This window comes from Grammomys surdaster, unplaced genomic scaffold, assembly GCF_004785775.1.
Source record: "Grammomys surdaster isolate TR1022 unplaced genomic scaffold, NIH_TR_1.0 126048, whole genome shotgun sequence".
Classification (NCBI taxonomy): Eukaryota; Metazoa; Chordata; class Mammalia; order Rodentia; family Muridae; genus Grammomys; species Grammomys surdaster.
The window spans coordinates 3,847,033-3,915,993 of NW_021620860.1; the positions used below are offsets into that span (position 1 = coordinate 3,847,033).

Below are 68,961 nucleotides of genomic sequence, written 5' to 3' on the forward strand. Positions count from 1 at the left end.
TTCAACTGAAAAAATGCTGATTAAACATTCCCTGTGTACAGAAGGCATGAAGTCCCTAGTGCTGACAGGTTAGAGGGTAAAGAGGCCATCAGATAATGGGAGTGTAACTCAGTTGGTAGAATGCTTGCTCAGCATGAGTAAGACCCTAGGTTCGAACTCTGGCCTGGTAGAAACAAAACAAAGCAAAACTCATCTGAACAAAGGAAATCTGGAAGGGGCTTCTAGCATCCACTTTTACATTCTTCTCTAGAGAGGAAGCTCAGAAACCTGGTGACCATTGCCACCAAGACTTTTCTCCGTCCCCACAAGTTTAAGACCCTGCTGCAGAGTATTCGAAAATATTACCCAGACTTAACAGTGATTGTGGCTGATGACAGCAAGGAGCCTCTGGAAATTAACGATGACTACATGGAGTATTACTTCATGCCCTTTGGGAAGGTACGACTCCCTCGGACCAGGGACATCCAGCTCCCAGAACAAGAAGGCCCCAGAGTCAGCTGTTTTCGTGGTCTTCTCTAGGGAGCAGAGTCCTGTGATAAGAGGGGTTGGGGCTTCTCTTGTTCAGATGCAGAGGGAAATTGGATCAATCTCATTATCCCACATTAATGAAGTGCTAGTTTATTCTATCCTCCTCCTATTTGATATGGAAATTGACAGGGGTTCTTACAGGTGACATATGGGACCTGACAGCTGATGACTGAGATGTGTGGGGCCACAGCAGCCTTTTGTTCCCTGTGATTGTGCCCAAGCTACAGGCCCTCTCTCCCTTCCCGACCCATCTGCTTCCTTTCCTCTCTCCTTCCTCCCTATCTTCCACCAAGCACCGAAAAGGGAAGAATTTCACTGATAGCAAATGTTTCCCAAACCAACATCTCCCAGGAGGTAGAAGGCAAGTGTAAGATGAGAGACGATTCCAGTCTATTCACAGAGGCCACTGGACCAAGGACGACTTTCCAGTCTTCGTCTCAGTCTCTGATCCAGAAAGTCACTGTCCCTGCCATGTTTCTTTGAGGCAGACTGTAGTTGTCAGCCTTGTCCGAACTACAGAATTCCACAGATTCCAAGTTCACCCATGGTGGGAGGCAGCCTGGCCACTGGGAATTCAAGAACCTCCCCCTACCCAGGTGACAACTGCTAATCCAACCCCATGCTGCCTGCAGGGCTGGTTTGCTGGTAGGAACCTGGCTGTCTCACAGGTGACTACTAAATACGTCCTCTGGGTGGACGATGACTTTCTCTTCATCGACAAGACCAAGATTGAGGTACTGGTGGATGTCCTGGAGAAAACTGAACTGGATGTGGTAAGGGACAATGGCCAAGCCCAGTCAGCAGCAATCTGTAGTGATGAGGAAGGAGAAAGAGAAAGGAATGTTAGTGTCGGAGGGAGGAACTGACGGGATGAGGGGCTCGCTCGCCGCTGCTTTTGACTCCTGAACTGTTTTCTTTGAGCAAATTTTATATGCCACACTAAAAAATGTTTACAGTTGTTCTACAAAAAAAATACAATAAAAAAAGCACATTTGTACAACATTTCTAATTATTTTCTTGGACTATATGAGTTTTAAGAGAACTGTGTTCTTGTTCAGTCACAACATTTAAAAAATTATTTTTTAGATTTATTTCCTTTTATTTTATGTGTATAGTTGTTCTGCCTGCATGTATTATCTGTGCCAAGAGAGGCCAGAGGAGGGTGTTGGACCCCCTGGAACTGGAGTTACAGATGGCTATAAGCTGCCTCATGAGTATCAGATGGGAATAGAACCCAGGTCCTCTGCAAGAGCAAATGCTTTTAACCACTGAGCCATCTCTGCACACCCTACCACCCCATTTTATTTTAAATATGAAAATATAGTTGGACATGGTGGTACACACCTTTAATCCTAGCACTGGGGAGGCAGAAGCAGGAGGATCTCTGTGAGTTCAAGGCCAGCCTGGTTTACAGAGTAAGCTCTTATCTCAAAGACAACAACAAAACCAAACCCTGAAAGTTATTCTCTGTTTGGTGGCGCAAACCTGCGAAAGCAGGATGATGGGAGTTCGAGGACAGCCTCAGCTACAAAGCAAGTGTGTATGTATGTGTAAACACATTTGTATGTGCATGCCTACATGTGGAGGAGACAGGGATTCAATGACCCAGCAGCAGTGTAGGAAGAGCTGTGGCCACGTGGCGGAGCCACTGGGTCCTTTGGAGGCTAGATCCAGAGTACACTTCTTATTCTTTTAAGAGCTGCAGTCCAGGGAGGCTTCCTAGATCTTGCTCAAATCCTGGTTTCTGTTTGCTGACTAGGTGGGCGGCAGCGTGCAGGGAAATACTTTCCAGTTCAGGCTGTTGCTGGAACAGAGCGAGGATGGGGACTGTCTTCACCGGAGGCAGGGATCATTCCAGGCCCTGGATGGCTTCCCCGGATGTGTGTTGACCAGCGGCGTTGCGAACTTCTTCTTGGCTCACACAGAACAACTCCGAAGAGTCGGTTTTGATCCCATCTTGCAACGAGTGGCCCACGGAGGTGAGAGGCTTGGAGGAGTGCACCAAGGAATGGGGAAATGGGCTCCTCCTTGGAGACCCCTTCTTGCTACCCCAGGGATCTCCTTCTTTCACCCCAGACAAAGGCGCTCATAGTCCCTCAGCTCTAGGTGTCTCCATACGCTGCCTCTGCCCACTTCAGATATGTTCTCCTTCCTTCCCTGCAGCTCAGTCCTTTACCTTTGTCGGTTTCAGTCTATTTTCAGAGTTTTTTCCACCAAAAACTGTACTTATGGACTGCCCTCTCCCTCTCCCCTTTCACCCCTTCCTCTCCAGAACCCACAGTACCGTTTAGTGGAACCCAGCGGTGCCGACGCCCACATTCCAATCTGATAAACTGAACTGAGGTTATCTGTTTCTTTCCTTGGACTCCCTGGAGCCAAGTGTGTGGCTGCACTTTCCTGTGGCTAGGAACCAGGTTCTCAGCTGTGGGTGGGGAACCCCGGCTGTCTGTCTTTAGCTACCTTTTGTCTCCTGTTTCTCCTCTCTTTGCAGAGTTCTTTATTGATGGGCTGGGGAGCCTGTTGGTGGGCTCGTGCCCAGGGGTAATTGTAGACCACCAGAAAAGAACACCATCAACGGATCCGAAGCTGGCTGCCTTGGAGACGTCTTACAGCAGATACCGGGCCAACACCAATTCTCAGGTCCAATTCAAGCTCGCACTCCACTACTTCAAGAACCATCTCTACTGCTCCACTTAAAAGTACAAAGCACAGGAAACGCAATAAACAGATTAGCTGTGGGCAACAAAAAAATAGTAGGACTGGACATTAGGGGTACCAAAAGCAGACTCCTAAAAAGGGGAACAGGGAGCAAAGTCGCTGAAAGCTGGAGCTAGTGTAGGGACCCTGACGTTTGCTCAAGATACCCCAAGACCAAATTCTCAGCACAGAGATTTATCTGCCCCAGAGGGGGAAAAGGGCAGGGAATAAGAGACAGACAGAGGCAGGATGGTGGTGGTGCACGCCTTTAATCCCAGCACTCCAGAGGCAGAGGCAGGTGGATCTCTGTGCGTTTGAGGCCAGTCTGGTCTACAGAGTGAGTCCAGGACAGCCAGGGCAACACAGAGAAACCCTGTCTTGAAAAAACAAACAAACAAACAAACAAACAAACAAACAAAAAGTTGATTTAAAATAATGTCATTCAGAGCCAGATGTTATGGTTGGTGTACTGTTGTAATCTGAGTGCTCAAGAACTGAAGCAGGAGGGTAGAGCTCAAGGCCAGCACGGGCTATGGGAAAGTCTATCTTTAAAGGAATGACTAGAGGGCTGGAGATAGCTCAGTGCTTAACAGTGATCAGTACGGGTGCTGAGGACCTAGATTGGTTCTCAGGACCCACATGATCAGTCACAACCTCAGTAACTGTAGTTTCAGGGGATTGGAAGCAACTTCTTACCTCCAAAGGCTCCTGCATACAGTGCATACATAAACTCAGGCACATACATATATACACACAGAAAATAAGTTTAAAATAAATGAAAGAATGAGTGAATGGCTAAATATTAACCAGATAATTCTGATTTTATTTTGTCAAGACTCCCTGGCCTAGAATTCACTGTGTAGAACAGACTTACCTCAAACTCATGGCAATCCTCCTGTCTCCACTTCCCAGTGCTGAGATACGAGGCATGAAATGATTTCTGGCTTGATTTTTTTAAAGAATTATTTATTTTATATATATATGAGTACACTGTCGCTGTCTTCAGACACATTACAACAGGGCAGCACATCCCCTGCAGTGGTTGTGAGCCACCATGTGGTGCTGGGACTAGAACTCAGGACCTCTGGAAAAGCAGTCAGTGCTCTTATTAACTAACCTCTATGCCATCTGTCCAGCCCTCTGGCTTGATTTTTAAACTTTGAAACTTTGACTTTTAAATATGATACTTATTCATTATAACTTTTATAGTTTGATTTTAATGGGATATTAAAATAGATGTTAAAATTATAGGATATTCTAGAATAAAAGTGACTTCTAAAATCACAAAAAGTAATACTAATTTTAAACTTTACATTTACTCCAATTTACCCTTTACGCAAATGTCAACACTCTGACCACACTTACATTTTATTTTTTACTTCCAGAGGTAATTACTTCTCTGGGCTTGATCATAGAAAGCCCAACATCAGCTTGGAGGCTGTAAGGCGATAGGGATTCACACAGCTGCTGGGTGTGGTGAGGGCCTTTAATCCCAGCCTTGAACTCAGAGATTCTCCAACCAGGGCTATACAGTGAGCTCTGTTTGTTCAGAACAAAACCAAAACCCAAATCAGGGGCTGAGGAAATGGATCAGAAAGTGAGGTGCTTGCTACCCAAACATTAGGACTTGAGTTCAGATTCCCAGAATACAACGTAAGATGTGGCTACCAGTCTGTAACCCTGGGCATTCCCACAGCAAATGTAACAACCTCCATTTTGACAGGGTTGTCACTAGCATGCTCAAGCACAGTCTTTTCTCTACTTCAAGATCTAGAACCATCTCTCCAGGAGAGAGAAACAGTCAAGATGGAGCTGAGAGAGAGGGAGAGGGAGTTTCCTATCATCCAGTAACTCCTCTTCCCCAGGAATACAGGATGTTCTAAAAGGATGTAAAACATTCTATTCAACTCAAAGGGTTCAGGAACTCCCTAAAACCCACCAGACACACCAGGACCCCTCCTTTCCAAGTATATTAGTTGTAAGGACCGCTGAGAGGCACTCTCAGACAAGTTGAGCTGCCCGAAACAGACATTCTCTAACCTGTTGAGCTGCCTGCAAGTTGTACAGAAGGCTCCAAGTTTACAGCTTTTGTGACATGGTGAGCGCTCATGGTGCAGCTGTCTTTTGAATCATTTCTGTTCCTGTGGTAATCCCTCATCCATACTTCTGTATGTAACTCCAATAAAACTCATCAGTCCACTCCAGTGGACTTGGGTGGTGTCCTTATTTTGGTCTGTCATTGGTTCCTGATTGGAGTAAGTAGATGTTTGTAGATGTTTGTCCCCATCTTCCCAAGGTTAGTGTCACTCAGCAATGTGATATTAAGAGTCTCTGAGCACAAAACTGGAACATTTCTTCCTTTGAGTCTTCCTGTGTCCCAAAGCAAGTGGTTCAGTGACCACGTCTGTTAAGACACTAGCCACATTTAAAGACTAGGAGGCCCCAGGGCCTGCTCTTGAGAATTGTCAGCCACACCAAATGAAGTGAGAAGGCAGGTTTAAAAAAAACAAAAAACGAAAACCAAAACAAAACCCAACTCCCTTTCTTGTTAACTCATATTGCAACAAGCAAGGACAGTGAAGCAATTCTTTAATGGCACCCAAGGAACACAAGTAGGGGTTCAGTGAGGGTGCCAGTTAGTGAGATTAAGCTAGTGCCCAGGACAAACCTGAGCAGGGAGAAGCGGGGACACAAGGGCAGTCACTGTCACCCTTGTAAACGCAGAAGGAACTGCCATTTACACGCTGTAGGAATGTAATCCTCTTAGAACCCACACCAGGCCAGTTGTGGTGACAATGTCTTTGACCTCTGGTCTACAGAGCCAGTTGTGGGGCAGGATAGTGAACCTTGGGGAGTGGACAAGGAGAAGGAGAGAGAAGGGGGGGGAGGGCAGAGAGAGAGAGAGAGAGAGAGAGAGAGAGAGAGAGAGAGAGAGTGATTGATTATGCTTGTGTGTCCTGTGCAGTCATGGGACCCTTTGGGAGGGCGGGGGCAGGTCTATGTAGCCCTAGCTGTCCTGGAACTCAGAGATGAGCCTGCCAGCGCCCACAGAGTACTGGAATTAAAGGCATGTGCCACCATGCCCAGCTCACAGGCCCTTTTTAAGAATGAAATAAGCAGGGAAAAAAAATGAGATCTACAAAAGCCTAGTGTTTAGGCTCAGCCTTTAGGGAAGGTAAAGCCTAAGAGAAGTGTTGGGATTCTGACCCTGGACATAGGCTGAGGTTCCTATTTAACTTATCAAAGCAGACCTGGCCTCCAGGTTCTCCCAGCATCCCTCAGTCCCTACCTGAACTCTCTAGTCCAGAGGCTGGGCTTCTCTTCAGAGGCTCTTCAGTATACAATTCAGACATTTTGTTTTGGTCTCAGTGTCCTGTCCCCCAGTCCCCTCTGCAGGTCTCTTCCCCTTTCCCTTTGTCTCCTCATCTGCATGGTGACCTCCCTGGTCTCAGTCCTTGCGACTGGTGAACCAGTCCAAGAGTCCCCAATAAACTTGCCTTTATACTTTAACTTGGCATGAGTTGGCTTATTTCGTCTTGATAACTTATCAAGAAGCTCAATGTCAGGTTTATTTCTCAAAACTGAAAATCTTTAGTGTTTCTCCTGATAATATTCAAGAGTTACAAACTATTTTTCTTTCTTTCTTTCTTTTCTTTTTTTTTTTTTTGGAGACAGGGTTTCCCTGTGTAGCCCAGCAATGGCTGACCTGAAACTTATTCTGTAGTCCAGGCTGGACTCAAACTCTCCTGCCTCTGCCTCCCAAATGCTGGGATTAAAGGTGTGCACTGCCCCCACCCCACCCCGTGCACGCGCGTGCGCGGGCACACACACACACACACACACACAAAGAAAAGTTCTTATACATTCACTCAGAGACAAACTTACCAGTCAAGCTTTTTGGACGTGGACTAGCCATGTTCTTGACTGCATGCACAGAGGAGGAACTTATCAGAACAGTGGATAGCTCATAACTCTAACAAGGGGTGGACAAAGCAAACTCAGGAAAGTGGCCAAGACCAGGGACTGAGGCAACCAGGAGCCCAACAAGGCCAGTTTGCTTGGCATATCACCTGAGGAGCCAGTGGATATGCTATGGCTGCCCTACTGCACTAAGGCCAACGGTGTCAGAGACACCACCAGAACTAAATCCAGTTCTAAAATCTCTGGCTTCTGGATGTCAGTCTCTGGACAAAGCCCAATTGGTCAAGCTAAAGATAGACAGGCAGATGTCCCACCATCAACACATACACACACACACACACACACACACAAACACACACTTAGCCTGGAGAATAAGTATATCTACCTTGGACACAGCCTAGTATCACCCAGATTTGCAAAAAACATTGGATTTCTGGAGAAAGTGAGACATGCTATTTTTGGATGTCAACTTGACTATATCTGAGATTAACTAAAGTCCAAAAATGGAGGGCATACCTGTGAGGGACTTTTGCACAATTTGAAGTAGGAAGATCCACTTCAAATCCAGATCTTGAGGTGGGAAATCACATCTTTAATATATATTCTCTCTCTCTCTCTCTCTCTCTCTCTCTCTCTCATCCCTCTCCCTCTCTCCCTCTCTCTCTCTCTCTCTCTCTACACATACACACACACACACACACACACACACACATATATATATGCAGTCACTTACAAACAAAAATATTTATATTATATAGTCTACTACTTATATAGATATTCATCCTATAAGTTGCTACCATAGAACCCTGACTAATACAATATCACAAATAGATTGCACTAGTTCATAGCTCTTCTGTTTGTCTGTGGACAGCATCTTATACATAAGAAGTAGAAAGCAGAGCTGTTTGGTTTGGTTTGTCTTTTGTCTCAATACAAGTTTGGGGGCAGGGGAGTGTCTCTGTGGTCACTAAGGTCAGCAGAGTAATTGATCTGTAGGAGGCAAGAAGGTTGTTCGATTCAACACAATCAAGTAGCCAGTGTTGGTTCAAACTTTTCGAGTCTGACGCCAAGTAGTTTATTTGGTGAAAACTTTCCTGGTAATAACTAACCTTTGTGCACAGCAAAGTTTAAGACGTGATCTCACTGGAACTCTTTGTAAAATACATGTAACATCTTCCAGAAACGTCGTTTCTATAGACTGAGAAAAACATGTTCAACGATAATGGTCTGGGGAGGAACTGGTGAGGTCCCAGGCTATCAGCTTCAGGTCCCAGGCGTATTAATCACATCCACTCCTTCTAGGCAGAAAACATGTTATACACCTTCTCACTGAACAGACATCCCTGTGTATTTAACATTCCTGGTTTCCTCAGTGCTTATCTGTGAGCAAAAGAACTTCTGTGCCTCACACACAGGTTATTTCTTAAACTCTTGTACAATAGTCATCGTTACGGGGCCAATTCTCGCTGTATTATAATAAACAATACATAGTCAAGAGCCTCCTCGAAGCAGCCTCGAGGCACAGATGGATGTCCAGTAGGATAATGCTCCGAAGGTGAATTGCTGAGCCAAATTGTTGACGGACCTGCAGAAACACATTTAGGGAAAATGAAACACTAGAGAGCGCAGAAGTGGGGGTTTTGTTGTTGTTTTGCGGTGTGTGAGTGTGTGTGTGTTGACAGTGGGTGTCTGTTGTTAAAATTCTGACTGGGTTTTACTAAGGACCGGAGCGCTAGAAGTTTCGGTAGTCCGGCCTTAAGAAGCGCGGGCGGAAGTGCAGAACTGGAAGCGCCCATCTCCCTACAGGTCATTTGCATAGCGCGGAGCAGGGGCTGCGGCATCCATGTGGGGCGCACTCTCCAGCATCCCCGTTTGCACCCCAGCTTCGCCCGGGGTTTGAACGGCTGTGCCACCACGTGCCAGTCCGTGTCCTTCCCCGCTGGGCCAAAGCGTCCTCGCCACAGCCCTTCCAGTATAAACGCAGGAAACGAGTAGAAAGCCCAGGCTGCGTGCGCCGAACCTCCTGCCCGGAGTCCCGGACCACAGCCGGCTTTCTCCGGACTTGGTCTGACCCGACAACCCGCCGCTCCCGGGACTTGGAGTCAAGAGCCGGGACCCCTGGAGGAGCACCGGAAGAGGTGACACCACGGACCCCAGGAATGTTTGGAATTCGTAAGGAAGTGGGAATCTCAGTGGTTCCGTGTCGGCTCGCCACTGCGGCCACCGGCCACGGGCCCAAGCCAAGTGTAGCGAAGCTTAGAAAAGGTTACCCAACGTCATGTGGCTTGAGAAGGCTGCCGGGCGCCTAAAACCGCCAGCAGGTCCCATGGTGTAATGGTTAGCACTCTGGACTTTGAATCCAGCGATCCGAGTTCAAATCTCGGTGGGACCTCACTGAACCTTTTTTTGGCCCTAGAATCCCAGTTTTGGGGCCTGCAGGGAGTATCAACCAACCCGAGGCTCCGCGAGGACTGCACTGACCTGTAGGATGGACGTTCAGCTTCCTTCCCTGTGTCACAACAGGTTTACATTTCAGGAACAGCCTGGGCTGGGAGGCACTGCGCACGCGCGCCGAGTCGGGCGGAAAAATTAACGTGTTGATGGAAGACTGAACATAACTTTACCCTGGAGGGAAAACGAAAGAACCCGAAGGATCCCGAGGCTTTCCTGTCTGAGTACCGCTGCACTCGCCGCGCCTGGGAGCCTCCGCCCCCTACTCTCTGATTGGCGGTTGTACAGAACGCGCGGCGGGATTGCTTTGTGAACTGCGAATGAAGTGGCCGGACAGGGCCAGGGGGCGGGCAACTGGTGCCAGGGGGCCTCTTATTGGATACAAGCGAGCGGTTCCCGGAGGCTTGTGCGTTTAGGGGTCAAAAACCTGTGTTTTGGTCTTGCTTCTGCGTTGCTCACCCAGCGAGGTTGTGTTTCAGTTAGACAACAGTCCCTTAGGCAGCTGACAGTTGGTCAGGACTGTTTCTCACCGTCCGTGGGGTGTTTCTGCGAGCGAAGGGCAGGAATCGCTAAGGATTCCTCCAACAGCATCGCGCCGCGGGTGGAAAAATATGTACAGGGAATATATCTTCTTTGGATTCAGATCTGGGGTTTGAGACTGTCCCCGTGGGATAAATGACGAGGGAGCCTGCTGACGCATTCTGGTCTCCCTACAGAGTGACTGGCACGGTGGCTATAGGTTATCACCCTTGGGAAGATGCCATGGAAACAAAAAGGCCCCTCTTTCGTCTCTCTTATTAATGCTCTAAGCATGCCTCTTGCAGACACGACCCACGCACTCTTTAAAACGTCTGAATGGATCAATTTGAATGAGCCATCCCAGCCTCAAAAATATCAAGACGTGAGAGGAGGCACACTTGCGCTACCAGAAAATGAAGCTGCTTGTTAATGTTACATTAAAGAAATTAAGATAATGTCCAGATGGATAAACATACTGATGGAAGAGAATACAGAAGCAAGATGCAGCCCCACCTTTATGGACAGTTTCTAATAACAAAGGTGTCACAAAATTTAAATAATAATAAAAGGTAGCACAACAGAGTTAGGAGAAAGGACCTACTGGACATCTGCCCATGCATTTGGGGGGGGGGGGGAATGAAATCGGATTCCCGCCTACACCAAGCACAGCAGCAAATCCCACGAGAATTGTTGACCTGAAAGTGACAGGAACAGTGAGCTTTGGCTGACGACATAGGGGAATACCTACACCTCAGTTTAAACAAGGCCTGAATAAAACGCACAAACACTGAATGTACTACCCCATGTTCTTATCGAAAAAGTGAAAATATCTGGGCGTGTTGCTCAATGGTAAACCGCAAGGCACTCAGGGCCTGGCATACTAAGAGAAAAGGTACACCACGGACTTGGAATATGCACGTGTAGTGCATAAATAGCAAATAAATCTAAAATTCTAAAAGCCTGTAAGAAAACAGCCTGCAGAAAAAAGTAGCAAAACCATGTGCTGGGGGCATAGCTCAGCGGGTAAAGTGCTTGCATGCAACCACATGGACCTGAGCTCCGCCCACAGGAACTCATGTCAGAGAGCTGGGCATGGTGGAGAGTGTGTGTAATCCCTGGGAAGCAGAGGCAGAAGGGTCTCTGGGGGTCACTGACCAGCCAATAAGAGAACCTGTCTTTATAAATAAATAAATACATAAATACATAAATAAATAAATACAAAATACTTGAGATTGACCCCTGGCTTTCACATTCACATCCATATTGTTAAACAGCAACATCGAGAGGAAAACAGCTTCAGACTTGAGCGGCCCCTCACTTTGGAAATCCAAAGCAACCATCACATGTCAGAAGATGTAGTATCTCATTAAAGAGCTAAGGTGGACACCTCACACCCACCAGATAACAATGCTAAGTGTATCTGAGAACATGGGATAAGATGGGCTGGGAGCATAGGTCAGCAGTAGAACACACACACAAAGCCCTGGGCTGACATCTGTACAGACATGGGTTCATTCACATAGGCACAGACACATAGATAGGACAAAACCCACAGGTACCTCTCAGCATCATGGGATATCCCTATAATGCCAGTTCCTGGTGTTGGGGTCTGAAAAAACAAAACAACCCAAGCAGTCACAAGGGTCCAGTAAAGCAAGATTCTTATTGGAATTAGGCAGCAAAAACTGGCCACTTGGGGACAACAGCACAAACTCAGGAATTAACTGTGTCTTTGAACGTTCATTTTGTAAGTATTTAAGCAGATACCAAAATCTTACTGCAGTTAAGCTGCTACTGATTGGTCAGGGCTGTAGAACAGACTCTAGAACTGAACTGCGACTCTGAAGAGAAATTGTACAGCATTTTCAAAGGCTGGAACCTCAAAGTGAGGGAGAGCAGGGCTGGCTGTGGCATTTCCCAGTCATATTTTGACACGAGTTGGGCAAGGAAGCAAACATCAGTGGCTGCCTTTATCTAGGTCACCCAGTTTCAGGGTCTTGAGTCAGCTTTTGCAGTCGGGCCCCCTCCTTGACTTCTGACCTGGAATTCAGAATGATAAGGGAACAAAGGGGCAGGCAAGCTGCATGTACTCAATTTAAGTCCTAATGGCAACACATTTACGACATGTATGCCTTAGCTTAGATAGCCCGAAACTTCCTTCTTTACATCCTTCAGTGGTTAACAGACAAACATGAAACATCTGAAGAAGCGGGAGAGGAGTCGGTCCCCAGGTCTGCGAATGAAACCTGTTTTGACCCTGCTAGCAAAATGGAAGTTGTGCATGAGATGGCTGGACTCAGGCAACTATCTCTCGACACCAGCACATGGCAAGAAGAGGCAGGAGGATTGCTGAGAGTCCGAGTTCAGCCTGGAGTACATGGTAAGTTCAAGAGTAAACAGCAAGTTTTGTTAAATAGAGCCGGGTGGTGGTGGCACACGCCTTTAATCCCAGCACTCAAAACACAGAGGCAGGTGGATCTTCATGAGTTCGAGGCCAGCCTGGGCTACAAAGCAAGTTCCAGGACTGCCAAGGATACACAGAGAAAACCTGACTCGAAAAACAAACAAACAAACAAAAGCAAGTTTTGCTGAATAGCAAAAACCTTATTTCCAAAAAACCAAAACCCTGGTATGAGTCCATGTTATTCTGGATATTTGTTATATTCTACACAGAGAGTTAGATGCTTAAAAGTTACTTATCTAGAGGGTGGAGAGATGATTCACTAGTTTAGAGCACTGGATGCTCTTCCAGAAGACCAGAGTTCAATTCTGAGCCCCCACATGGCAGCTGCCAACTATCGGTAACTCCGTTTTCAGGCAATCTGTTGTCTTCTTCTAGTCTTTGTGGGCATCTGGCATACATGTGGTGCACAGATATAAGGCAAAATACTAATACATATAAAACAAATAATAAATAAATCTTTAAAAATTACTTAAGATGATTATGTGTTGAATGCCTGAAACCCCACAGGTCTCAAGCCCTGCTCAGGCTACATACTAAGACTCTCTAGGCTCAGAAAATAAGAGCCCTGGCTCTTCCAGAGGACCTGGGTTTGAGTCCCAGAACCTACATGATACAACTGTATGTCACTCCAGTTCCAGGGGACCCAATGCTGTCTTCTCAGGCACTGCATGCACATGGTACACACACACACACACACACTCACACACACACACACACACACTCACACACACACACACACTCACACACACACCACAGGCAAAACACTTATACCCTTAAAAATAAACAAGTAGCTCATTTGGTGGAGTGTTTGTTTAGCATGCAGAAAACCCCTTGTTCATTCCCATCACCGGATGTGGAGCATCTTTAGGAGGTGAAGGCAGGACAAACAGGTGTTCAAGATCATCCTCAGGGGCTCTAATAGGGAGTTGGAAGCTAGCCTGGGATCCAGCAGAGACTGTCTCAAAAAATAAAATGCTTATTTTAGCTGACCGTGATGGCGCCTGCCTTTAATTGCAGCACTTGTGAGTCAGAGGCAGGCAGATCTCCACGAATCTGAGGACAGCCTAGTCTACATAGTGAGCTCCAGAACATCCCAGATGTGCTGAAAGACCCTGTCTCAAATAAGTAACTATTTTTAAAAAGACTTTGTCTAAAACAAAACCAATCCAGCAATATGGTTTTGCTTTTGCTAGACATATGGATGTATTTACAAGACCAGGTAAAGTCTAGGTGTCCTACAAAGACCTGGATGAAAATCCATCCTCCCTCAATTGGCAAGATATAGGTAAGCAATTTGAATGTATTAAGCCTCTTTGGTAAAAGAATAACCATGGTGCCTTTTGCCTGCCAGTGTCTGGAGAATTAGTAAAACAATCAGAAAAGCCCTAGCTAAGTGTACTGTCACACGCCTATAATCCCAGCACTTGAAAGGTTGGGTCAGCAGGATCAGAAATTCAAAGTCATCTTCAGCTACACAGCAAGCTTGAGGGCAGCATGAGATTCTGCCAGAGAAAGAAAGAGGCCAGGGAGATGGCTCAGTGGATGAAGTCACTTACCACACAAGCCTGGTGGCCTGCAACCTGCATAGAAAAAAAAAAAAAGGAGAGAGGTGACACCCAGAGGTTGTCCTCTGACCTCCACGAACATCCCTGGCATACATTCACCTCCCCCCAGCTCATCAGGAACATGGAGACACACGTGCACTGTGAGAGTAGACAGAAGCACTCAGATCTATGTCTGTGCTATGTCCAATAGTGGTGACTTCTCCAAAGACAACCAGCATAGTGACGTTCTAGAAGCTCAAATACTAGAAAGAAGAAACACTAATGCACAGAGGAAAAACTTAGAAAGCACAAACGGCTACTTAATGTATTTGCTTATGCGTTCTTAGTCTGGGTTGCGACAGAGGCTATGAGAACTCATGGATGGAAGTTCAAGGGGCAATTAGGAAGAATGCTCTGATGATTTTGCCGTTCATCAGTGGGACAGTCCCGAGAGCTAGAGCTTCTGGTGCCTAGAAATCTGGAGAACTCGAAGTCTTCTGTCTGCCGTGGTGTCAGAGGTTTCTGCGCTTGCAGGGAGACTGGGCACCACGCTCTCATCAGGCCTTCTCAGCGTCTGTTGGCAGGGAATCCTCACTTCCAACTCAGAGCTTTGCTGGCCATCAGCTTTCACATCGATTTTCCAGGGGTTTCCACCTTTTTGTTTTTGTTGGTTTGTTTTATTCATTGGTATTAAGACAATGAAATAACATATTTTGCTTCATAAACCAGCACGCACGCGCACACACACACACACACACACACACACACACACACAGAGAGAGAGAGAGAGAGAGAGAGAGAGAGAGAGAGAGAGGCTGGAAACATGGCTCAATGGTTAAGAGCATAAAAGCACTCACACTCATTCCTCTTGCAGGGGATCTGGGTTCGATTCTCAGCACCCACATGGTGGTTCACAACCATCTGTTACTTCAGTTCCTGGAGAATCCAATGTCCTCTTCTGACCACCTTGATCCCAGCACTTGAAGGCAGGTGAAGGCAGGTGAAGACAGGTGGATCTCTGAGTTAAAGGCCAGTCTGAACTACAGAGTGAGCTCTGGGACAGCCAGGAGTACACAGAGAAACACTGTCTCCAAAAGCTCAAATAACCCAATAGTATTCACTGTTCTCTCTCTGTTCTTTTGGAAGCTCCAGGTTCTCCAATCCTGTCTCCCCCTCTTTCTATCCCCTGTAGTTTTGGGAGAAACATCTCTTTTCTCACAATACTCTGAAAAGTCTTGGTTTTCTTCCCAAGAAGGGACAATGACTCTATTTTCTGGAATGTGCTAGAGATTAATACCTTCAGTAGCATGATGTCCCAGTCTGATTCACCAGCAGAGGGCAGCACCCTGGCACCAGCAAAGCTGCATTTGAATCTTACCTTCCCGAGGCTGTCACTTCCTTGTCTTGATTTCCACTGGCAGGTAAGATAATGTTTGTGCATTACTTCTCACACAGTTTGGCACATAGTAGCCTGTGAATTGCAGAACACAGACTCCATTCACACCCGTTGACCAGCAACTTTAAGGTCAATGAGATAAAGCAAGCCTTGACCTCTGCCCTCAGGGAGTCTGAGAGCCTTAAAAGAAAAAGAAATTGGAGCTGGAGAGGCAGCTCAGTGGCTAAGAGAGCTTGCTGTCCTGGCAGAGGACCCAGGTTCGATTCCCAGCACCCACATGGCAGGTCATAACCATCTGTAACTTCAGTTCCAGAGAATCCAATGCCCTCTTCTGGCTTCCATAGGGACCAGATATGTACACAGTGCATATAAGCAAAACACTTATACATGTAAAATTAAAAATAAAATGTTCTGTATTATTATTCTGTGGGGGGATGATGTGTGCACCTGCTTGTTGACGTGCATGGGAGAGGTACTTGCAAGAAGGAGGTCAGAGGGCAACTTTCAGGAGTCAGTTCTCTCCTACTGTGAGTTCTTGGGCTTGAACTTGGGTAGTCAGGCCTATGCAGCAACGTCTTGATGAAAATATTAAAATTGAACCCCTAATCCTGACCCCTGGAAGGCTGAGGCGTGGACATAGAGGCCAGTTTAGACTATAGAACAAGTTGCAGACCAACCTGTGATAAGTATTGAAAACCTGTCTTAAAGCCAAAACAAGATGGGCATAGTAGTCCACGCCTTTAATCCCAGTACTTGGAAGGCAGAGGCAGGTGGATCTCTGAGTTCCAGGCTAGCCTGGTCTACAGAGTGAGTTCCAGGCTAGCCTAGTGTACAGAGCAAGGTCCATGATAGTCAGGGCTACACAGAGAAACCTTGTCTAGAAACAAAACCAAACAACAACAAAAAGCCAAAACAATCAAGAAGGGCAGAGAGGACAAACTCCTAGAGAGAATGAACTGGAGACAAAGAAAGCCCTGGGCAGGAGGGGAGCTCCCCAGGGAGCTGTGGGGCCTTTAACTAAGGATCTTTAACCAAGGCTGCAGCAAAGGGAGGCGGTGAAGCCTTTACAGATGGGTGCTTGAGAGCTTTCCAGTCATGGAGAATTCGTGTAGCTAGGACTTAGCACGCCCCACAGCAGGTACAAGCCTATAATCTCAACACTTGAGGAATTGAGATAGGAGGACCAACATGATCAAATCTAAGGCCATTCTCTGCTGCCTAATATGTTAGAAGCTCACCGTCTCATTAGAACCCCTCTCAAAAAGAAAACAAGCATTTGAAACTTGAAGATGACTTAGCCCGATATTACTGGAACAGGGCTTGGAGAAGCGGAAGGGCACGCCTCCTCCCCAGCTGCAGATCCTCTGAATGGCAGTCCCCTGGTCTCTGCTTCTCTGACCCAACGGCTCTCAGTCCTCTTCATTGCCCTTTCTCCTCTGGCTGTCCTGAGTTCTGGGGTTCCTTCAAGTTCTTCTTTGTGGCTTTCTTCTTTCAAACGTGCACAGCCCTCTCAAGCAGTCTTGGAAGATCAGCTACCATTTGTCAATGATTTGGAGTAGGGTACAGAAGTTAAAAGGGAAGAGTGTAGGGGAATCTCTGGGCAAGTGTGTGGGGGAGACTTGGGGGTGGGGTGGGGGTGGATGGTGGGGTGGTTTGAGTGGGTTGGGCTACTTGGAGGGTGGAATGGGTTGAGGTGCATGGAGGGTTGGGGATGGGGTGGGGAGGTGAGGTTGGAGGATGTCTGTATCTGTCACATCACTGTTCACTCATCATCCAAGGACCATGATAAAGTTGAAGGAAGCATCCTGAATACTTTTCTCTGTCTGTCTTTTTCTCTATTTCTTTTTTTTTTTTTTTTTTTGGTTTTTCGAGACAGGGTTTCTCTGTATAGCCCGGGCTGTCCTGGAACTCACTCTGTAGACCAGGCTGGCCTCGAACTCAGAAATCCGCCTGCCTCTGCCTCCCGAGTGCTGGGATTAAAGGCGTGCGCCACCACCGCCCGGCTTTTTCTCTATTTCTTACCTCCACTCCGTTCCTTCTTCTAACCACATCTGGGAGGATGGCTGTGTTATACTGCTTCCCCTTTCTCTGAAAACTGCTGCTCTCAGGGTGTCCCTGAAAGTCATTTCCGCTTCCTGGGAAGTTTGTAAAGGTTCTGGTCAGGTGGTCAAAGTCATGGAGCATAACTAAGGAACTGAAGACAAAGAGATCTAGGACGATGTTGAGATGAGACCCTTTGGGGGTGAATCCAGACGCTGAAAACAGTAGGCGGATCTCTAGAGGCAGGTCAAAGAGAGAACTACAGATTGTCCTCACTGAAATAGCGATTTAGGAGTTAGTGTTGTGTCTCCCAATATCTGTGGACTACGGAGTGTCTTCTAGACAACCATGATGTCTTTGATCATGTTGTCTTTAACCAAAAAACTCTTCCCAGAAAAAAAAAAAGAAAAGGAAAGAAAGAAAGGAAGGAAGGAAGGAAGGAAGAAAGAAAGAAAGAAAGAAAGAAAGAAAGGAAGGCAATAGACTTAAGACGAATCTTGGAGCAGAAAAATTACATTAGTGAAAAATCTGGAGAAATCCAAAGTCTTGAGTTTAATAAATAACTTTGTACTAATGCTAATTTCTTGGGTTTGTTTGTTTATTTTTATGTGTGTGTCCATTCACCCATGTGTACACGTCAATATCTCAGGGCCTCTCTGTGATATTGCTCTGTGTCAGAGCAAAACTCTCAAGGGCTGATTCCCTTCTTCCACCTTGTGGAGATCCAACTCAGGTTGTCAAGCATGACACCAGACATCTTTACTCAGTGAAGTATTTCTCCAGCCCGCTCTTGCTTGTTCTTTTGAGCCAGTGTCTCACTGTGTAGCCCTGGCTGACCTGAAACTCACAGTGTAGAACTTGCTGGCCTCATGCCTCACCCTCTTTTTTTCCACGTGCTGGGGTTACAGGCTTGCACCACCATGTCCATTTCTTAATGTCTTTATTTTAATAAATGTCATGGTCATACAAGAGGTTACCATTGGGCAGCTTGGGAAAGGGCAGAGGGGAATTTTGTTACTTTGCAATTCTGCACTTTGTCTGTAAATCTAAAAATAGTTCAAAATAAAACCACTAAGCGGGGTGGAGACTGGGCAGGGTGGAGGGGTAGGAGAAACTGTGGTCAGGATGTCTTAAAAACAACAAAAAAAATAAAACAAAACAAACAAATAAATAAAACCACCAAAGGAAAAATGTAAAAAGCCAAGAAGCTAGTGGTGGTAGGATTTGATGGCCTCGTGGTGTGTGATCAGAATCTTCAAGCAGTGGCTTCTGCAGCATGGTGGGCAGACTTGGGAAAGGCCCAGTGTAGTGTCCCAGGCTTGCTGGGTGACACCACTGTGCCCAAGCTGGATGCCATTGGAAGAAATGGCTGGTGTGCTCTGAGGAAACAATAGTGCCTACCTCTCAGGGTTCAAACCCTTAGAGATCTATGAAATCAAGACAGAAAGGGTGGCCTGGATGCCACCAGGAACCCACTATCAGAATGATCATATCCCTTCTCTTTTTGTGTGTGTGCCTGTGTGTATGTTTGAGTGTGCAAGTGCACCTATGAGTGTGTGTATGGGAGGTGTGTATGCCTGTGCCTATACATGCATGTGTAAGCCAGAGGCAATACATCTTTCTTCAGATGCTGGTCACATGTTTTATTTGTTTTTGTTTGTTTGTTTGTTTGTTTGTTTTGAAACAGGGTTTCTCTGTCTCTGGCTTAGAATTCAGGGATCAGCAAGTCAACTAGGCTGCCCAGTGAGCCCCAACATTCCATGTGTCTCTGCCTCCCCAGAACTGGAATTACAAATGTTCATTACTCTGCCCAGGTTCCTTCCTTCCTTCCTTCCTTCCTTCCTTTCTTTCTTTCTTTTATTTTTTTTTTCTTTTTATCTTTCTTTGAGACAAGTTCTTAGTATAATGCCCTGGTTGTCCTGGAACTCAATATGTAGGCCAGGCTGGCCTTCAAAATTACAGAGATCTACCTGCCTCTGCCTCCTGAGTGCTGGAATCAAAGGCATTCACCACCATGATGCCACAGGCAACCTGCCTTTTTGAAAACTTGGCTTTGAACTTGCAAGGACAGCACTTTACTGATAAGGCATCTCACCATCCCCCATTCCTGTCCTTTTAACCTGCTCACATGAGGCTTGGGCACAAGAGGAAGGACACAGCACCACAATTCCATTAAGTGGAAGATGTGTTCTGTGCTCGGATAGCTGGCATTGTTTATGGTACTAGGGAAACAGAAGTTGTGTGTGCACTTGTATACTGTGTAGACTTTAGTCAATTCCACATTCAAGAAGCTGGGGCAGGAGGATCTGATGTTTAAGCATAGCCTGAGCTGGTTTTATGTGTCAACTTGACACAAGCTGGAGTTATCACAGAGAAAGGAGCCTCCCTTGAGGAACTGCCTCGATGAGATCCAGCTGTAAGGCATTTTCTCAATTAGTGATCAAGGGTGGGAGGACTCATTGTGGGTGGTGCCATCCCTGGGCTGGTAGTCCTGGGTTCTATAAGAAAGCAAGCTGAGAAAGCCAGGGGAAGCAATCCAGTAAGTAACATCCCTCCATGGCCTCTGCATCAGCTCCTGCCTCCAGGTTCCCGCCTTGTGTGAATTCCTGTTTTGACTTCCTTTGGTGATGAACAGCAATATGGAAATGTAAACTGAATAAATCCTTTTCTCCCCATCTTGCTTCTTGGTCATGATGTTTGTGCAGGAATAGAAACCTTGACTAAGACAGCTACCTAGCGAGAATGTCTCAGCAAAACAAAGCAAACAGACATACCCCAAATAGAAAAGAATGCTTGGCCAATGACTGAGCTTGAAGCTCAGAAGATCTTGTGACTCTTATTGTGCCTTGGAGTGGCTAGGAAAGCGCAGCCTTCAGAGAACGTGTGGCGTACAACAGTCTGAGTGAAGGTGAGCAAAAGAAAAGGCTCCTCTAACTGGGACGCTGGCCAAGAAGAAGGGGAAGAGTTACTTGCTTGAGATACTATACTTGGGATAGAAATCCTAGCTACCAAGGATGTCAGGTCTCCTGGATCTTGAATTGCAAATAGCTGTGAGCCACCATTCGGGTGCTGGAACTGAACTTGGGTCCTCTGCAGGAGCAATAAATGGTCTTAGACAGAAAAAAAAAAATCTCTCCAGCCTTTCCCCATTCTTTAAAATAATCATTGCTAGGCATGGTGGTACATACCTTTAATCCTAACACTGAAGAAGAAGACTAGATCTCTACGTTCAAAACCACCACGCTCTATATAGTGGCTGTGCTGGAACTCACTTGATAGATCAGCCTGGCCTTGAACTCACAGAGATCTCTGATTCCCCAGTGCTGGGATTAAAGGTGTGTGCTATGCTGCTCAGCAGTACTGACACTTAATTGCTGTTGTTTGGTCTTCACTTTTAGCTTGGAGGTATTTAGAGTCATCTCGGAGGCACAACTTTAGGTGTTTCTGGCAGTTTCCATAAAGGATTAACTGAGGGGAGATGATGCAAGATTAACACCTTCTAAATGGTGGCTGAGATAGAAAGATGAATAAGGAAAATGCAGCGATACCTGCCTTACATTCTTCTTTCTGTCACCTTCTGCAGGTATTGAAGGCTTCTTCAGCCTTCCAAGGTGGACTAAATGAAACCTGGCTGCTCTCCAGAGAGCTTTCGAGTCTTCTCACAGTGAAGCATCCAACTTTGTGGACCCAGTAGCTACAATGTTACCAGCCTCTCTAACATACGGATGGACGTTGTTGGAATGCCCAACCCTTATGCTACAAACCAGCTAGCAAATCCCCTTTGTACACAATCTATTAGTTCAGTTCCTTTAGCTCAGGCTGACTAATACAGCTGTCCTTCGTGAATACCTGCTCTCCTCCCCAGCAATCAGATGTCAAGCTCGGTAAACTTTACTTCCCAAGAAAACTCTTCAAGCCATCTCCGCTACTACTTATGGCCTTTGCTCTTTGTCTCGCCTCTTCCCCCAAGAACAATCACTTCTTAGTTTCCTTTCCAACCTTCTCTTTCCACTTGCAATCTTGTCAAGAGCAAATTACCACTAGGTGTGGTGGTTCATATCTGTCATTCAGCACTGAGGAGGTAGAGGCAGAAGTGTTGGTCTGAGTTCAAGGTCAGCCTGGGGTATGATATGAGATTCTATTATAAATAAGCAGGCAAGGAAACACACACACACACACACACACACACACACACAAATAGGAACATCAGTAACTAACATTAGTAAGTCATCCTCAGCATTAAAGCTGTGTAGCCCAACAAACAAGACCCTTCTGATCATCCAATCCACCACTAGGAGTACCCTAAGGACCCAGGACTTCTTCTTGACATTCAGTTCCAACCTGACTGCTGTTCCATTTAAAATATAGATCTTGGGGCTGGAGAGATGGTGCAGCAGATAAAAGCATTGGCTGCTCTTCCAGAGGACTCGGATTGTTTCCCAGGACCAACACGGTGGCTCACAACTGCCTGTAACTCCAGTTCCAGGGAATCTGATGCCCTCTTCTGACCTCTGAGGTCATGCATGCATGCATACATACATACATGCAAGCAAAATACTCATTTACATAAAACAAGTAAATCTCAAACCGCAAAACATTAAAATACAATTCGAGCTGGGCATGGGGATGCACACCTTTAGTCCCAGCTCTCAGGAGTCTAAATAGCAAGTTCCAGACCATCTAGAGCTACAGAGTGACTTCCTGTCTCAAAAGAAAGGAAAATAACAATAACAACAACAAAAAAGTTTGAATGAGACTAGCTGCATAGGCTCATACATTTGAATGCTTAGTCACCAGAGAGTAGAACTATTTGAAAGGATTAGAAGGATTATAAGGTGTGGTCCTGTTGGAGGAAGTGTGTCGCTAGGCTTTAAGGTTTTAAAAGCCCACACCAGGCCTGACTCTCTCTGCCTGCTGCCTGCAGATCGAGGTGTGAAGTTCTCAGCTACTGCTCAAGCACCATGTATACAGCCATGCTCCCACCATGCTGAAAATGGACTAACCTCTAAAACATAAGCAAGTCCCCAACTAAATGCTTTCTTTTATAAGAGTTTCCTTGGCCATGGTGTCTTTTCACAGCAAGAGAACAGTGACCAAGACAATATATATATATATATATATATATATATATATATATATATATATAATCTTTTATTTTTTTTTTTTGAGACAGAGTCCCACTAAGTATCCCAAGCTGGCCTCAAAATGAACTATGTCAATTTCGCCAATGCTGGAATTGCTTGCTGTGATGGTTTGTATATGCTTGTCCCAGGGAGTGGCACTATTAGGAGGTGTGGCCCTGTTGGAATAGGTGTGTCACTGTGGGCATGGGCTTTAAGACCCTCACCCTAGCTGCTTGGAAGCAAATCTTCTCCTAGCAGCCTTCAGATGAAGATGTAGAACTTCTTCGCCTGCACCATGCCTGGCTGGATGCTGCCACATTCCCACGTTGATGATAACAGATAATGGACAGAACCTCTGAACCTGTGAGCCAGCCCCAATTAAATGTTGTCCTTATAACGTTGCCTTGGTCATGGTGTCTGTTCACAGCAGTAAAACCCTGACTAAGACACATGCCGCCATGCCAGACACCAAACCATGGTTCTTCTTCTTCTCCTTTCTGTGCCTCTGTTTGCAATGTTCTTTTCCCCAGGAGTATCACCTGTCATCTATTCACAACATAAGTCTTTTGTGCTCAGTTCTCCAAGGAATTATTCCTCTATCCTTTCTTCCAGGACTCAGTGTGCCCTTTCAGCTGGATAGGTAGCCCTCCTAGATGTTCCTGTAACATCCCACAGACCTCTCTGATATTTCAGAGATGTTTGTCTATGATTCTTTCAGACAAAGCCTCAGATCTGTGCTCGTGATTATATTCTCATCCCTGAGTAGCGCCTGACTGACCTATTAACTGAGCCAGGTCCTTTGGCTGCTTAAATACCTTCCTCTGCTTCTGTTTACCCTTAAGGTAAAGAAGAAAGTTCCTCTCTTTTTAGACAGGGTTTCCCTGAGTAGACCAGGCTAGCCTGGAACACACTATGTAGCCTATGCTGGACCTGTATTTGTCATCCTCTTTCCTCCATCTCCCTAGTCTTGGCATTATAGGCATGTCCTACTATGCCCAAATCATAAAAACAATTCTTTAAAAATTTTAATTTATATTTTACTTACTTATTTTTAATTGTGTGTGTTTGCATGTGTGAGTGCGTACCTGTGAACATTCATGCATGCACACTTTTGGAGGCCAGGTATGTCAGATCCTCTGAAACTGAAGTTACAAGCAGTTGTGAGCTTCCCAGTGTGGGGGCTGGGAACCAAACTGGGTCCCCTGCAAAAGCAGCATCCGCTCTTAACCACTGAGCTCTCTCTCCAGCCCCTCATGAAGGAAATTTATAATTGGTGTCACAGAAACATCCTTCAAGACTTTCCCTGGCTCTCCCTCTCTGCTCTACCTGCTTTACACTGCGCCCTTTTGCTGGTAGTCGCCTTGACCACGTTCATTGCCCTAAAGTGCTTCTCCACCGCTCTTGACTTCCAGACTGTGATGTGACCTCTGTTAACTTCACTTCGAATTCTTTTAGGTTTTTATCTACCAACTCCCATGAAAATAAGAACCAGCTAGTCTTTCTCATGCTTCTGGCTATCCTGCCCTATGCATAACAGACACTCAATACATTACATAAACCATAAACAATGCAATTCTGACCCTATGAATCTCTCTCTCTCTCTCTCTCTTCCCCACCCCCCACCCCCTTCCTCTTGTCTTTAGGCCATCCCAGCTAGGGCAGTTTTTTGTTTTCTTTTTTAGTTTATTTCATTTTAATGAAGGAGGGTTTTACACAGACAGGGGGTTGGTATCAAGCTTCCTATGTACTTCTGAGTTTCCTGTCTCTAACTCTCCACTGCCAGCACGTTAGGCAAGAGCCACCATACCCAGCTTATATGGTACTGGGAATGGAACCCTGGGTCTCCCGTATGCCAGGGAAGCACATTACTAACTGAGCTCCTGTCCCTACACTGTGGTCTAAATAACTAGGAAGAGGCTATCAGAACAGGGCATGAGGCAGGATGGCCCTCATCCCAGCTTCTAGCTCAAACTACATAGATAAGAAAAGATGGGTGTGGGGCCATTCTAGGAGGCTAGAGTGCTCACTAGGACTGGCCTCTGGGGCCTTGGGGCATTGCAAGCACTTCTAGAGGACATGTGCTCAGCTGTCCAACTCTCTCCATACCTTCAATTCTACATTCCTCTCTGCCACATTCCCCAGTGGAGGTCCCTCACTGGTTAACACTTCCTTCCTGTATCCCTCCCATCACTGTACCATAGGCAAAGGCAGGAAGGTGGAGGAAGATGCTGGAGAACAGGATTGAGAACCCACTCTGTGGTTGTTGGTTTTTCTCAGCATCTTTATTTGTGTCTAAGAGGAAGTAAACATTGATCCCTAGGTATCCCAATACACTTGGGAGTGGCTAAGGAGGGACCGAGAAAGGGTGACGGTGGTGAGGGTGGGCCATCAGCTTATCACACAAGTGCCTTTCTCCTTGAAGGGATTCTTGTCTTCTGGGATGCCTTTGAGAAGAGGGTCGGTCCCTGCTTGGGTCTCTACATAATCCTTGATTTCCTTTCCTGTCTTGGAAATCTGTAAGATGACAAAACATGGTCACAACTCTTGTTTGTTTTTCAGAATCCATGACTTGGCAATCAGAGGAAGATGGGCAGGGTAGGGATGAGGTCAAAGAGAAAGGGGGTAGGAGAAAGAGGCAGACAGGAAGCTGAGTCCCTTGGACCAACCCTCAAACCCCTAATGGGATCATGCCAGCCCAGCCTGGAGACACAGCTCTCAGTATCGCCCCTGTGCCCAGGAACATGAGGTGGACATCAACTATCTTCTACAGCCCAGCCCACCCCAGTGATGCATCCTGTGCCTGGTGTGTCCTCAACTTTCAAACAGAAAGAGATATGGAAGCCAAGAAGAGTGACTGCATGCTCACCGGATCACGTGGGTTCTTCACTTCCTTCTTCAGCTGCTCCACCTCCATCCTCAGCAGCTCCTTCTCACTGAGATCCTGGGCCATCCTGCCCTCGAGGGAGACCCAGGTCCTGACAGGATCCCACAGCCATGAGCATTTCCCCTCCAATTCTACACTCTTCCTGTTCTTAACCCCCAGTCAAGGTCCCTCGTTGGTTAACATTTCTACAATGCATCCCTCCACCCAATGTGCCCTCCACTGCTTGCTCTATCCTGAGCAAAAACTTAGAAGGACTGGACATGACCTGTGAGCTAGGGGTGGCACAATGAATAAGGACCTCTTTATGGAGGAAACAGAAAAAGAGGAGGAAATGAAGTTTAAGCTGGAAAATTTGGGATGAAGTGACTGCTCTAAGTGATGACTCAGGGGGATGCTTTGTTCTAGGTCCTGATGGGACAGTATGCCCAGTGTTAAGGCTAGGAGTTTTGGAGGCACACAGAGTCCAGCAGTGACCCCCCCCCAACTCTGCTGCTTCCTCCTGTGCAGACTTAGACAAGTCACACAGATTCCTTGGGTCTTAGTTTCCCCATCAGCAAATGAGTATAACAGCAGTAACATTGTTTGTCCTTTGAGACAGCGTCTCATGTAGCCCAGGTTGGCCTCTTATATGCAGCTGAGGATGACTTTGAACTCCTGATCCTTCCACCTCCTCCTAAGTTCTGGAATTACAGGCTTGTACCACAATACCTAATTTATGTGCTACTGGAGATGGAGCCCAGGCCACTGAGGACGCTAGGCAAGCATTCTATAGACTGATCTACATCCCTGATCCCACTATTATTGTGAGAACTAAAAAAATAATGCTTGGGGTTGCTGGAGAGATGGCTTTTAGAGCACTTATTGGTCTTGCAGAGGATGAGGTTTCGGTTCCCAGCATCCTCCTAGTGGCTCACAACCATCTATAACCCCCAGTTCCAGGGAATTCAATGCCCTCTCCTGACCTCCTGACCCAGGAGTGCGTGTGGTACAGTATATCCATGCAAGCCAAACATTCATACATATGAAATAAAAAAGACAGTAATGCACGGGAAGCATACTGCCTGGCACATAATGGCCAGGGCACATTTCTTCTTCTTCTTCTTCTAATTTCTGACAATAACATTATTACCATGAAAACTCCAGGTAACCAGGAGGGAGCCAGGCCTGGTGCTTAAACTTAATGCTAAGACTAGGTCGCAGCCCAGTTCCCCAAAGCCTCCTTACCTGTTAGAGCTCTCTCCAAATCACCAGTCCAGGACCCAGACACAATGGTGTTTGAACCTCCTAGCGCCTCATCAGCTGAAAATCTTCAGATAAAGCAGATGGTTGGCAAAGCCAAATCTCTGCTGCCTAAGCTGATCATGGGCTCAGGGTTCTAAGTCCTGATCCTAGCTGAGCCTCCCAGCCCTTCACTCCTTCACAGCGGACACTAACGTTCTAAAACAGGCCGCCTCCATCGTGGGTCCCTGAGCACACATCAGCCTCTCTCCTTGAGTGACCACACCCCCTTTCCCTGCCCCACAGCTTCCCTCTAGCCTACTGTACGGCTTGCCTGTCTTTCTCCATCACAAAGCCTGCCCCTCCCCATGCGATTAGCTTCTAGCTTTCCCCATCCTGAAGCCCCTCCCCCATGCTTTCTATTTGTGGGTTCCATAATTTCACCGTTCAAGGGTCTTCAGGCTCACTCTTCATTCGCTCCATAAAGACATACCCTCAGTTCCAATGCTCAACAGTTAGTATCCAGTTGCCGTGTCCACCCTAATCCCGTGTCCTTTGCTTCTTGGCCTCCGTGTCCTCCCTGGGTGTGGAACTCCCTTCTCTTCAGTCCCCAACACTCCCCTACAGCCTGCTCCTTCCCATTGCCTCTCCCAGGACCACCTGACACCACTATGACATTTAGCAGAGCAGAGCTCCTGCTTGGCTGACATTTGTCCAATAGCAAGGGACATTCTTGAGGAAATGTTAAGGAACCAGTGTAACCACACTGACTGAGGTTCCTCTTCTGCCAGGAGGATGACAGACGGGGAGGGGGAGGGGCCCTGCAAAGCCATCCCAGATGCAGGATCAAATCCCACTCAGCTGGGAGCTCCTTGAATTCAAGGTTAGGACAGGCCCATCGGCCCATCCAGTTCCCGGCTGATGCATGAGCCCCGCTCAGCACTCAGTCCGTCAGAGCTTCCTCAAGCCCACACATCCACCTGGAATGGTGCTATCTCACAGACGAGGCCTTCCTGTGGCTCAGTCCTCATACTAGCTAGTTGGTCAATTTCATCTTCCCCTACCTTCATTAGGTACAAAATACTGGTCCCAGGACTTCCTACCTGACCCTTCACAGGCTTGCCCACAATTATTCAGGAATTCTAGCTGTGTCTTCCTGGTGTCTAACCCTGATTCTTCTTGCGGCAGTGTGAGCTGTTTACCACTGTAGCTGTTCTGCCAGCCCGGCCCCACCCCCCAGTATGACTTATCTCCATATCCTAGTCACCTTCCACTCCCCAATCCCATGGTGACTCATCCCAAGCTTCCCAAGGAAGCCCCCACCCTCTGCCCTTTCCTCCCCTCTTCCATGAGTGGAAAATCCACCCCCATAGCGGGCCAGCCCCTTCCTCCTGTCTCTACTACCCCATCCCCCCATCAACTAGCTTCCTCTCCAGGACCAGGGAGCAATCACAGATGCCCCGACCTTGGCTTCCTTTGCCTGGTGAGATTGGGAGACTGAACCCCCACCAGGCCCCTGGCTTCCCCCTTCTCCTGAGCAGGGGACAGAGAGGCCCAGGCCCAGGGCCCAGGGTCTGACTTCCTCTTGTCCCGGAATGAGCATGCCTACCCCTTTACAGGCAGGTTTGGGTCTCTCACGCAGAGGAAACCAAAAGCAGAGGGAGGGAAGGCAGAGCGGCCAATCAGGGACAGGGTGAGGCTCAAAAACCCAGCAGTCTCCCCAGGGAACCCCACCGAGGTCGAGCCATGGCGGAGCTGCAGCAGCTGCAGGAGTTTGATATCCCCACGGGCCGGGAGGCTCTGCGGGGCAACCACAGCGCCCTGCTACGGGTGGCCAACTACTGCGAGGATAACTACTTGCAGGTAAGTGGAGAGGGCTCAGGTCAGGATACACCTCGCGGGGACCTGCAGCCCAGTCCCTCTGGTAGGGTCATCTGACAGGTATCTGTTCCCGCCTTGGCTGAGCAATCTTCAGGCTTCAGCGTCATTCCAAGTTTCCCAAAGGCCACAGCGCTTGTTCTCAGGCCGTAGCCTCAGAGGTAGAGGATATGTGTACATCACTGTCTCTGTAATCTGTTCTCCCATCTTGCCTCAAGCTCATCCTCTAACAGGTGCTGCTACTGTCTTCAAGCTGGCTCTAGGGGAATCAGAAAACTTCCCACATACGGGAAAGGGGTTTGTTCCTTAATGTTTGAGAGAAAACAGAGAAGAGTCAGAGCAGATCCTGAGGAGAGAATGGGGTGTGCTGCAGAGGCAGGGGACTCAGCCTGGCTTCTGAGAAATGACAGAGAGGCACCATAGAGCAGTCTCAGACCTTTATATTATGTGTGGTTTTTGAGACAGGCCTAGGCTGTATGGCCTAGGCTGGCCTTGAGTTCACTGTAGCTCAGGCTGCCCTTGAGTTCACTATAGCCCAGGCTGCCCTTGAGTTTCCTGTAGCCCAGGCTGGCCTCAAATTTACAATCCTCTTGTCTCAGCCTTCCCTCAGTGCTGGGATTACAGGCTCCCACCACCTCACCTGGCCATTGTTTGTGTCAAGTCATTTTGTTTCAGTTTCTTAAGGCATTGGGAGAGGAGCCCAGGGCTGTCTGGGAAGAAGCCCCACTCCATCCTGGAGTAGTCTTGGTCACATAATGTTGATTGCTGAGGAAGGAAGAGGGGCAGAGAGGACTTTGTGTCTGCCCTTCTGTTCCTTTTTCAATCCTCATAGCCACCATGTGAGATGAAGACCATAATTCCTGTTTTAGGAATGTGAAAACAGCGGCTTGTGTGCACTAGTGCGCAGATTGTGTATGTGTGTGTGCATGTGCGTGTGTGTGTGTGTGCCAGGAGAGGTGACTTGTCCGGAGTTACCCAGCTCTGGATAGCAGAGCCAAACATGGCTGCCCTGCCTTCTCACCTGAGCCCCTTGCTCTTCATCCTTCTATCTCTCTGATATAGTGTATGGTTTGGGTTTTTTTTTTTAAGATTTATTTATTTATTTTATTTATGAGTACACTGTCACTGTCTTCGGATATACCAGAATAGGGCATCCAATCTCATTACGGATGGTTGTGAGCCACCATGTGGTTGCTGGGATTTGAACTCAGGACCTCTGGAAGAGCAGTCAGTGCTCTTAACCGCTGAGCCATCTCTCCAGCCCTGGTTTGGGTTTTTGTTTGTTTGTTTGCTTTTGGTTTTTCGAGACAAAGTTTCTCTGTGTGCCCCTGGCTGTCTTGGAACTCACTCTGTAGACCAGGCTGGCCTTGAACTCAGAAATCCCCCTGCCTCTGCCTCCCAAGTGCTGGGATTAAAGGCATGCACCACCACTCCCCGGCGTGGCTTGGGTTTATCTACACTCCTTGTCCTTTCCTCTGCTCCACTAAGAGTGACAGGCCTAGTCTGCAACCTCTTGTTCTCAGGCCATAGCCTCAGAGTCTAGCCAGACTGTGAGACAACACCGGGGGGGACCTACTCCTGTAGAGAGAGGGCTAGGGAGACAAAAGAACTGAAGGCCTATGGGAAATGGCAGAGCCAAGAGGCAATGATAGCCAAGTTCCCTCTGCACCTTCCCCCAGCCTCTCCGTGTCCCTTCCCAGTCCTGCCAGGTAAGCACTATGCACACTTCACAGTGAGAAAGCTGAGGTTTGGAAAGGGTTAGGCTGTATTTTCACAGGCCTCCAAGGTAGTCACTGAGACAGGATTTGGACTCCGATCAGTAGCTAGTTGTGGTGGCCCATACCTGTGAAACCAGTACTTGGGAGGCTATGGCAGGGTGCTCTTAGAAAGTTCTACCTGTCTTCTAGTCTACACAGTGAGTCCAAGTCAGTCAGGATTACATAGCAAGACACTACTTCTAACAGACCAAAACCAGCAAAGCAAAATCCCAAATAAGAGAGCAGCCAGGATTCTGACTCCTAAGCTCAGTTCTTAACCCTTTAGGCCACACTGCTACCTCGAGTGTCATTTCATGTGTGTGTGTGACACTGAGTGACCAGCCTGTAGATAGATAATCTGGCATGTGGCTTATATACATGAGTCCTGCTCGCCTAGCACTTAGGTATGCAGGCATGGAGATAGCCTTTCCATTCCATCAGTGTCTTCCCATACCTCAAAGTGGCAGCTAGTGGGTGTAATCCCATGTGTGCAATTGGTGCGCATGCAGGATCTGATGCCACAAAGCTGAGTCACAGGGTCTGCCACCTATCAACTTAGGAACATGTGTGTTTCCCATTGAAGCGGTCTCTCTCTCTCTCTCTCTCTCTCTCTCTCTCTCTCTCTTCCTTCTTTCCTTCCAATATTGTCATTCTGTAGCTCAGGCTACCCTTGAATTTATGACCTGTCTGCTTCAGCACCCTCATCCCCCCAGAAGACTGAAATTACAGGCCTGTGCCACCATTTAGGGGTGAGATGAGGTTCCTTTTAAACTCTATACCTTCTCCAAACTGGTTATAAGTATTAACTGGAACAGCGTGTTGAACCTTTTGCCCAGGGCCCATCATCCTATAAGGGCAGGACAAATGTAGCTCCTGTTGTTTCTATTTCCATTTCAGAAGGATAAAAGGCACACACTAGTGATGAAGTTCCATTCTATCCAGGTGACAGCCTTTGCAAGCACACTCAGGGTATCAGAAGCCCCAAGACCCAGGTTAGAATCCCTGGATTCCTTTGTGTCGAGCAATGGCCCATAGACAATACAATTAGTAACCCTCCCTGCCTGTCCACAGAGGGAAATTTTGGGGTGATGTCTTTAATAAGGTCTCTGTCCTTCTCAGTCTCATCTTTCCCCAGCTAAGTGTCAGAAGCCCGCAGGAGGCAGATGGGTCAGCAATAGGGTTCTCAGTCAGGGTTGACTGAGTGTAAAAACAGGGTCATTTGCATGACAGCCTAGGTGAAGGATCCCAGACCCTTGTTCCTCCAGACCTGACTTTAGGCCAAGATTAAAGCCTAAACCAAGATTGAAACCTAGAGGTTAGAAACATCTGGGCTAGAAGAACACAGAGCTGGGCCCAACAGATATTATTCTTGTTTGGATTGCAAAGTCCATGTGCCGGACTGGGTGGCAGGCAGAGGGGGCCTGTCTTCTTACCCACAAAACAAAGACCTAGGGCAAAGCCTGCAGTCCTCTGTAGCATCTCTGCCTAGCCAATGCATATGCCAATGAGATGTAAAATTTATTGCATATGCAGATGACATGTAAATTGGCACACAAATGAACGTCGCTTTCCTGCTGTCAGAACAGAAAAGTAGGAAAGGGAAAGACCATGGTGGGGGAGGTTCCAGAAGGTTCTAGTTCAGATTGCATGAGCGGACTCCAGAGGAATCTCATGGAGGACTCAACTCTGATAGCACCAGTGATGGGTCTATGGAGTACACAAAGTTCCAAGCCAGGGGGCCCCAGGTGCTCAGCATTGCCTGTCAGTACACTGCCCCTTCTAATCTGCCTTGGATTCACCTCTGCCTCCCTCCACCACCGAAAAGGACAGGCTTCAGTGCAGCAAGCTCATGATCGATGGGGAAGGAGGAAGCTGCTTGTAAAGCAAGAGACCCAAGAAGGTTTACCCAGCCCTGAAGGTCTGGTCTGGGACAAACAAACAAAAAAAGTCCTCTTTTGTCTTTAGCTACTCTCTGGCCATCCCTCTCCCACTGACTGGCAGTGTGGCACTGGCCAGTGTCTGGCATGCAGCAGGAAGCTGCCCAGCTAGGGTTGGGTTCCCCTTTGACCTGTCAATCAGCCAACAAATGCACATTTATTTAGTATTTTCTGTGTGTTGGGAACTATGTCAGCATAGGATGCAGAACAGAGGGGACCAGCTCTCTGTTTTCATGGCATTTATATTTGGATGGGGGAGGGGTGAAAAGAAATAAAAAAAGAACAGGGCAAGTATGATATGTCATAAAGGTGAGCTGGGTAAAAGCTCAGGGCACTGAGAGAAAGGGAGAAGCTGGGACCATCTAGTGAAAAGAGCTCCGAGTAGTGTAAGCGCCAAGGCCCTGAGGTAGGAACAATCTCTCTTGCTAAGGATTAGCGCGCCAGGAGCTAGTGTGGCCGGAGAGGAGCAAGGCATGTGTAAGGCAGAGGATGATATCTTAAAGCCATCCATGAACATGTGGGTGGGGATATTGCACACCTTTGATCCCAGTACTCAGGAGGCAGAGGCAGGTGGATCTCTGAGTTCGAGGCCAGTCTGGTCTACAGAGTGAGTTTCAGGACAGCCAGGGCTACCATGTCTCAAAAACCACAGTGATGATGATGATGATGATAATGATGATGATGATGATGATAATAATGTCAACTGTGCTGGCACACTCCTGTAATCCTAGCACTTAGGAGACGGAGGCAGGAAGACCAGGAGTTCAAGGCCAGCCAGCCTTAGTTACACAGAGAATTTGAGTTTATACTACATAAAACCCTGTTTCAAAAAAACAAAGAAAGCATGTTAGAAAGCTGTCAGAGGGAATGAGAGGATGAAGTCATTTGGTTCTGTGACTCGGTGCCCTTCTCTCAGTTCCCACACACCTTCCTGAGGGTTGGGGCTGAGGAAGTACAAGGTCAGCAGGGGGCTGTCACTCCCGGCCTCACTTCAGTTTGGGGGTTTGCAGGTAAGAGCCTGCTATTGCCTGGTTGGTTTTTAAGTGGCTGAATGTCTCCTCTAGCCAGCATCCTCTTCCCCTTCCCCTCAACAGCCAGCCTGCAAACACTGGCTGAGGACGGCAATAGGTTCCTCTCAACTCTGTCTTCACCTCACTGAAGGACAGGATTCTTGTCCTGACCTCCAGAGCCAGTTCTCTCAGGCTTCGACTTGCTTTCCCAGTGTTCTTTGCACTGTCCTCCCAAGTCCCTCTCACTACAACACCATCCTTCCGGAAGCTACCTCAGGCACCTAAGGACCGCAGCTTTCTCCCAGTTCAGCTCGGGCCTTCCTTAGATTCTCTTCTGGCTCCATCCGACTCTGCCAAGAAAGCAGTGGAATGTGCTGGCCTCGGGCCAAGGCTGTGTGTATTTCAGGCCACAGACAAGCGGAAAGCGCTGGAAGAGACGATGGCTTTCACCACCCAGGCCCTGGCCAGTGTGGCCTACCAAGTGGGTAACCTGGCCGGGCATACTCTTCGAATGCTGGACCTGCAGGGTGCTGCCCTGCGGCAGGTGGAAGCCAAGATGAGCACACTGGGCCAGGTAAGAACGTGGGAAGGCCTCCCCTTTCCATCCCCTCTCTTCAGTCCCGCTCAAGTAGCCTCTGTGACAAAGGACCCTTCATTTTCTCCATGTCCACCTGGTCAACTCAACTGCAGTAGGGTGGCACGTTCTGAACTGTGGAGACTTCTAGCATGGCTATGTTTTAGTGGGGTTCTTGCTACCCCATTAGACACAAAGTTCTCCAAAAGTAGACCTCTCTCTCCCTTCTGTCTCTCTCTCTGAATGTTATGCTAGATGTCTAAAAGCTTTGTTTGCTCTTCATAGTACCTGCAGAGAGCAGGAGAGACGAAAGGCCATCCTGTCTTCTTTGGAATACATTCAATGATTAATAAATGCCCTCCACTCAGGCTAGGCAAGCCCATCTTCAACCCCACAGGAGTCCCTGCCAACCCCGTACCGAGTACCTACCTACATTCAGCCTTCCTTCCTGGATCCTTGACCCCACAAAGCCTATGAGAGTTACACTTTTGGTCTGATCATATGTCCCCAAGGGGCCAGTGTATGGGGTGTGTTTTCCTCTTCTTCCTGAAGACTCAAGGTCCCACTCCTCAAGGCCCGAGGGCACATTCCAAGAGAAAGTTAATTCACATACTAGTCCCCTATAGGGGAGAGCTGACTTAGTTATACTTCTCTGCCACCTCCACAGTATGCCCTTCTGCACCCAAGCCTGCCCTGTCCTTCAGTTCCTTCCCAGCAACCCCAGGGGTGTTTTTCTCCCTTCTCTTCTGGTTCCTGCACACCTAATAATAGCCCTCATTCTCTTCTACCAGGAAGTCACTCCAAAGTGGCTCCATCCTCTCCTGCTCCTCTTTCTCCAATTGCTATACAGCCGTGGGACTCTCTCTGGGTTTCCCTGCCTCCCGTTCTTTCCTCTTCCCTTCCCTTGTTTTATTATTTTTTTTAAAGATTTATTTTATATGACTACTCTGTAGCTGTCTTCAGACACACCAGAATAGGGCATCAGATCCCATTACAGATGGTTGTGAGCCACTGCGTGGTTGCTGGGAATTGAACTCAGGACCTGGAAGAGCAGTCAGTGCTCTTCACCACTGAGCCATCTCTCCAGCCCTCCTCCCCCATTTTGAGACAGGGTCTCACTATGTAGTCCTGGCTAGCCTAGAACTCATCATATAGACCAGGTTAGCTTCAAACTCATAGAGATCTACCTGCCTCTGCCTCTGGAGTGTTAGCGTTCTCCCTCTCTTAAAAGGAATGGAGTTGTACAGCCTGTTTCTCAAGGGCTCCTCCCACCTTCCACCTTGTCGTGCAGATGGTGAACATGCATATGGAGAAGGTAGCCAGAAGGGAGATTGGCACTTTAGCCACTGTCATGCGGCTGCCCCCTGGCCAGAAGGTCATCCCTCCTGAGAGCCTGCCTCCCCTCGCTCCCTACTACAGAAAACCCCTCAACTTTGCCTGCTTGGATGACATTGGCCATGGGATCAAGGTAAGGGAAACCCTGCTCTTCCCCGCTGTCGCTCTGTCCTGCCATGTCACTCCCTCCTGTCTCTCTTTCCAAGCTTTATACTACCTCACAACCCCTTCCTCTCACACCCCGGGACACATGGCCTAAAAACTCCACACTCTCCCAAGATCCTTAACCACTCTCTACCCTGCTCTCAGACACTGCTTCTGGAAGATTGTGATCTGCCTCTGCCCCCACCCCCAGTGGGTTGTGTGTGTGTGTGTGTGTGTGTGTGTGTGTGTGTGTGAAGGGGAAGAGGGGGGAGGGTGTTGTCAGGGCATGCATGAGAACCATTCCTCAGCCACATGAGAACAGCAACTTCCTCTGTCTGGGGGTTTGAGGTCATTGCTCTAAGAAGTCACTCCAGAATGCTGGTGGTAGGGACAGGAGGCGGCAACAGAAAGCAGAGTTGCTGGGGGGGACCTTATCACCTTTTGACCCTACTGCTCCATGTCAGATTAGATTAGAAGCTTTCCTGGGTCTTAACCCCTTGTTATTATGCCAGATCCTCAGAAGAGAAAATAACTGCTTCCTTCAGTTCCCAGGGCCCTATATGTCCCTTTTTCCCGTCCAGCCTTCTTATCTTTGTTTTTCTTTTGATGGTGCTGAGGATGGAACCCAGGCCTTCTATAAACTCAGCAGAAGCTCCACCCCTGAGCTATTTGCCCAGCCGCCAACTTATCCTTTATTCCCATGTCTTGTCTCTAATGGGGCAGGGTGACTGAGACCATGAGCCCCAGGTGCTCATGCTGGGGGAAGTCCCAGTTTCCGAGGTGTCTCTTGCCTTGGGAGTTGCACCCTATCACTGAGACTCTCCTAAGTGTCTTGGGTTCTGCCATCCCTCTGCCTTGAATTTGGGGAGGTCACTTCCGTTGTAAGTTTATGGAGAAGGATGAGTTCCGTGTGATGTGTGTTCTGTCTCCACGGGCTCCTCAGCTCATGCCAGAGTACAAAGCCTAATCAGAACGAAGGCCCACCAAGCCACCCAGGTCCCTGGGGATTTGAGATAGTGTGGGGGTGCAAAGGCCAACTCAGTCACTGTGGCTATGCAGAGGAAGTGGCTCTCAGACGCGCAGTCTGTGCTGCGGGTTTCTTTCTGTGGGTTGGCTTTGGGGGACCTGCTGCAGGCTTAAGGGCTGGGGCGGGGGAAGGAGGGCTGAGAAGTGGAAGTAGGAACTTGCTGAGTCTGGCTGGCCCTCCCAGTTCTCGCTCTCCCCTCCCCCATTTCCTCTCCGAGATGAGGGTAAGAATGGCTCCCCTTGTCCCAGATGTCAACCCTATGCTTCCTTCAGGATTCGAGCACTCAGCTGTCACGGACCGGGACCCTGTCTCGCAAGAGCATAAAGGCGACTGCTACACCTGCTTCCGCCACGCTGGGGTGAGGCCTCAGGCCATGCGAACCAGCCCTGTCCAGCCACTCTGCAGCGGTTCTCAGCTGCTTCCCCCACCCCTCGTCCGCAGCACCTGGCGCCTTGCTGCTGCTGCTCCTGGCACCCAGCTTCTCCCTCCGCGAGTCGCCCTTCCTCAACCCTAAGCCGAGTCGTCCTTCCTCAACCCTAAGCCTTGCTCAACAGAGACCCCTCCCTCCTCATGCCACCCTACTCCACCACTCCCCAGGAGACCACCCCGGATCCCTGAGCCGGTGCAGCTCCCGGCTGTGCCAGACGGCAAGCTCTCCGCTGCCTCCTCTGCCTCTTCCTTGGCCTCAGCAGGGTGAGCGCTTGAGTCCAGTGGGTGGGTAGCCAGCAGGTAGATTTTGAGAGGCCTCCAGGCAGACTTGTGGTTGAGAAAACAAAAAACCACTGGTTGGGGAAAATAATTGTAGGGCAGATGTTGCTAAGAGGGGTGGGGACCCTCAGGGACGCTGGGCTAGAAGGCGTCCCTCATCAGCATATGGTCTGGTCTTTTAGCAGTGCGGAAGGTGCCAGTGGGATCCCCCAGTCCAAGGGACAGGTAGCACCTGCAACCCCGCCTCCTCCACCTGTAGCGTCTGTAACCCCACCTCCTCCACCATTGTCTGCTGAGGTCTTCTTGCCGCCCCCTCCGCTGGAGGTGTCCCAGCCCCCTCCGGGTAAGATGTGTCCCACCTTCTCAATATTCACCTTGAAGTCGCTCGTCCAGGCCTGTGTTTCCCAGGAACCCCCAGGGAAGCAGTGAATAGGTTACAGTAGCCCTGTGTTCAAAGCTTCTCTCTTAACAGGACTTGTATAGCTTAAGCCACCTGCCTAGGGGTTGTCCGGTAGGATCTGTCTACCCTGTCTACCCTTGTTAAGCACCAGCAGCGGGCTAGAGGCATTGTATGACAGGAACTGGTTAGATCTTAAGGATTCTAGAGGGGTGGCCCATGTACCTTTTTGTCTTCCTTCCCAGAAGCAGAGTTGCCCCTGCCTCCTCCTCCAGCTGTAGAGGGGGACGAACTGGGGCTGCTGCCTCCGCCCCCACCAGGTTTTGGACCAGATGAGCCCAGCTGGGTCCCTGATGCCTACTTGGAAAAAGGTACCTTTGTACTCTTGGGACTGAAAGACACATCCACTGCCAGGTTTCTGTTGCTTTGGCCTTCATCTCTCCATCCCAGGAGCGTTTGCTCTCCCTGCCAAGGTGCGAGCCTATTCTGTTCTCCATCCCCTTCCTTTCTGATTAGCTGAGTTCTGAAGCCGATAGGAAAGAGCAGCTGGCCTGGTATTGAATAGTACCTGGCTGTTCCAAAGCTCCCCCATGGCCTAGTATTATAGCTCCTGTATTTGTGTGTGTGTGTATCTGAGGGGACAACTCACAAGGTTCTCTTCCTGCCCCACAGTGGTGACACTGTACCCATACACCCGTCAGAAGGACAATGAGCTCTCCTTCTCTGAAGGCACCGTCATCTGTGTCACTCGCCGCTACTCGGATGGCTGGTGTGAGGGTGTTAGCTCAGAGGGCACTGGATTCTTCCCAGGGAACTATGTGGAGCCCAGCTGCTGACAGCCCAGATCTGTCCCTGCACCAACCCTGCACTGCCTCGGTGGACCTCTTGAGCCCCAAGAAGCCAGCTTCCACAGTCAAAGCTGGACTAAGGACCTGTCTACCTCTCGGGCTGTGAACTGTGTTCAGTCCCTGCTCCACACAGCAGTGGGAAAGGGGGTGGGCTAGAGAGGGGCGGTACTCAGGAAGATTGCTGCAGATGGCAAGAAGAAAAAACAAAAAACAAATCTAGAAGGCAAGGAGTTTAAGCACCTTGCCCAGAGGACCCCCCAGGTCATGCACAGAAGATTGCCAGCTTTGAATAAAACTCTGTTGACCTCCTGGTAGTTGCCCCAAAGGGCTAGAGGGCCAGACAGGGAGTGATGGAGAGAAAACGTCGAACCCTGCAGACTACCCCAGAAGGACTCTCCATCTCAGACCTCTTTACTGTTTCACTAGGGCCCTAGTGTCACAATGAGACTCCCTGAGTGCAGAGAGCACCTCTCTTCTTATCCCTCCCACTGTGGCACAAGAGTCCTTTTGTCCCCCTTCACCTCCTTTATTGGTCTGAAACTCCAGAGAGGGGAGGGGCTTGGGTTTCCCTGGCTCTGCTTAAAAACATGGCTTTCTGTTCCATAAGGGCGAAGGGGGATGCGGGAGGGGGTGGGGACGACTTTGGTGAAGTCCCTGGTCTCTTGCTGGAGTTCGAGGATTTGTTACACTCTCCCGAGGCGATTGGTCGGTTCTACCTCGATCCACCAGCAGGAGGCGGTTGTTCCTTCTGGCTTTTTCTTCCTTTGGGGGTGTCTGGCGGGGGGTGGGGGTGGGTGGGTGGGGGGTGGGAAGGAAGCAAGGCGCAGCCAGCGCAGCAGTAGTATAGGGTTGCCTTGGCTGAAGCAAGAGCAAGACCTAGAGCTGTCTGAGAGCATCGTAGGTCTGCCGCGAGCAATCTGGTGCTGGCATGCGAATTGGGGGATCCTGAATCCGGGCAGGGGAGGTTACGCAGCCGGTACAACAGCTAAAGTAAGTGAGAGAGGCTCCTCCCAACTTCCACGAGCCTGTTCTTCTCAGTTCGAGGGGCACTGCCTGCCTTCCAAGGGGTGCTCACCTCCCTGGAGGGAAGGCAGCCGAGCTGTGTTAACTGCATAGATAGGTACGGCTCTGAACCCCTGCTCCCAGCCCACAAGCGGACCGAATTCCAGATATGCCCGGAGGAGCGTAGCAAAGCGAAAGGAAAGAGGAGGGTAACAAAACTAGGTAGGTGGTCCTAACCAATTCCCAGTCCCGCCCCTCCTCCGCCCGTTGTCCGGGGCACCCCTTGCAGGCGATGGTCTTCAACACATCTTCAGCACCTGTTGCAGATGTTGGCGCACGTCGGCGGCTGTTTCCCAGGGCACCACGTGGGCGCGGAAAGAGCTGGGCTCAGCCTTCTGTGCCTCCTGGATGAGGCGGTGCATGGGGTAGCCGCGGCGCGGGAAGGCCACGTCCCCGCCCGCCAGCAGCCCCATGGGGCAGAAGTCATTTGCACCATCCCCCACGTAGAAGAGGCGCTCGAAGTGCACGCCGTCGCGGGCCCGCTCACGCAGGTATTCGCTGAGCACCTTGTGCTTGCACATGTTGGCGGGGCAGCGCGAGCAGCTGTGCGTGTGGAAGGGCCGCAGCGTCAGCAGTCCCCGCGCGTCGGGCCCCGACGGGTTGCTGAGGATGCGGCGGAATAAACTGTGGTGGCCAGCGGCACGCAGGGCACTCTCCACACCGAAGGTGTTGGCATCCGAAATGAGAATAACCTCGAAGCAGGAGCCCTGTTTGGCTATGAACTGCAACAAATCGCCCATGCCCGGCGACAGGGGGATGGTCTCGTAGACAGCGCGCAGGTCCCGGGGCCGTACACCCTGCTCACCCAGGTACTTGAAGACGCGTTGCATGTACTCATTGTAATAGCCCTCGCGATAGGTGGCACGCAGGCTCTCTGGCAGTTGCTGGCCTGGCGCAGCACGCACGATCGAGTCGTCGCTGTTCTCGTCCACGATGGTCTCATCGAAGTCGAAGGTCAGGAGGAAGCGAGGCGCGCCCGGCGCGGCCATCCTGCCGTCCTGGGAGCAGGGGGAAGAGGAGCAGGAGGAGGGGGCAAGCGAAAGGCGGCGCGGCGGGAGCCGGCCAGGGAGAGGCTGATTAGCGGGCCACAGCCAGGGTCGCTGGCACATCCAAGACCTGAGGAGGACCCAAGGCTGGTTAAACTGGAGATGGAACCAATGTGTTGCCCACACCCCGCCGTCCCTTTCCTGTCTCTCAATTAATCTCTCAGTTATTGCTGGGTCGACGCAAGGGGGCCATACTAGTCTTGAAGCCAAAGGCTTCCTTGGCTTCCTTTCTGCTGCTCTCATGGGATTCCTTAGAAGGGACGACTTGTCAAGGGTCACTCCTTGAGACTCCTCAACGGGGTTGGAGGCTTCTGGTGGTGAGGTAAATAGGAGGCAAATTCACACCCCTGCTCTAACCCAGCAGAGAGGACAGAAGATTCGTGTACCCAGGGGGACCAGCCTCCTTTTCTCTGTGATCTTTGTGGGATCAAGAATTAATGGAGGAGCCAGGCTCCAGGAAAAGCCATTGGCATCACCAAGGCAAGGCGGGCAATGAGTGTCAGGTCTTTCCTGGGCCTGGGTGTCAACAAGTATCATGTCTGGAAAGCTAAGTTCCTGAGCCTCCGTGGGCCTGGCCAGAGAACTAGGTTTTAGCCCTTGAAATTACCAGGTAGGTATGCAGACCACACAAGACCCAGGGAGGCTCTTCAGGAGCTGCTGGGCCCTGTGCTTTCTGCCCATGCTAATCACTTGCCAATTCCCTGGGAAGCAGGTGCCAGCAGGTGGGGTTTCTGCCAGAGTCCGAAGCAAGCAGGCAACAGGAGAAGCAATGGGGCTTAAGGAGGTGGGAGCCCCCCTCACCAGGCCACGGCATACCTGGGAGACAGGTAGGAGAGGGGAAAGAGAGCGGCAGTGGCTAAAAAGGCAGAGGGAGGCAGGGGTGGGCAGCTATGTGAGGGGGTGTCAGGGAGGGGATGTCGGGGATAAATCAGGCAGGGAGGGTAGAGTAGGCTACTGGAATATAGTGGGAGTTCTAGGTAGTGAGGCTTTGGGTCAGAGTCCTCGTCTGGGAAGTTCTCAACGGGGGAACAGCGTGGGAAATGGGGATATAGTGGGAGTACTTGGGGCACAAAGAAAAGCAAGCACACGGACACAGCAGGGTCCCCCCATCTGCATGTTCCTGCCACCTTTGTTTGCCAGCAGCTATAGGAAGAGGGACAGAGGGACAGAGGCTATAAATCCTAGAATATCCATCACATGGCTTGGCTTTCTGCCTCCCGGCATGCGCTTCCTACCCAATGCGGTAAATATCCAAACAGAACCTGGTTTCCCGCCACACACCCATACCCACACCCACACCCACTTCTTTCTTTTTAAAGAATGGGTCTCCTATAGCTCAGGCTGTTGTAGATCGGGATGAACTTGAACCCCTGAGCCTCCTGGCTCACCTTCCCAGGGCTGGCATTAACAGAATTCTACCAACCGAGCGACATCCCCAGGCCTCACACACTCTTATTACTTCTTATTACTCATTTCACAGTTGGTACTGGAACCTGGCTATCTGTCTCCCTCAGACACAGAAAGCCACTTTATCCCTCCAGGAGTCACCAAGGGGGGTTAGCACCAGCCTGTGGAATCTCTGACACGGGATCCCTGTTATCGGAGACACCAGGATCCACAGCAGAGAAATTCAGGGATTCATAGAGGTCCAGTAGAAAGGGTAATCTGAGGGGGCTGGAGAGGGCTCCTCCTATCCCAGGGTGGAAAGCAGGGGCTTGAGGCCTCATCCTGAAGGGCTCCACTTACCCTAGATAGGCATCGTAGTCCAACAACCGGAAAACACCCGCTCATTGTCAGTATATTATCTTGACCACCACCTTTAGAAACTTTGTTGGTCTCCAGCTGTCATCCAGAGCTCCTGGGAGGGGAAAAGAACCCACAAAAAGTTCATAGCTGTTTATTTGGAGTAAGGTGACACGAGCCTTTAGTCCCAGCACTTGGGATGCAGAGGCAGGTGGATATCTGTGAGTCTGAGGCCAACATGGTCTACATAGTGCGTTCTAGAACAGTCAGGATATGTAGAGAGACCCTGTTTCCAAAACAAAGTGCCTGTCCACTGGCTCCCCTTTCAATACTGATCCCATCGGACTGTCTGTCTCGTCCTGATCTCATGCATGGTTCATCACACCCACGAAGACAGAAATTAACTCCCTTCCTACATGGTGTATTGTTTAAGCAGAGTGGCAACTGGTTCATAAACACTTCACTACTATCTAGAGGCTGAGAGTTTTGGGCCCTACAGGAGACTTACCTCTGGCACTAATTTGTTCAGAGATCTCACCAACAGGGCAGGCTGAAATCGCTACGGGAGTTTCAGTGACCGGGTGGTGATCTTCTGGTTTGGGCCTTCATTAGTGCATCTACACAGATACCATCTACAACTTTTGTTGTCTCTCTACTTCCCCACTCCTCCACCCAGGCTATGAGACCAGAAGCCAGCCCCTTAGAATTGGAAAGATACCAGAGCAAAGATAGCAAAAATCTAGCTGGCTGCTGCCCTCTAGTGGTAGCAATGGGTGGCGCGGTAAATTCTTGACTCTCAAGGTGACACTCCCTGACCATCCCAAGGCAGTAGATGCCACAGCCTCTAGAGTAGAGTAGATCAAGAGGACACAGGCTCTGGAACCCTCTTCATAGAGATGTATCCCTGACCACCCTCGCTTTCTCACGACAGAGCTTTTCAGTAGAGATAGGAAGTAGCTTTAGTGTCCCCCACCCCCAAAGAACTTATAGCTAGTAATTCGAAAGAGGTTAAAGCTCACTAGCAAAAATTAGCAGTGCTCCAGGAGAGCCAACATTGTCGAGATAGTGAGAGGGGAGGGGACAGGGATGGTAGACAAGGGAGCCGCATGCAAGGGATATTGGGGAAACTGTCACTGATGGAATCCCGGCTGAAATAACCTTTGTCCCAAGACAAGAGTTAGAGGTGAAAGGTCAGAGGGTTCCACACCCATTGTAAAAGCAATCTCAAAGAGCGGGATTAAGTGTCAGGCAGAGAGGGAAGCAAGGGACAGATACAAAGATACAAATGGGTCACTAGCAACCACACAGACCAATTTTCTCTTCTCTTCCCGCTCCACTCCCTTCATTCCACAGTCAGGACCGACCCCAGGGTTTACAGGTATTATACAGCATGCCCTTAACCCAATAGTTTTGTTTTTAATTTTGAGACAGGGTTGCCCAACCTGGACAGCCTCCTGAGTCCAGAGATTTCAAGCATGTAATAAATACTCTCGATAAGATCAATTTTCATCTCTTGGGGGGGGGTCAACTACTTGCCTGTCTTCTTTGAAAGAATTATACCAGTCCTAATGCTGGCAGCTTCTCATGGCTCATAGAAGTAGACACAACTATGTTCTCACCTAATACTAGTGTTTATGGAAATCTTTGTTGTGAGACTAGGTCTCACTACCTAACCTTGGCTGGCTTGCAACTCTCTGTAGACCAGGCTGGCTTTGAACTTAGATCCTTCTGCCTTTGGCTCCTAAATGCTGGGATTAAAGTCCACCACTCTGGTAATCTTGTCTTTTTTCTCTGCAGAGCAGAAAGCCAGGCATCCTGGGTTTCTTCCCAGAAACTGAGGCAGCCTCACAGACACCTTGTCCCTGTCCTATCCATCCCTAGTTATCTTCTGGCTTCATAGCATTCGAAAAGGTCAGTGGCATCTGCCTGGCCTGGTGATGCAGGAGAGGGGGGCAGGAGAATCTTGAGTTTGAGGCCAGCCTGACTACATGAAATTCCTGTTTTAAAACAACCGCCATAAAAAACAAAACTCACCGGGCAGTAGTGGTGCACGCCTTTAATCCCAGCACTTGGGAGGCAGAGGCAGGTGGATTTCTGAGTTTGAGGCCAGCCTGGTCTACAGAGTGAGTTCCAGGACAGCCAGGACTACACAGAGAAACCTTGTCTCCAAAAACCAAAAACCAAAAACAAAACAAAAACAAAAACTCATTTCTGACACACTTGTGATAAAGTCCTGGGCAGTGCAGGGCATTGCCTTTAATCCCAGGAGGGGCAGAGGCAGAGGCAGAGGCAGAAGCAAGTGGAACTGAGTTCGAGGTCAGCTTGGTCTACAGAGTTTCAGGACAGCCAGGACTGCACAGAGAAACCCTGTCAAAGCCACAAAAATTTCTGTGTGACCACCAGAGTCCCTTGAGGGGAATGAGACAGGACATTTGAGTTTCTCCAACATGCTAGATCAGCCAGGGGGCAAATTTTGGGGACCGAGGGAAGTCCTTTTCTAGTCTCACCTAAGATCAATGTTTGTGGCCCTGATTCCATCACAGCCCCTGCCTGCTCCTCTGATACAAATACTTTTAGGTTAGATCTGTGGGACGGTGGGGTAGGAGTTTGTGTGTGTGTGTGTGCACTAACTTCAGCTCTAAGCTTGAAATTCTCCTAATGAGGGAGAGGGTAGAGCCCATAGGAAAGTTTGGGGAGTTTTCTACAAGAAACATACAGGCTGAGAACGGGGGTGAGGACGTTAGAAATGTCAAGCCCTCTCTGCTCCAAGTATGCCCATCACTAGAAATTAGATCTGACAATTAAGCTTATTCCTGCCCCTAACACTCGAAACTTCACGAACTCCTTTCTTGTTCATTAACCCGTAATGGGGGAGGGGGGACAGAGAGGTCCAGCTTACATCATGGGCATCACACCGCATCAGAAATAGGATTAAAACTCAGGGGTCTCTACTGCCTCTTGGAGAAACTAGTTGAATTCCCCGGTTGTTCCGGGGGTTCTGTAATGTTCCCTGTCCTAGCTAGCTAGGGAGTAATGGTCTGTGCCCTGGTGCCACTGAGGAATCTGGGACTAGGCGTCACCTCTGGGGTTCCCTGCCTGGAGTGGACAAGCAGAGGTGATTCTTTCTGGGTAGGGGCAGGGAGATGGCAGCTGCCGGTGGGGTAGCAGGAGAGATATTTTTAGAGGTGACTGGAAAGCAGGCACTCTGGCACACCCCCAGCTGGCGGGCGCTTCGCTCTAATGCGGGCGGGGGGTGCGCAGCTCGGGGAGAAGGAAGGACTTGTGGGTGGCGGGGAGCTATGACAGTCCCCGGAGATGAAGGGACACTGGGCACCATGAACCTGGGAAAGAAGGGGGTTCCATCCTCTGTCCCAGGGATTACCCCACCACCAAGCGCAAGAAACACCCTCAAACTCCACACAGCCCCCACCCCAACATTTAGATCGCGGTCCTCCCGGAGCCCAGGACTCATGCGGGGCAGCAGCGGTCGCGCTGTCTGTCCCAGCTGAGTTTGGAGTGGAAGTAGTGGGAAGGGGGTTAGTTAAGGGATTTGGGGACAGGATGGAGCAAGGGGTGCTTACGGGAATTGGGGGGGGACGCGGTCTTATCCACCCCCGGATTTCTGAGCTCCGGCTCACGAGTCCCTCCAGCCCCGAGGGACTGTGGATGATGTGCTTCTGCTCCGTCCCTTCCACCTGCCCCCCATCCCCGGGGCCGCCGCCGCGTCCCCTTTAAATGCCGGGGAGCCAGAGCCCGAGCCGCGGCGGGCGCTGCGGCAGCCGCAGCACCCGGGCCCACCGCAGTCCCCGTACGTCACAAGCGCCCAGCCAATCACCGCGGCGCCGGCGCACATCAAAGGGGCGGGCTGCCCGCGAGCCACGCCCCCGGGCTGTCCCGGAGGCCGGGCGAGCGGCAGTGAGACTGGGCGGGCGGGACGGGTGGAGCGTGGCGCGTCCCGTCCGAGGAGCGTGGGTGCGGGGCACCCTCTGCGTGCGCGTGGGCACGTGCGTGAGTCAGTGTCACACTGCCCGCCTCCCGCTGGGCTCTGCGCGAGGAATCTGCAGGCAGTCCCTCCACCGCCCGGCAGTCCTTGTCGTGGAGCTCCACGGGACAGCCGGGTGACAGGCTCGCCAAGCAGCACGCCCTCCACGTGCGGCGAGCTCGGTGCCCTCTGCCCTTCCGGGAAGAGCCACGGCATCCTGCCGAGTCCTCGGAACCCTGTCCCCAGATTACCGGGTACTCGGGCTTGCCGGTGAAGAACTCTCTCAATCCAGCACCGCCTAAACTCGGAGTTGGAGAACCAACACTGAGCACAGTGGTGCAAATAAAAAAACCCACGCTTTCTCCCAAACCCTGAGAGTGCGTTCATGGCCCCTATACCCCGCTCTCCCTCTCTGGGGAGCTTTCTCTTCCTTCGCAGCCCTCAGGATACTAGATTACGATTAAGAGAGAAGAGGTGAAACCAGCACTTTCTGAACCCAGGAGAAAAGACTTGTCCAAGAGTTCAAACACAAGAACACCTCTCACTTCAGTCACAGGACAGGATCTGTGGGTGAGAAGGAGGTGCACCGAGGCCTGGGTCTAACTTCAACTTTCCCAAAGTCCTCTAGCATTGAATACCAGTGCTCCGTGCTTCCACAAAAAAAGCTGATAGGCAGAAGAGTTGCGGACCAGATGGACCACCCCCCCAAACCTTTGAGGGCAACTTCTCCATTGCCCCTGTTCCCTCCCTAACATGCCAGCGCCCCCTTCACTTCTTACCTCGCTGAAGTCCGAGGGCAACTGCCAGGTACCTGTGCTGCTTCTACCTAGCCCTTGGTCTTTTATCTTGAGTCGGGGGAGTGAGAGGGTGGGTCTCTTACAGTTTGTTGCTACCTATTCTAGGCCCAGCGCTGAGCTCCTAATTCTGCTGCCTCCAAGTCCGGTTTGATGGATTAAAGGCCTGAGTCGCCACACCCTGCAATCCTTCCTCTTGCAGAAGCAGTGTTTCATCTCCACACCCTCCCCAAAGACGGGCTCACACAGCCTTCATCTGTTGTATCTATGTTGTATCTGTTCTCGGCCCTTCAGTGCCCTCCCCCAACCCCTTGAGGCAGTTTCATGTCGCCCAGGCTAGTATGGGCCTTGCTATATCGTCTAGAATGACAGGGAACTCCTGAGTTCCTGTCTCCACCTTCTGAGCACTGGGATTAAAGGCATGTGCCGCTATACCAGTCCTAGGTGTGCTTGTAGGGCAGTGGGTAGGTAGCTGGAAAGATCTGAATGTCTGGATCCATGCTCCAATTCTTTTTTTTTTTTTTTTTTTTTTTGGTTTTTCGAGACAGGGTTTCTCTGTGTAGCCCGGGCTGTCCTGGAACTCACTCTGTAGACCAGGCTGGCCTCGAACTCAGAAATCCTCCTGCCTCTGCCTCCCAAGTGCTGGGATTAAAGGCGTGCGCCACCACCGCCCGGCCATGCTCCAATTCTTATTCTCCTTCCAAAACGATTGCCAACAAGGCTCTGAGGACATTGAATTGGGAAGAACCATTGAGCTTGGGGCTATCCATTTGAGGTACCATAGTGCTGGGGTTCCAACCTAGTTTGCTTACCTATGACCTCATACTCTGCCTCTCCCTCATTGCTTTTACTCTCTTTTAAGTAAGTCGAGGACAGAGATCATGCTTGTCTTTGTTGCTGTTTTCCAGAACGGCAGGGTTTCCCTATGTAGCTCTGGCTGTCCTAGAACTCGTTCTGTAGATGAGGCTGGCTTTGCACTCAGAAATCAGCCTGCCTTTGCCTTCAGAGTGCTGGGATTAAAGATGTGGGCCACCACCAGCCAATTCATGTCTGTTTTATTTAACACTGTGACCCAGACCCCAGGATATAATCTGGACACTAATACCTATAGGCCTTAGATGTTTGTTATTGCTGGGTCTGGTGGCACACACCTTTAATCTCAGCACTTGGGAGACAGAGGCCAACAGATCTCTGAGAGCAAGGTCAGCCTGGTCTACAGAGTGAGCTCCAGGACAGTCAGAGCTACATTCTGGTCTTGGAAAAAAACCATCCGGATTCTCTAGCGCAATCTCAGCCTAATTTCCAAATTCACTGATATGGTCGGGGAGCGCTGGTAGATGACTTTTGGCCCCCACTAATGATCTCCAGTTTTTCCTGCCCTGTTCTACTTTCTAGCCCAGTTGTGGGGGTGCTCACCTGCGCCTCCTGCAAAGTAACTCTGAAATAAGTGTAGCAGCGTTGGAGGGCGGCGTTGTGCATGCTAGGCACCTGCCCTACCACGGACATATTCTCAGGCCTAAGTATAGAAACTCCTAGTGTTTTCTCAAAGGTTTATTTTATTTTTGACTCTGTGTGTATGGCGTGTGGGTACCCACGGAAGCCATGGGCTTCCGATCCCCTGGAGTTGGAGGTACAGGCAGTGACTGCAGTAGAGGTGAGCTGCCCTACATGGGGTGCTGGAAACTGACCTCTGCTACTCTGTGAGCTCAGTACAAGCACTCTCAAATGCTGAGGTGTCTCTCCACCCCAGCATCTCTTCTCCCTGAGTAAAACTTTCAGATACTCCTGTCTGTCTTTCCATTTTCTTTACTTTCCCTTTTAAGTGTCAGAGAGTGAACCGATGGACAATCAGCCTTGTGTCTAAAGATGGGGTCAGAAATGGAAGGGAAGAGTAAGCCACAGTCCAGACATCAGAGGCACGTGCTCAGCACAGGGTCAACGTTCACTTTAGGACTTGGGTCACTTGACTGGGCAGAGAGCTTGTGGGGTGAAGAGTCATTGGAGGTGACAGAGCTTGCTCAAGTCTCTGGTGACCCTTGACTCCGGTGGCCAGAGTCGAGCTTTCCCGCTGGTCCTCGAGAAGAGGCTGAGTCACTTGCCCAAGGTTCCAAAGGCAAAGCCAAGAAGCCAGGAATACAAGGTCACGACCTGCTCATAGGAAGGAAGGAATAGTTCAGTTCACAAGGCCCACCTGAGGGAGGAAGACCGCTAACCTTTCCAGGAACCAGCTGGGTCTTGATCATGTGATCTGGACAACTGCCTCTGCAGATGGCTTTAGTATTTCCAGTTTTACAGAGGCAGAAACCCAGGGACATTTAGGAAGTACCTTGCCTGAAGACACGATGTGGTAATCCTAGGTGGTCAGATGCAGATCTGGACTCCTGGTGAAGCCAGAGAGAACAAAGAGGCGGGAGATGTGGCCAAGTGTCCTGTTTAGGCATTTCAGTTGGAAAGCACTGTTCTAGTTGTTACCAGGACTGAAAACATCCTGTCTAGCCTAGCCTGGACAATGATGGCCCATTCTGAAATTCTCTATCTTTCCTTCCTATGGCAGCTCCCCTGTCCTGCCAGCTCAATTTACACATGACTAACATTCGGTATAGGATATGTCAGTTTCCCAGAGTCACAGAGCTAGGAAGTGGCAAAAGACAAGATTTGATTTGTTGTTGTTGTTGTTGTTTTGAGACAGGGTTTCTCTGTATAGCCCTGGCTGTCCTGGAACTCACTCTGTAGACCAGGCTGGCCTCAAACTCAGAAATCCTCCTGCCTCTGCCTCCCAAGTGCTGGGATTAAAGGCGTGCGCCGCCACCACCGCCCAGCTAAAAGACAAAATTTGAAACAAGAAGGTTTTATTACACATTTATGTATTTGTTGGGGTGATATCTCCCTATGTAGGTGAGGTGGCTTGGAATTCCCAGTCCTCTTGGCTCAGCTTCCTGAATGCTAGGAATATAGGAGCCAGTCACCACATGCAACTGGGAGCTGAGACATTTTCTTTTCCCCCTTGGGAGTTCATGTAGTTTAGGCTAGTATCAAACTTACTATATAGCATGATCTCTGTCTGTCTGTAGCATGACCTCTGTCTGTAGTATGATCTCTGTCTGCTTCTACCTCCTGAGTGATAGGACTGGTGTACCCTGCCACACCTGATCATGTGGTGCTGGGGAGTGGCTCTGTGCCAGGGCTTTGTGCATATTAAGTAGCTCCTCTTTCCACTGAGCCACAGCCCTAGCCCTCTCCCCCAACTGCATGTTTAAGATGATTTATGTATTTTTACTTTCTGTGCATTGATATTTTGTCTGCATGTGTGTCCGTGTGAGGGTGTTGGAGTTACAGACAGTTGTGAGCTTCATGTGGGTGCAAGGGCCTCTGGAAGAGCAGCCAATGCTCTTAACCGCTGAGCTATATCTCCAGCTGCACTTAATCAGACGGAGGTTCTCTTATGGTCAAGAAAAAGGTGCTGGCCCTAGAGGCTAGGAAGATGATATGGAGGGATGTTTATTTCTTTTTGGTTTTGTTTTTCTAAGACAGGGTCTTGATATTGCCCTGACTGATTTGGAACCCAGCCCCCCCCCTTCCCTGTCTCTCTGTCTCTGTTTCTCTGTCTGTCTTTAGAAACAGGGTCTCTTGTAGGCCAAGCCAGACCCCAGTTCACTATGAGGTTAACCTAGAACCCCTGATCCTCCCTCTCCTCTATATACCCATGCCCCACACTGGGATATTACAGCACCAAGTCTGGCAGGAGGCACATATTCTTTTTTTTGTTTGTTTTTGTTTTTTTGAGACAGGGTTTCTCTGTGTAGCCCTGGCTGTCCTGGAATTCACTCTGTAGACCAGGCTGGCCTCGAACTCAGAAATCTACCTGCCTCTGCCTCCCAAGTGCTGGGATTAAAGGCGTGCACCACCACTGCCCGGCCAAGGCACATATTCTTGAATGAAATACTTTCTTTTCTGAGCACACTTGGGCCTATTAGTTTTGTTTGGTTGTTTGTTGTTTGTTGTTGTTGTTGTTGAGACAGGGTTTCTTTGTTTAGCCCTAGCTGTCTTAGAACTCTCTAGAGCTGGAGGTTAAAGGTGTGCACCACCACAGTCAACTAACTTTGCTTTTGTTTTGAGATAAGGTCTCTCTCCAGAGCCCTGGCTATGCTAGAATTCACTGTGTAGACCAGGCTGGTCCAGAACTCATAGAGATCAGCCTGTCTCTGCCTCTAGAGTTATGTTTTACCTTATGAGGTTGAACATCCCTTAAATTCCAGCCTCTGGAACCGTTTGACTAGGTATGAGGACATCTGCTTTTGAACTTTTGTGACATCAGGTCCCTTTGGACCTTGTTTTCCCGACTAGGGAAGGTTCTCAGAGTCTTGCAGGTTTTAGGGGCTGGTTGTTATTTAATGGAGACCAGAGATTGAGTCTTAAGGGTTCCTCCTCTAACTACCTAGAGGCCACACAGTCCCCTGGAACCCTCAGATCCCAGCCAGGCCCAGAGGGCATGGTTAGGAGCAGAGCTGGGCTGGGTGAGGTACCCTTTTTTACACAGGCATCAGCCTGCCTAGTCACCTGGGTCTGCAACCTCCGGAGGGCACGGCAAGGAACATTTTTGAAATATTCTGGCCTGAGTCCCTGGGCTCACCCAAACATGCATAAGCCTGTCTGCTGCCCCGGTGGCACGTGGAACATAAATCTGTCCCTGTCCCAATCCCTGTGGAGAAGACTCTGAATCGTCTTTGTTTGCTGGTTGTGGCTTTCACAGGCTTCTGTACTGTGCAGTTCTCGTTAAACTATGTGAACCTGTCTGACTTTGAATTGCTCTTCTATGGATCCAAACGGGCTGTCCCACGCCTACTGGTCCACAGAGGGGATTGGGCAACAACATAGCACAGGTCAGGGCTCAGATCTTCAAAGCCAGATCCTTCAGAAGCTGGGAACAGTGTGTATTCTCCGGCTATCCATGCATCACAACCATGCTATGCTTCTTTGTTCGTTCTCTCTCTCTCTCTCTCTCTCTCTCTCTCTCTCTCTCTCTCTCTCTTAACAAAAACTCAGGGGGTGGAGTTATGGCTCGGTGGCTAGCAGTTAAGAGCACTGCTTGTCCTTTTGGAGGACCTGGGTTTGATTCCCAGCACCCACATGGCGGCTCCATGATCATCTGTAACTCCAGTTCTGGAATTCACAGGCACCAGGCATGCCACAGTGCACAGACATACATGCAGGCAAACATCCATACTCATAAAAATACAATTAGACAAATATTGACTGGGTACTGCACTGGGAGCGGGTATAGACCCTGTCCTAGGTTAACTTACAGTCTGAAGGAGACTGGGCAAGAAAACAGGCCTTCCAAAAGAGTGTGAGGGAAAGCCAGGCCTAGTAGCACAGTCCTGTAAGGCTGAAGCAGGAGGATGGCAAGTTTAAGGCCCTTCTGGTCTGTAGAGTGAGCTTAAGACTGGCCTGGGTAACTTAGCAAGATCCTATTTCAAAATAAAAACTAAAAATAAATTTGAAAGGTCTGGGAAACTAGATGTGGTAGTGCAAGGTCTCTAATCTCAGCCCTTGGGAAGTAGAGGGTTAGAAATTTGTCATTTTACAAAGCTATCTTTTTTTTCTTTTCATTCATTCATTCATTCATTCATTCATTCATTCATTCATCTTTTGAGGCAAGGTCTTACTATGTAGACCAAGCTGGCCTTGAACTCACAGAGATCTGCTGCCTCTGCTTCCTGAATGCTGAGACTAAAGGCTTGCATCAAGGCCAGGTGGTGGTGGCACAGGTGTTTCATTCCAGCACTAGGGAGGCAGAGACAGGCTGGCCTCGACAGCCAGACATACAAAAAAATCCTGTCCTAACTCTCTCCCAAAAGAATAATAAATAGCCAGGCAGTGGTGGCACACACCTTTAATCCCAGCACTTGGGAGGCAGAGGCAGGCGGATTTCTGAGTTCGAGGCCAGCCTGGTCTACAGAGTGAGTTCCAGGACAGCCAGGGCTATACAGAGAAACCCTGTCTCGAAAAAAACAAAAAAAAAAAATAAAAAAATAAAAAATAAAATAAAAATAAAAAATAAGTAAATAAATAATGTATGCATCACCATGCTAGGCTCATAATTTTTAATAGTAATAATAATAACAATAATAAGTTCAAAGTCATTGTCAGACGCTTAGTGAGTTTGAGGTCGGCTTGGCTAGAGGTAAGCTTAGGCTTAAAACTGGAGAAGAAGGCTGGACTGAGGAGAGCTCAAAGGTAAAGAGCCACCATGTGAGAGATGAGAATGGAAGCCAGGTCTTCTGGAAGAGCAGCCAGTGCTCTTAACCACTGAGCCATCTCTCCAGCCCCATAAATCCCTTTTTAATATATTAAGTAGTCCATTCTATCCATTATGTTCCTTTGAGAACCCTGACATGGGTTTCTTTCCACTCGAGTGCCTTCACCCCCACCCAGCTCTTTACTGAGAAGTGTCACCTCTTAGGGAGCCGGTTTCCATACATAAGTGGAAGTTACAACTACACTTGTCTTCCTTCAGTTACTTTAAGGTTTTTGCTCCCAGGACCTTTGCATATGCTACAGCCTCTCTCTTGGGTTAGGACTCCTTGCTGAGTTCAGGACTTAGCTCTTCATGTAAGGTGTCTGTAAGGGTGCTCACCTTGCTGACTCCCAAGAGCAGTACCTCATGTACCTCCCCAGGCCCCTGTACTTCTCCTGATGAGTAATACCTCCCCCACCCCCAGACTATCTACCCCACAGCATGACCTTCCTGGTTTTACTCGCATGGTATCTGACGTGCCCAACAGAGACCTGATCTATAAGAGCTGATCAATAAATGTTGGGCCAGGAGGACGGATTGCTCAGTGGTAAAAGTACCCGCTGAGAAGTCTGGCAACCTGAGTTCGATCCCCTGAAACCAGAGTAGAAGGACTGATTTCCACAAGCTGTCCTCTGCCCTCCACGTGCTCACCTGGACACGTGAGCGCAAGCCCACGCTGCACGAGTGTAAACACACGTTAAACAGTTGGAACAGGGCCAGATGAGGTGGCACATGTCTTTAAGCCTAGCACTTGGGAGGCAGAGATAGTTGGATCTCTGTGAGTTTAAGATCAGCCCAGTCTACAAAGTGAGTTCCAAGTCAGCCAAGGCTACACTGTGATATACTTTAAAAAAAAAAAAAAACAATAACCAACAACAAAATAAAATAAATTATATACACAAATGAAATTGTCAGATAACAAGATTAATTAATAAAAAAGAAAATTAAAATTTTCTTGTTTGAATATTAAAAACAACTGTTGCTGGAATGACTGTAAGGGTCAACGATTCCATTTCTATAGTGTGCGTGAAACGGAAGGAGACTCTTCTGGCCTCAGTCAGGTCGCACCCAGCCGTCTGACTGGGGTGGCACTAACAAAGGAAAGGCTGGCTGAGACTGAGACATAGCCCTGGCTGTCCTGGAACTCACTCTGTAGACCAGGCTGGCCTCGAACTCAGAAATCTGCCTGCCTCTGCCTCCCAAGTGCTGGGATTAAAGGCACCACCACTGCCCAGCTCCTGCTGAGACATTTTCATACCTTCCACTGAGCCAGGTGCTTCTCCCGGAATCACCCTTCCCCAAGGGAGGACAGAGCTGGTGTTGATGATAAGCAGGAGGCAGCAGCACCGCTGGCTCTGACCCTTCAGTTCCTTAGGCCTGATTCCAGATGTGCCCACCAAAATAAGAACTCGTGCAGACTAGGAGCCTTTTGTATTTTAGGAGCCTTGTTGCTACAGAACACACTGTTCTCACGATGGAGGAAACAAGGCCGAGAGGCGGTGATGAGTCTAAAGTCATGCAAGTGAGGAAGGAACACAAGGCTCGGCTGGGGTTGGGCTCTTGAAGTCAGCTGATATTCTGGAAGCAGCTATGCAAGAAAAGGAATACGCCAGTTACCAAGAGTCTAGCTGTGCAATGGCTTTCTTCTTTGTTCTCATATATTCATTCATGAGACATAGGTTCCAGCCATTGTCTTCAAGGAGCCGGCGGTTCCATACTAGCATTGAATCTAAGGCTTGGAAATGGCTTGAGGGTGCTGAGATACCTTTGGAAATGTAGTGCTAAAGCCAGGAGCGGTGGTACTCACTTGTAATCCCGATACTCGAGAACTGGAGGCAGAAGCATCAGGAGTTCAAGGATATCCTTGGCTACATGAGCTGTTGTCTCAAAGAAAGACAATGCAGGCTGAGGACATTGTTCAGTGGTTAAGAACATGTGGTGTTTTGAATAAAAATGGTGTGTCACTGAGGATGGGCTTTGAGGTTTCAAAAGCACACACCAAGCCCAGTCTCTCTCTCTCTCTCTCTCCCCTCCCCTCCCCTCCCCCTCTCCCTTTTTCTCCCTCCACCCCTCCCTCTCCTCCTCACTGTGGATCAAGATATAAGCTCTCAACTTGGCACCATGGCAGCATCTAGCTATGGATGGGCTCACCCCCTGAAACTGCAAGCAAGTTCCCAATTAAATGCCTACTTTTATAAGTTGCCTTGGTCATGGTGTGTTGTCAAGGCAATAGAAAAGTACCCAATATGCTGTCAGTGATGTTGCACACCTTTAATCCCGGCACTCAGGAGGCAGAGGGCAGAGACCAGCCTGGTCTACAGAACTAGTTCCAAGACAGTGAGGACTACACAAAGAAACCCTGTTTTGAAAACAAACAAACAAACAAACAAACAAACAAACAAAAAGTCACAAATACAAAGTGGTATTGAGCCGGGCGGTGGTGGCCCACACCTTTAATCCCAGCACTTGGGAGGCAGAGGCAGGCAGATTTTTGAGTTTGAGAGTTCGAGGCCAGCCTGGTCTACAGAGTGAGTTCCAGGACAGCCAGGGCTACACAGAGAAACCCTGTCTCGGAAAAAAAAAAATTTAAAAAACAACAAAAACAAAAAACAAAAAAACAAAGTGGTATTGATCATGCTGATGACCCAAGTTTGGTTCCCAGCATCCACTAAATGGCTCACAACTGCCTGTAACTCCCATTTCAGGGGAACAGATGCTCTCTTGTGGCCTCTTTGTCACCTGAGTGCACATGGTACACATAAAACCCACTCAGGCACACCCACATAAATGGATCTTTAAAAAATCTTTTTAGGACTGGTGAGATACCTAGTGGTTAGAAGTACTGGCCGCTCTTTCAGAGGACCCAGGTTCAATTCCTAGCACCCATACAGTGGCTAACAACTGTTACAGACACCCAGGACATCAACCTGTGATACATAAACATACATGTAGATAAAACACACAGACTCATAAAAGTAAATCTTTAAAAATCTTTTTTCAAAAACACACAAAACATATATATGTTATAATATATGTATGTGATGGTTTATATATGCTAAGCCCAGGGAGTGGCACTATTAGGAGGTGTGGCCTTGTTGGAGTAGGTGTGTCACTGTGGACATGGGCTTAAGACCCTCCTCCTAGCTGCCTGGAAGTCAGTCTTCCACTAGCAGCCTTCAGATGAAGATGTAGAACTCTCAGCTCCTCCTGCACCATACCTGCCTGGATGCTGCCATGCTCCAGCCTTGATGATAACAGACTGAACCTCTGAACCTGTAAGCCAGCCTCAATTAAATGTCTTCCCTTATAAGACTTGCCTTGGTGTCTGTTCACAGCAGTAAAACCCTAACTAAGACAATGTGCATATATTAATATATATACATCTAATAATAAAACTGTATATTGTATATATATATATATATGTATATAAAGTCTATGTATGTGCATATAGTTTTGTTATTAGTATATATAAAATATACATATATATTTGATGAAGACAGGATCTCATATAGCTGAGGCTGGCCTTGAACTCCTCAGCCTTTTCCTTCTCCCTTTCAAGTGAAAGGATTGGTGTGTACTACCACACCCAGCCAGCAAATCAGTTTTCTTGTAAATTTTCTTCACTGCAGAAAAAAAAAGTTTAAAAACTGATAGGTAAGTCAGGCTTGAAACAAAAACAAAAACAAAACAAAACCCCTGTTGGGTAATACAAGCCCTGTAGGATAAACAGAAAACATTCCCTGTGCACTGTCCTCTGCCTGCAGGCTCCTAGAGCACATGACCATCTCTGGCCCAAATGATAAACCTGATATCTAGGCCATGTGACCCAGCTAGGCACTGCCACCCCAGGGTGGCTTCTCTGGTTAGGCCAAGCAACACTCTAGGAACACTGGCCGTGTGCTCTCAGTCACTCTACATCATAGCCCCACACACGCTGTGTTATCAGGGAGATGTGTGGGTCATCCCCAGGGTGTGAGTACACACTACTGAGCACCACAGTTCCATCTGGAGGTGGGTGTGCCCTGCACTGTGGTTCTTGTTTACGTCTGTGTGTATTTCCATCTACACAATAGGCCAGTGTGTTTTGGAACGTGCCCGCAGTCACACAGCTGGCTGGGTTGGTGTGGACTATAAGAGGGGGTGGCAGGGAGAACACTGGGTGCTTTAAGGTCCTTCAGGGATAAGTCAATGGTCATGGCTGCTAAATCCCCAAGAGAACTAAAAATTAAACTACATATAATGATGCTAAAATGCTTCTCTCTCCCTCCCTCCCTCCCCCTCTCTCTCTCTCTCTCTCCTCCCCCCCCCCCATTGTCCCTGGCTGACCGCAAATTCTCAATGCAATCCAGACTTTGACCTCCTCATTCTCCTGCCTCAGCCTTTGGAATCCATGGATCACAGATGCGAGTTACAGTAACAACTCCTATTTTCATTCTTTTTCTACCCATTCCCGCGGAGCCCTCTCTGTGCCTCGTGCATGATGCTGACAGAGGTGACAGTCTCCCAGGGGCCCTGGCATGCCCATCTTCTGGTGTCTGTTCCAGCATGAAGTGAAGGGCCACCACTCCCAAGGCTGAGTTAGAAGGCTATGGCTCTACCTTGGCAAGCCCTGGGCCTTGCAGCAAGCAGCTGCAGCCATGAGAGAGGCCCTCATCAGAGAGGACCAGAGCTTGCTGGGCCTTCATGAATGAGCCTGGCCACAACTCCACCTAAGCTGGCCTTGAGAGGGCCACAATCCTAGGGGGGACTCACACACCTTAGAGATAAATACTTGCTGGTGTGAGCTGTGAAATTTGGGGTTCCATGTGTGGTACAATAATAGAAAATTACATCAGAGTTCCATCTGAATAGAGTTGACTGAGCTCTGAGAGGAACCGAAAAGGGACTAGACAGCACGCAAGGAACACTCATCTAGGTCAATCCAGTGTGCCAGTCAGCAGCAAGCCTGGGCTATGTGTGTGAGACCTGTCTCAAACACACACACACTTACATGAGACGGGGGTGATGGCTTCAAGTGTGGTGATCCAGGAACACCTGACCTAAAAGGGAACATTTAAACAAAGACTCGGGCCCAGCGAGATGGCTCATCTGGTTAAACTCCTTGTTTCACGGCAGATCTGCTTAGAGAGATTTAATTCCCAGAAGCCACAGCGGAAAGAGAGAACTGACACTGGGTGTCGGCCTCTGATCCCTACGTGGGCATCATAGCCCGGGTGAGTCTGGACTCATACACACAGATATAACATGCACGAAAGGGTGATGGCGTAAGTGAATTGATAAACACCTGAAATGGGAGAAATCAGTTCCTGTGCCTCCAGAAGCCGAGGCTGTGGGATGCCTAGATTGAATTGCTTGGGGACAACATAAAAAGACCCTGTCAAACAGAAAGAATAAAAAAAAAAAAAGGAAGGGTTAGGCAGAGAAATTCTGTCTTGAAAGATAAAAACAAAAAAAGAAAAAAGAGGGAAGGGGAAGTGGGAGGGGAGTGGGCAGAGAAAGGAGCAGTCAGGAGCGTGCTGGTGTCAGAGACAGCAAGGACAGAGGTCCTGAGATGCAGACGTGGCTGGGTCACATGGCTGTTCTCACCTTATTTTGCCATCAAACTTATTGCCCTCACTGGGCTTAGCTCTGGCCATCTCCCACCAGGAGTGGGAGGCAGGTGGCATGCACAGGCCTCGTTACTCTTGTGCTGTTTCCCTAAAAGGCCTACGTCTTGGCTCCTTGACTTTATTCCCAAGGTCTCATGGTCTCCAAGGCTGGAAGTTGCTGTAGGACCATGTTTTCCAGGAGAGCGGGTCTAGAGCCCCTTCTGGGGAAGCTGCAGTAGGACGCGATGCCATGTCAGTCATCCAAGCTGTCACTTACAAGAATGCTGGTGACTCATGGTCCCCTTTCTACCTCCCTACCTCTCAATCTAAGGATGCCTGTCTGTTTACAGCAACTTCTCAGAAACTCTGGGGTTCCCTTGAATAAGTCCATGACCAGAGTAACTGTGTTTTGCAGGTCAGGATAGACAGAGAGCGTGGCAAGCCTGTAGGACACAAAGGACAGAAGGACAGAAAGCTGAAGTCAGAAGGATCTAAGGAGTAGAGTAGAAAAGTAGCCCAGTGGTAGAGTGCGAACTTAGCAGATCCATGAGTTCAAGGCCATGGATTACTGGCAACACATAAACTGAGCATAGTGGTGTACACCTGCACTCCTAGCACACAGGCGGATGCAGGAGGATTGCAGATCATTATACTTTTCGTGGCAAAGCAAATTTGAGGTCAGCCTGAGATAAATGAGACCCTATCTCATGAAACAAACAGGAAGGCATACGAACATCGAAGCTTGGAATTTCCTAGAAAATGGAGGGTACATAGCAACCCAGAGCCATCCCAAGTCTCCATCCCTGAGAGCCTCCTAAGAGACTCACACGGCCCAGAGTGGCCAGAGGAATCATTTATTTATTCATTTATACATATTCTTTCAAGACGTTCCTTGAAGGCCTATTGTATGCCAAGTGCTAGGAAACAAGGGAAACAACGGAAACAGAAGAGGAGCCATCCGGGGACTGTTCTTAGTTGCCCAGGGAGACAGACCAGGACACAGATGAGGCCACTGTGCCTCGGGGGAGAAGGGATGCCCATCCCAGGTCAGGATAGATGCGTGTATGTGCTGTGACGTCAGACTAGAAGACTTCCATGAGAAGCAGCTTCTAAACTGAGACCCAGAAAGAAAGAGGGAGTTAGGTGAGGGAAGAGTGCTGAGAAGAGCGAGAGATTGTGGAGGGTCCTGAGGTGACAGAGGTGGTAGAGAAGGACACACATACTCACACACACACACACACACACACATGCACGCACGCACACACACACTCACACATACACTCACTCATTCACACCCACTCATACATATATATGCTCAATCTCACACACATACTTGTTTACACACTCACCCACTCATTCACACATCTCTCACACACACCTGTCACACACACATACACTCACACATATCTGTCACATACACACACATCCATCACACACTCATATATATGTATGCTCACTCTCACACACATACATGTAATACACACACTCGTTCACACATATGTCACACACTCACACACATCCCAATCACACACTCATTCATATACACACTCAGACTCGCTCACACACACACCTGTCACATACTCTCACACACACATTCATACACACATATGTTCACTTTTATATACATACATGTCACACACTCATTCACACACATGTCACACATACACACCTGTCACACACACTCATTCACATATACACTCCCACACATCACACACTCATTCATCCACACATATTCAGCCTCATTCACACACATACCTGTCATACACACACACACACACTCACATGCACTCACATGTTCACACATATTCATTTTCTCTCACACACTCATGCACATACTCATATCCTTCACACAAACACACTTTCACACACAAATTTCTCTCTCTCTCTCTCTCTCTCTCTCTCTCTCTCTCTCTCTCTCTCTCCACACACACACACACCCCATGACCCCATGGCTTAGCAAATTGGAACTCTAGAACACGGGCAGGATTACCCAGTTCCTAGGGTGTAGGGTGTACGTGTGTGCTGGGGTGGGGGCAGGTAATGACAGGCTCTCAGTTGCTCTGCACCCCACCCAGCCCAGCAGACATTGGGGTCAGGCTTTGAGGATGCTATCCCTGTCTCTTTTGGGTAAGGACTCCTCAATGCAGCCCACACTGGGCCAGCTTCTCCCTGGGATCCTTCCAGGGTGGCAGGCCTCCTCCCAGAGCCCTAGTCTCTAAGATAGCAGGGCAGCTTGAAAGCTGTTTATGCAAGGCCAGTTAGCTGGGGATGGGCAGGGCCCTTGGGACCTGTGACTGTGGCTTCAGATAGCAAGTAGGGTGGGGAAGCGTGTGTAAATTACAGCTCCCAGAATAGAGGGGCCCACAGGGAGTGGCGGGGCCTCTTACCAAGGAAGTCCTGGCAGCCTGCCTGGCATGTCTGGGCTCCAGGCACTGCTGGAGGCTGAGTCCAGTGACCACATGATGGACTTGCAGTATGTTTGAAGAGCTGTCCAGCCCTTCCAGCCAGGTCATGGCAAGTGAGACTCGTATGGGTAGAGAGAGACCTGCCAGGTGTGAGCTTCTGGTAGGGGGATGAGTGGTAGAAGAGGGAAGGTCTAGGATGCAGGCGGGTAACATCTTGCCTCCCCTGGGAGGGGAGGAGACTGTCTCTTAAACATCCCTGTGGATACTTCACGGAAGTGAGAGATCCTCTAAGAGTAACAGGAATGACAGGCAGGCTAATAGCCATGTGTCAGGCTATTCTCCACAGTAACACACATCTCCAGTTCTGCTGACGTGAGTGTTACCCTCATTTACAGACATGGAAACCAAAGCCCTAGAAATTTAAAAAAAAAAAATGTATCAAGTGACCTAGGGTGGTAACTCAGACCCAGGCCTAGGTATGACAGCTGTTTACCATGCAGAGTCTCAGCTTTCTGCTGTCTCATAGGGTCATGGTCACTTTCCTTATACTGGTCTTGGTGGTTTGAATGAGGCTGGCCCCCATAGGCTCGTAAGTTTGAGTGCTTAGTCAACCACATAGTGGAACTATTTGAAAGGATTAGAAGGATTAGGAGGCGTGGCCTTGTTGGAGGAAGTGTGTCACTGGGGGGTGGGCTTGGAGGTTTCATAAGCCCACGCCAGGCTCAGTCTCTCTGCTTGCTGCAGATCAGGATGTAGCCCTCAGCTGCTGCTCCAGCTCAAGCACACCACCACGCTTCCCACCGTGATGGTAATGGACTACATCTCTGTAACTGCAAGCCAACCCCCAATTAAATGCTTCCTTTTATAAGAGTCACTATGATCATGGTGTCTCTTCACAGCAATAGAACAATGACTAAGGCATTGGCCTTCCAGAGCTGTGGCCATGCCAGGACAGTAGCAAGTTCTGGAGGGCTTCAAGTCTGAATAGCAGTCTAAGACACATCTAATTCAGTCCAAGCCTGTTTCACCATGGTAAGCCGAGGGAATTGTGGATCTTCATAGGATCCTCTGGGAGTCTGATGTCATGCATGCTTTAACTATTTAAGTACTTTGTTGTTTTGAGACAGGGTCTCATATAGCCCAGGCTAGCTTCAAATTTATTATATAGCCAAGGATAACTTTGAACTCGCAATCCGTCTGCCTGTACCTCAGAGTGCTGGGATTACAGGTATGGACCACTACACCTGGTTTATGAAGTGCTGGAGCTTAAGCCAAAGGCTTTGTACCTGCCAGGCAAGCACTTGTCAGCTGAGCTACATCCTTAGTCAAGGTACCGGAGTCTTTGAAGGTGGCCTAGTCACAGTGCAACGTATGAGGAAGATAAATATTTTAGACTTATTGTTTCCTGAGTGTGGGTGTGTTGTCTGTATGTACACCACATGTGTGCCTAGCGCCTGAGGAAACCAGAGAGGACATCAGATCCCCTCAAACTAGCGTTGCAGATGGTTGTGAGCTACCATACTGGTGCTGGGAATCAAACCAGGTCCTCTGGAAGAGCAGTCAGTGCTCTTAACTGGAGCCATCTCTCCACCCGTGGAAGTTGAATATTAAAAGAAGCAATGATGCCAAGCTTACCAGGGGAGCTCACCTAGGTCCCCAAGCAGCATCTTTAAAACGAGAAATTATTGCCTTTGTGTAGCCTTTTTAACATTTTTACTATTTCATGTATGTATTTATTTAGGGTGTATGTATGTGCCTATGTGTACGCAAATGGGCCATGGTGCGGTGCACTGTATCTGGATGAGAATTGGTTCACTCCTACTGTGTGGGTCCCAGGGACTGATCTCAGGTTGTCAAGGTTTGGCAGCAAGCACCTTTACCCACTACACCATCTCGCTGTCCTCTTCCCTTGTTATTTTTGGGAGATATTTGATTTAATCAAAGAGGTAGTTTCAAGCAGGGTACACACCTGTTTTCATTCTCTTTGAGGGTTTTTTTTTTTTTTTGCTTTCAAACTGCCTCTTAGCCAAGCTGCTAGGTTTCAGCTGAGCTTTGGTGTTTTTTTCTAGCCACAGGCAATGACTGGGCCCTGAGTAACTCTCGTCCTTGCTGCTGGTGGCTTTAGAGCCTCCTGCCCTCCTACGTGTATTTCTTAATGTCATACATGAGCCTCTCAACTTCCCCTAGGGATGTGCTGCAAGAAACCCTAGGGGCTGTAACTTGCTGATTCATCTGGGGAACCAAGGGCAGGTTAAGGGCACGGAGCCCGGAAATGGGAGGGGACACCAGGTCTGAAGCTTTGCAGACACTGGGTTCTGACAGCTGTTGCTATTCTCCAATCCCCAGGTTGGTATCTGCTGTGAGTTGGCAGCAGAGGGCAGGACCACACCCTCTCTCTACTTTCTCCTCAGGAGCCCTGTGTCCCTCCCTTTTTGCAGTCCGCCTTCCTTCACCCTCCCACTATCAGCCTCTTGGTGAGGTGAGGAACTGTTTCAACCTGGCACCTGACACGGTCCTGTGAGATTTACCCTTGTGCCTTTCTAACTGCCTGCAGCCCAGTGAGACCAAGCTCCTGGACCCTGTGACTGCTCGGGAAGAGTCTCTCTGTGTGTGTTGAGGGAGGGGGCTTTTAAGAGGAGTCACTCATGTTATTCATGAGAGTGAACCACCTGTATCTGGTTCTATCCTGGACATCAGGGAGCTCCTGTCCAAAGGAAAGTGCTTGAAGAGTACGTAGATACCATATGATCACAGATACTGTGGGAACATGAAGCAACCAAAGGCACAGGTGACCCTTACCTATCAGCAAGTAGAGGAACCTATCCTGACAGGATGCTGAGCACAGGGGAGAAGTGGGTACAACCTTGCAGAATGAAGGGAAGTGGCTTTCTGCAAGGTCTCAGGCAGGCACCCTCTGGGGTGTTCAAGACTCATGAGGACCCAGCCTGGATTTTGCAGAAAGCCATGGGGACACTGGAAGGATGGAGTTATCACTTAGAGGAGATGCTGTGAGATCATTGTGAACTCTGACCCTTCTCCTCAAACCAGTTAGATGCTTTGAGCTGGGGCGAGGGCTCAGACTCTAATCTGAGACCCAAAGGGGCTCGGCCATATCTTCTCTGCTTTTCATTTTGCCCAGCCTCTCTCCTCTCCTGTCAGAGCATCAGAGACACTTACCTGCTTCTGTCTTTCTCTGGCCATGTTCTGACACCTGCCAAAGATCATCAGCCGCTTCTTTGTAGCTCTTCTCTCTCCTGCTAAGCCGAGAACAGGAGGGGAGGCTGCAGATGGAGCTCTTATTCTCCTGTATCATTTGTCATCTCTGAAGCTCACTGCCTCCGTCTGCTAACCTAGGCCTAGGCCTGGAAGCTTCTCCCCTCCATCCAAGCCTATCTAGGCCTAGGATGTTTTCAAACTCTGAGACCTGCTGCTGAATAAGCTCACCCTTTCTAGATTCTAGCTGGCTGGTTCAACTCAGCTGTTCTGGCTCAAACTCCTCCCCAAGCTGACTGATCCAATCTGGTGTTTCTCTCAGCTTCTGAATTGCTCTGCTTGACCTCAGACTAACTCTGGCAATCTTTTTTTTCTAATCTTCTGGCTCCTGCTCATTCTCTTGCTCGTTCTGTCTTCACCTGTGGCTAGCTTGTTCTCCCTTCAATCTGTCTCTGTGAAACTTTCCTGGTAACACTGCCTCCTCCTCCCTCTCTGCTGCCCTGCTCTCCCCCTCAACTCTACTGCACTGCTCTCCGCGAACTCTACTGCATTCCTGTACTGTACTCTCTCCTGCCTGTACGTCTGTCTCTCCCTTAAGTAGCTTCCCTTTTCTCTTTCTCCCTGTGAGAGCTGGGCATATCCTATTTTGTCAAATCTTTCTCTAATTTGTCTCTTTGCCACTCAAACATCACTTTCAAACATGGCCGCTTCCTTCTACCAAACTAACTTTACCTTCATTATTTGGGATTAAAGGTGTGTACTAAGGATGTGCCTGTATTTCAGCCCGAGGGATTAAAGGTGTGAGCTGAGCCATGCCCTAACTAAAAACAGGTTCAAATATCCTGTAACAGGAGGAACTACTTTTAAACTTCTTCCTGAAGAAGAGTGGGGGAAGGGAGGTGCTTCGAGAATGACTGTCTACCTGGTCACTACAACAGAAGGACTCTGCTCTGCTTTTTTTCACACGTGTGTTACCAGGTCAACTCCATTTGGAAGAGGGGTTTGTTAATAAGGACTCCCCACACAGGCACACACCCAGGGTTTTACTGCTGTGAGGAGACACCGTGACCATGGCAACACTTATAAAGGAAGACATTTACTTGGGGCTGGCTTACAGTTCAGAGGTTCAATCTGTTATCACTGTTGTGGGAAGCATGGCGGCTTGCAGAAGGACACGGTGCTGGAGAGGAGCTGAGGGTTCTACGTCCGCATCAGAAAGCAGCAGCAGGAGAGACAATGGGCCTGGTTTGAGCTTCCGAAACCTCAAAGCCCATCCGTTGTGACACAACAAGGCCTCACCTCCAGTAATCCCAGTCCCTCTGAGTCTATGGTGGCCATTTTTATTCAAACCACATTGATCAGGTGCAAAGCGCCAGTAACTTGGGTTCTAGAACAAGCATGAGTTTGAGCAGGCTTGGCTTCAGTCTACTTACGGAGAAACGGGGACCTCCAGAAATCTCTCCCTCTCTCCCCTACTGTAAAAAACCCAGCTGGCAAATTCTTTAAAGCAGTCTCTCTCCTTCTAGTGTTTGCGATATAGATGATTCTGACCCTGGTACTCTGTGAACCAAATCTTGATATATATATCCTGCTCTAAAAGAGGGCCAGAGAGATGGCCCAGGAGATAAACATATCTGCTACTAAGTCTGGGATCCCTAGAACCCACAGAATAGGAGAGGACAGACTCCAGAAATTTTCATCTTATTTACACAAGTATGCTGTGGCACGTGTATACACACACACACACACACACACACACACACACACGAAATAAATGTAATTTTTAAAACTTAAAAAACAAAAGAGATTATTTTTGGTTCTGCAGGGTCATTTAAGAAACCAGTAAGAATTATTATCTAATGGGAGTGTCAGCCTGGAGGTTGAAGGGAGAGTTTACTTTCAGAGTATTTATCCTTTGTACTGTTAAGAGTTTTTTGGGTTTTTTTTTTTTTTTTTTTTTTTTTGGTTTTTCGAGATAAGGTTTCTCTGTGTAGTCCTGGCTGCCCTGGAACTCACTCTGTAGACCAGGCTGGCCTCAAACTCAGAAATCCACCTGCCTCTGCCTCCCAAGTGCTGGGATTAAAGGCGTGCGCCACCACTGCCCGGCCTGTTAAGAGTTTTTTGTCTTACATGCCTCAATATTTTGCCAATAATAACATTGTGAATTTAGGGCTGGAAAGAGTGATGAACAGTTTAGAACACTTGTTCTTCCAGAGGACCTAGGTTTGGCTCCCAACACCCACACTAGGCAGCTCAGAAACCCCTGTGACTGCAGCCCTAGGGCATCTGGCACCCTCCTCCGGCCTCCCCTCCTTGGGTCTTCCAGACAATGCTCAGTCGTGGTGCACAGACATAAAGCACTGCAAAGAGATAAACCTTTATAATTGTAGATTTATTTCAATTATAAATTTGAAACTTTAAAATAGCTATTTATTTAATGGACTGGTGAGATGGCTCAGCAGGTGAGGGCACTTGTCACCCGGCCCCATGTGACTGAGTTCAGACCCAGGGACTCATATGATAAGAAGGCGGGAACTGATTCCTGAAAATTGTCCTTTAACTTCCAGATACCCACTGTGCCATGGCATGTACATCCCTGCACACACACAAATCAATAAAAGAGAAATTATTTACTGTCAGTGTGCAAACTTGTGTGTGTGTGTGTGTGTGTGTGTGTGTGTCTGTGTGTGTGTGAATGTGTAGAAGTCATAGAGCAACTTCTAGGTATTGGTTGTTTCCTTCTTCGAGGCATTCCAGGGTTTGAAGTGAGGTCATTGGATCTGTGTGGCAGATACCTTTATCCACTGGGTTGTTTTGCTGGCGAAACTTTTTTTTTTAAAATAGGGTATCAAGTAGCCCTAGAAGACCTCAAATCTGCTATGTAGTAGCATCCTCTTATCTTTGCCATCCAAGTTTTGGGATTATGAGTCTACACCATTTTATCTTGCTTACACAATCCAACCCAGAGCCTCATCCAAGTTAGGCAAACATCCTGCCAATGATCTACATTCCCAATCCCTACCCAACCCCTAAAAAAAAAAAAATATGTATCTTATTCTTGAGACAGGGTCTCATTGTCTTGCCTTGGCTAGCCTGAACTTACTCCGTAGACCAGGCTGGCTTCAAACCAGAGACCCACTGCCTCTGCCTCCCAAGTGCTAGGATTAAGGCATGTATCACCCATCATGGCTGGCAGCCCTGTCTCAGTTTTTAAAGTTTGTTAAATTGATTGGTCTTACTAATTAGTCTAGGCTGGCTTGAATCTTGCTAACTCAGGCCAGCCTCAAACTCATAGCAATCCTCCTGCCTGAGAGTCTAGAGTACAGGGATTATAGGTGCATGAGGACACAGATCTCATTTGAAACAGAGTTTTGTCCCAGTCCAAAGCTCTCTACTTACTTCCAGGCGGTTGCCGTATTTATTCATTTTTTTAACCTCTGTACACAGAGAAGCTGAACTACAGGAGAGCCAGTGACTATGCTCCCAAGACTTGGCCTGAGTCACGCAGAGTCATCCTACTACACAAGGAGAAGAAGCTGGAGTGTCACCCAGTTGGCCGCAGTCTCAGATAGGACATGCTGAGCCATGATGAGGCTGTCAGTATCTCTGTCCTATCTTGTGGCGTGTTCTTAGCCAAGTCAGGTACTTAGACTTCCTTATCTATCAGACACAAGCCATTGTTCCTCAGCCCTGTTCCCAAAAAATCAGGGGAGAATAAAGAACCAGGATTTCAAGTGGCTGTTGTGACAATAGGCAATGAAGAAGGAACAGAGAGATTCTAGTGCCCACCAGCCTCTGGAAGCATCCTCCTGGCCTCCTCACCCCCCAGAGACTCACAGGGTCTTTCATGTGGTTGATGGTGGGGGTGGGGGTGCATCCTCCTGGCCTCCTTACCCCCCAGAGACTCACAGGGTCTTTCATATGGGGTGATGGTGGGGGTGGGGGTATCTCACATTGTAGCCTGGCTGGCCTACAACTCAGTATGGAGACCAAACTGGCCTCAAATTCACAGAGGTCTGCCTGCCTCTGCTGCCCAAGTGCTGGGATTAAAGGTGGGTGCTATCTTGGTTTTGGTCATCTCTAGAAATTTGCTAACAGAAAAGGTATGGCCCAAGGTACCTTTGGCCGTCATTAGATACCTTCTACGAAGCTGGGCCTTGTGCAGAGCTGTAATGCCAGCTGTTCAGAAAGCCTAGGCAAAAGAATAGAAAGACAATAGGCTGGTCTGGGAAACTTAATGGTGAGACCTTATCTTTAAAAAAAAAAAATCACACACACACACACGAGAGAGAGAGAGAAAGAGAGAGAGAGAGAGAGAGAGAGAGAGAGAGAGAGAGAGAGAGAGAAAGAGAGAAAGAGGCACTAGAGAGACTGCTCAGAGCTTAAGAGCACTCGTTGCTTTTCCAGAGGCTCCAGGTTCCAGTCCCAAC

At 48.8% G+C, this 68,961-nt stretch overlaps 4 protein-coding genes, 2 long non-coding RNA genes and 1 other non-coding gene across 15 annotated transcripts in view; 4 read left to right on the top strand and 3 right to left on the bottom strand.

The window, feature by feature from the left end:
* The window catches only part of B4galnt2 (beta-1,4-N-acetyl-galactosaminyltransferase 2), a 40,476-nt gene extending 37,251 nt beyond the window's left edge, over window positions 1-3,225 (top strand). The window contains exons 9-12 of the mRNA XM_028754992.1: window positions 251-438; window positions 1,161-1,301; window positions 2,288-2,507; window positions 3,020-3,225. Coding sequence (XP_028610825.1) covers window positions 251-438; window positions 1,161-1,301; window positions 2,288-2,507; window positions 3,020-3,225 — 755 coding nt within the window. The remainder of the gene's footprint in view (window positions 1-250; window positions 439-1,160; window positions 1,302-2,287; window positions 2,508-3,019) is intronic.
* A 4,961-nt stretch (window positions 3,226-8,186) lies between these two features.
* On the bottom strand, window positions 8,187-9,808 carry LOC114610570. The gene is made up of 2 exons (XR_003709701.1): window positions 9,628-9,808; window positions 8,187-8,731 (listed from the first exon to the last, which is right to left on the bottom strand). It is a non-coding gene; the product is annotated as an uncharacterized LOC114610570 (long non-coding RNA).
* Trnaq-uug lies at window positions 9,467-9,538 on the top strand. The gene has a single exon. It is a non-coding gene; the product is annotated as a tRNA-Gln (tRNA).
* A 15,135-nt stretch (window positions 9,809-24,943) lies between the features above and the next one.
* On the bottom strand, window positions 24,944-28,417 carry Gngt2 (G protein subunit gamma transducin 2). Of its 6 annotated transcripts, XM_028754960.1 has the most exons (5): window positions 28,251-28,367; window positions 27,279-27,365; window positions 26,792-26,874; window positions 25,550-25,658; window positions 24,944-25,197 (listed from the first exon to the last, which is right to left on the bottom strand). In XM_028754960.1, exons 4-5 carry the CDS (start codon window positions 25,631-25,633, stop codon window positions 25,072-25,074), a joined length of 210 nt encoding a protein of 69 aa, XP_028610793.1. In that variant the 5' UTR covers window positions 25,634-25,658; window positions 26,792-26,874; window positions 27,279-27,365; window positions 28,251-28,367; the 3' UTR covers window positions 24,944-25,071. The 6 variants fall into 6 exon arrangements, with proteins under 6 accessions (XP_028610793.1, XP_028610794.1, XP_028610795.1 ...); XM_028754961.1 differs by lacking the exons at window positions 27,279-27,365; window positions 28,251-28,367 and adding an exon at window positions 28,395-28,417; XM_028754962.1 differs by lacking the exon at window positions 27,279-27,365 and having other exon boundaries at window positions 28,251-28,382.
* Abi3 (ABI family member 3) lies at window positions 28,251-38,709 on the top strand. 4 transcript variants are annotated; one of them, XM_028754955.1, is made up of 9 exons: window positions 28,251-28,268; window positions 28,510-28,648; window positions 33,774-33,941; window positions 35,233-35,409; window positions 36,720-36,805; window positions 37,045-37,140; window positions 37,341-37,498; window positions 37,798-38,025; window positions 38,225-38,709. In XM_028754955.1, the coding sequence occupies exons 2-9, from the start codon at window positions 28,532-28,534 to the stop codon at window positions 38,386-38,388; spliced, it is 1,194 nt and encodes a 397-aa protein (XP_028610788.1). In that variant the 5' UTR covers window positions 28,251-28,268; window positions 28,510-28,531; the 3' UTR covers window positions 38,389-38,709. The 4 variants fall into 4 exon arrangements, with proteins under 4 accessions (XP_028610788.1, XP_028610789.1, XP_028610786.1 ...); XM_028754953.1 differs by having other exon boundaries at window positions 28,254-28,268; window positions 37,338-37,498; XM_028754956.1 differs by lacking the exon at window positions 37,045-37,140 and having other exon boundaries at window positions 37,338-37,498.
* Window positions 38,710-38,911: 202 nt separating this feature from the next.
* Phospho1 (phosphoethanolamine/phosphocholine phosphatase) lies at window positions 38,912-46,048 on the bottom strand. Its single transcript, XM_028754958.1, has 3 exons — window positions 45,833-46,048; window positions 42,255-42,366; window positions 38,912-40,578 (listed from the first exon to the last, which is right to left on the bottom strand). Exon 3 carries the CDS (start codon window positions 40,569-40,571, stop codon window positions 39,702-39,704), a length of 870 nt encoding a protein of 289 aa, XP_028610791.1. The 5' UTR covers window positions 40,572-40,578; window positions 42,255-42,366; window positions 45,833-46,048; the 3' UTR covers window positions 38,912-39,701.
* A 322-nt stretch (window positions 46,049-46,370) lies between these two features.
* Window positions 46,371-47,459, top strand: LOC114610584. Its single transcript, XR_003709704.1, has 2 exons — window positions 46,371-47,040; window positions 47,136-47,459. It is a non-coding gene; the product is annotated as an uncharacterized LOC114610584 (long non-coding RNA).
* Window positions 47,460-68,961: the final 21,502 nt, after the last annotated feature.

What these genes read in the sequence shown, in the direction of transcription:
- Gngt2 (XM_028754961.1), bottom strand. Translation starts at nt 25,633, where the DNA reads ATGGCCCAGGATCTCAGTGAGAAGGAGCTGCTGAGGATGGAGGTGGAG. An exon ending in TGAAGAACCCACGTGATCCG is followed by an intron (nt 25,198 to 25,549) that starts GTGAGCATGCAG and finishes GTCATCTTACAG; the next exon opens with ATTTCCAAGACAGGAAAGGA.
- Abi3 (XM_028754953.1), top strand. Translation starts at nt 28,532, where the DNA reads ATGGCGGAGCTGCAGCAGCTGCAGGAGTTTGATATCCCCACGGGCCGG. An exon ending in TCTTCCTTGGCCTCAGCAGG is followed by an intron (nt 37,141 to 37,337) that starts GTGAGCGCTTGA and finishes CTGGTCTTTTAG; the next exon opens with CAGTGCGGAAGGTGCCAGTG. An exon ending in GGTGTCCCAGCCCCCTCCGG is followed by an intron (nt 37,499 to 37,797) that starts GTAAGATGTGTC and finishes CTTCCTTCCCAG; the next exon opens with AAGCAGAGTTGCCCCTGCCT.
- Phospho1 (XM_028754958.1), bottom strand. Translation starts at nt 40,571, where the DNA reads ATGTGCCAGCGACCCTGGCTGTGGCCCGCTAATCAGCCTCTCCCTGGC.